Source organism: Vulpes vulpes, chromosome 6, assembly GCF_048418805.1.
Source record: "Vulpes vulpes isolate BD-2025 chromosome 6, VulVul3, whole genome shotgun sequence".
Classification (NCBI taxonomy): Eukaryota; Metazoa; Chordata; class Mammalia; order Carnivora; family Canidae; genus Vulpes; species Vulpes vulpes.
In genome coordinates, this window is record NC_132785.1 from 87,442,822 (window position 1) to 87,501,244 (window position 58,423).

The 58,423-nt window shown below is 37.4% G+C and overlaps 1 protein-coding gene across 2 annotated transcripts; it reads left to right on the top strand.

The window, feature by feature from the left end:
- Nucleotides 1-9,984: 9,984 nt before the first annotated feature.
- Nucleotides 9,985-52,233, top strand: KLHDC1 (kelch domain containing 1). 2 transcript variants are annotated; one of them, XM_026000746.2, is made up of 13 exons: nucleotides 9,985-10,324; nucleotides 23,850-23,920; nucleotides 24,385-24,502; nucleotides 24,926-25,044; nucleotides 28,531-28,609; nucleotides 30,325-30,408; nucleotides 33,722-33,805; nucleotides 34,444-34,502; nucleotides 37,280-37,392; nucleotides 38,800-38,872; nucleotides 43,646-43,730; nucleotides 45,713-45,765; nucleotides 51,811-52,233. In XM_026000746.2, the coding sequence occupies exons 1-13, from the start codon at nucleotides 10,229-10,231 to the stop codon at nucleotides 51,995-51,997; spliced, it is 1,221 nt and encodes a 406-aa protein (XP_025856531.1). In that variant the 5' UTR covers nucleotides 9,985-10,228; the 3' UTR covers nucleotides 51,998-52,233. The 2 variants fall into 2 exon arrangements, with proteins under 2 accessions (XP_025856531.1, XP_072617596.1); XM_072761495.1 differs by lacking the exon at nucleotides 51,811-52,233 and adding an exon at nucleotides 47,194-47,321 and having other exon boundaries at nucleotides 10,113-10,324.
- Nucleotides 52,234-58,423: the final 6,190 nt, after the last annotated feature.

Sequence of the window (58,423 nt, forward strand, 5' to 3'; positions counted from 1 at the left end):
CAGATGCAAAGACGGTAGATGTTTCCCTCAAGATGAAACATTGAGTAAATGATGTGAATTTACTCTGATTCCAGCAAGTGCACTGTTAATCTGCCGCACTTTAAAAACGCTTGCTTCAGTGAATTGAACAAAACCATGGAGTGTTTATAAGTGAACATGCAGCCTTATAAAACATGAGGACGATTTCTAAGTACTTCCAGCTTACATGATTGAGTTTTAAAAAGCATGGTAAAGGAGAGGACCTAAGAATACACACATGTATATGTATTTACTTGGGTTTGTATTTTTAAAAACCTGAGTGTGATACTAGACCCTGAAAAAACCGCTAACTGTATCCACTTTTTTTTTTTTAAAGTAGGCTCCATGCCCAGCATAGAGCCCAATGCAGGGCTTGCAGAAGGTACTCAGGATCCTGAGATCAAGAGTCAAAGGTTTAACCAGCAGAGCCACCCAGGTGCCCCAAAAAATGGCTAACTGTAAAGGACAGGAGAGGATAAGGATGAAACTGAGGCTTTCTTTGTAGTAAGACTTTCTTTTCTTTAACATTTTATTTATTTATTCATGAGAGACACACACAGAGAGAGAGAGAGAGAGAGAGAGGCAGAGACATAGGCAGAGTGAGAAGCAGGGTCCATGCAGGGAGCCGGATATGGGACTCGATCCCAGGTCTCCAGGATCAGCCCTGGGCCAAAGGCAGCGCTAAACCACTGAGCCACCCAGGCTGCCCTGTAGTAAGACTTTCAACTGTAGGCCTGTTTATATGTTTTACATACTCAAGCAAATAAAAGAAAAACACAAATGTAAAATTGAAAGCAAAGCACACTCAAATCAACACACCTACCTGTGCATTAAACTGGAAATATAACATCATAGAGAAAACTGATTATTGAACACAGTTCTCTATATATTTCCAGTGAACTATATTCTTTTCTTTTTTGGTATATTTTTTATTATTCGATTTGCCAGCATATAGTATAACACCCAGTGCTCATCCCGTCAAGTGCCCCCCTCAGTGCCCATCACCCAGTCACCCCATCCCCCACCCACCTCCCCTTCCACTACCCTTTGTTCCTTCCCCAGAGTTAGCAGTCTCTCATTTTCTGTCACCCTCTCTGATTTTTCCCACTCATTTTGTCTTCTTTCCCCTATAATCTCTTTCACTATTTTTTATATTCCCCATATGAGTGAAACTATATAATGATTGTCTTTCTCCAATTGACTTACTAGTGAAATATAATATGAAGACAAAAATTTTGCAAGGAAAATTTGAACTTATATGTCAGAAAGGTGAGGAAATATGGATCCCTGAGTGTCTCAGCGGTTTAGCGCCTGCCTTCGGCCTGGAGCGTGATCCTGAAGCCCTGAGATTGGGCTCCCTGCATGGAGCCTGGTTCTCCCTCTGCCTGTGTCTCTGCCTGTCTCTCAGTCTGTGTCTCTCATGAATAAATAAATGAAATCTTTAACACACACAAAAAAGGTGAGTAAATAAAAATAGACATACAGTCTGATTCTCACTATTTGAAATATTTATGTTCTATAAAGTCACCACCAACACTGCATTAGTAAATACTTAGTCATTGCTACTAGAGGAAATGTAGGGTTAGGTTCTTGTGAGCCTCTGGTCATAACATTTTCATCAACTAACCAATACATACCTTTGTTTTATGGAGTTTCTATTCCAAGACACCTTTACTATATGTCATTGATTTATTAACATTGCACTCAAGACCAACAGCACTATTATTTATGCCTGAAGGAAGCTTACACATGTATTTTCTTCTTAAGGCACATCAGTCCTCTCATGCCTTGGAACACTAGAAAGAACTTTAGTTCTATGTTTTAAACAACAAAATCACGATCAAAAATCATAAAAATTCAGAAATGTGGTATTAAATGTACCCTAAAGAAGACACTTATGTATAGTAAGAGAGATGAAGAAAGAAAGCAGTGTCACCTTGCTCAACCTCAGCCACAAACATGTGATGGGCAACTAAGATGTTTCACTGTTTTGTGCCTGTCTTCAAATGACTGTGACAGCCCCCAATATGATTTGGGAGTTACAAATAATTTTTATCAAGTAGGTAAAATTACAAACATGGAATGCACAGATAATAATCATTGACTGTATCTACTTAACCACTAGAATAAACAGGAAACAAATGGCAATCTGTATGGAGTTAAGTGAAGGGAATAGGGTTATAAAATGTTAAAACCGTCAGGTAAGAGTTTTAGGGAACAGATATTTGTGCAGTCCCAAAGTATTACCCTCCAGGTTACTAGCTGATAATACAAAGGAGAGAACTTACTTTTACAATGAGTCATTCAGAGGTAACCAAAAATGAAATTTAGCATCACTAAAGCAGGCTAATTTGAAGTTTTGTTACTGTTGTAATGCAATAGGACATATACAGTGTCACCTATGAAGTATGCTTGCCAAAAATGTTAAGCTCAATTTAATCAAACCTAGATCTAACTTCTGGCTTAAGGGAACATGGAGGAGAGAAAACTAACTTAAATTACAACATGAGGAAAAAATCAGACAAATCCAGAATGTGGGACAATCTAAAAGCCCAGTGTCAATGCGCCTGGATGACTTAATCGGTTAAGTGCCTGCCTTCAGCTCAGGTCATGATCTTAGGGTCCTGGGATTGAGCCCCACATCAGGGTCCTTGCTCAGTGGATAGCCTGCTTCTCCCTCTCTCTGCTGTTCTCTCTCTCTCTCTCTCTCTCTCTCTATGTCAATTAAATAAATATATTCTTTAAAAAAAAAACTGGCCTGTTCTCTTCAAAAAGTTAGTGGCATGGGAGGACAACAGATGGAAGCAACCATCCCGATTGTGGTAGCCAGCCTCTAAGAGAAATAGCCACCAATGATTTTTTATTCCTGGTGTTCATAACTTGTGTTCTCCCCTCCTACTTTGAATAGTACTGACCTGTATAACCAATAGGATATTGTAGAAAGAACTGGTCATAAAAGACATTGCTATTTCTGTCTTGCTCTCTCCTGGGTCACCAGCTCTTGGCGAAGCCAGCTGCCCTCAAGTAGCTTTATGGAAAGGTCTAGGTGTTATGATATCAAGGTTCCTGCCAACAGCCAGCACCAACTTGCCATCCAAATCTCCTTCACCTGGCTAGCTCATTGAGTCCTAGTATAACTCTGTGCTGATGACTCCAACATCTGTATTTCTAGCTCCTATTTCTCTCTGCTTCAAATCCAAGTCAATATGCCCCCAAATGAACTCACCATAATCCCTCCCAAATCTGTTCCTTCTCTCATGTTCACTACCCTAATTCCTCACCTCTTTACCCATTGACCAGGCCAGTAGGCTAGGCAGCATCCTTGACTCCTCTCTCTCCTTCCTTAGGTTCTACTCTTTTTTTTTTTTTAAGTAATCTCTATACCCAACATGGGGCTCAAACTCACAACCCTGAGATCAAGAGTTGCATACTCCACTGACTGAGTCAGCCAGGTGCTCTGGATTCTACTTTTTTTTTTTTTAATTTTTTTTTTTTATTTATGATAGTCACAGAGAGGGGGGTGGGGGAGGCAGAGGCACAGGCGGAGGGAGAAGCAGGCTCCATGCACCGGGAGCCTGATGTGGGATTCGATCCCGGGTCTCCAGGATCGTGCCCTGGGCCAAAGGCAGGCGCCAAACCGCTGCGCCACCCAGGGATCCCCTGGATTCTACTTTTTAACTGTTTCTCAAACCTGTCCACTTCTCTCTGTCTTCATGACTAGAGGCATCACTCAGGACACCAGCCTCTCTAACCAGTAGTGCCTGACCTGCCAACTGGTCTCTTTATCTCTAGTCTTCTCTCAGAATAAACTTTCTAAAACATAATTCTTATGTCACTTTCCAACTTGAAACACTTCAAAAGCTCCCTAACAAAACAAAACAAAACAAAAAAAAAACCCAAAAGCTCCCTAACGTTAGGATAAAGTGAGCAGGTTGTCTCTTTCCTCCTCTTGTTCCATTTGCCAGGAACACTTCCCTCTCCTTCCCTCTCCATTTGCCTGAACAACTTCCACTTATTCTTCAGTTTCCAGCTCAAACATTACATTCTCTCAGGAACTTTCCCTCTGACTCTCCCAAATCTGAGTTAGGGGCTTTCCTGTGCAGCTCTAAGGTGCCCTGGACTTTTGCCGTCATCACACTTTCTACATAATAGGATAGTTGTCTATTTGGTGCTCTATAGTGACGACTAGACTTTCAGGCCCAGGAGGACAAGTGGACCATATCAAAAATATAATATCAATATTACTACCAACAAGAAAATGATACAGTAAGGGTGTTTTAAAAATATTTTTATTGAGGTATAATTTACTTTGCACATATTGGAAGAATGCAGTTCAATGAGATTTTTTTTAAGATTAATTATTTGAGAGAGCCTGCCTGTGCATGCACAAGCAGGGGGAGGAGCAGAGGGAGAGGGAGAGAGAGAATCTTAAGCAGGCTCCACACCCAGCACAGAACCCCAATGCTGGGCTCGATCTCATGGCCCTTAACCAAAATTAAAAGTTGGATGCTTAACTGACTGAGCCACTCAGGTGTCGAGTAGGTAAATCCCTTCTTTTCTTAAGACTGAATAATATTCCATTGTATATATATTTATATATCACATTTTCTTTATCCATTCATCCTTAAAAAATTATTTATTTATTTGAGAAAGAGCAAGAGAGAGCATAAGAGGGAGAGGGAGAAGCAGGCCCCCTGTTGAGCAGAGAGCCTGATGAGGGGCTCGATCCTAGGACCCTGAGATCATTACCTAAGCTGAAGGTGGACACTCAAACGAGTGATCCACTCAGGTGCCCCTCTATTCTTCCATCAATGGACACTTACATTGTTTACATACCTCAGCTATTGTCTAATAATGCTGTAATGAGCATGGGAGTGCAGAGATAGCTCTTTGAGATAGTGATTTCATTTCCTTTTGATATATACCTAGAAGTGATATTGTTGGATCATAAGATAGTTCTATTTTTAATTTTCTGAAGCACCTCCATACTGTTTTCCATAATGGCTATACCAATGTTCATTCCTAACAACCATGCAGAAAGGTTCCCTTTTCTCCACACTCTCACCAGTACTTACCTTCTGATGTTTTGATAACAAACATGTTATCATGTGATGATACATGATGTCTCATTGCAGTTTTGACCTGCATTTCCCTGATGATTAGTGATATTGAGCACCTTTCATATATCTGTTCTCCATTTGTGTGTTTTCTTTGGAAAAATATCTATTCAGGTTGTCTGCACATTTTATAATCAAGTTATTTGTTTTTTGTTTGTTTTTTTAATTAAGTTGTATGAACTCCTTAGATATTTCACACATTAACCTTTATTGGGTATATAATTTGCAAATATTTTCTCCCATTCTGTAGGTTGCCTTTACATTTTATCGATTGTTTCCTTTACTGGGCAAAAGCCTTTTTGTTTGATGTAGTCTTAGTTGTTTATATTTGCTTTTGTTGCCTGTGTTTTGGTGTCATCTCCAAAAAAAATCACTGCCAAGACCAACATCAAAGAGCCCCCCACACACACACCTTTTTTTCCTAAGTTATACAGTTTGGGGTTTTGTGTTTAAGTTTAATCCATTCTGAGTTGATTTTTGTGCATGGTGTAAGGGAAGGGTCCAGTTTCACTCTTTTTCATGTGCTGTTCAGTCTTCCCAATACTGTTTATTGAAGAGAGACACTTTTCCCATTGTATATTCTTGGCTCCTCTGTCATAAATTAATTAACCATATATGTATGCATGGGCTTATTTCTAAACTCTATTCTGTTCCACTGATCTATATAACCATTTTTATGCTAATACTATATTGTTTTGATTACTATAGCTTTATAATATAATTTGAAATCAGGAAGATATACTTTTTTATAGTCATCAGATTGGCAAAATTAAAAAGATAATATCAAGGATTAAAAGCAATTGAACTTGTTATCCATTGGTGATGGGCATATAGATTGTTACAATTGCTTTGGAAAGCAACTTGGTATTATCCAGTAAAGTTGAAGATGTTCATACCTTATAACCCGACAAGTTCAATTCTAGGAATATTTTGTAGATTGAGGACTAGTTAATTACAGTTTTGAGCCAAATGTGGCCCACCACCTGTTTTTGTACCCCTCAAGAGCTAAGAATTATGGTTGTTGTTGTTTTTTTAAGCGGTTAAAAAAATCAGAAGAATGTTTTGTGGCACATATAAATTATATGAAGTTCAAATTTCAGTGTCCATAAATAAAGTTTTATTGGAACATTGCCAAGTTTGTGTATTGTCTTTAGCTATTTTCATGTGACAAAGGCAGAACTGAATAGTTCTGACAGATACTTTTGTTGTCCGCAAACCCTAAAATATTTACTAATAACCTTGCTATTATAGTAACAACTAGGAAGAACCTAGGTGACCTTCAACAGTACAAAGGATAAATATATTCTGAAATGTTCATACAATAAAATGTGACAGCAATTGAAAAAACAGATTTACACCCCTTCGCAAGCAAGTTAATTTCAGGCATATGTTGAGTGAACAAAAGCAAATCTTAGAAGAATATCTACAACATGATTCCATCTTAAAAAGTTCAAAAATGATCTATGTGGTAAAACTATGGAGAAGAGCTGGGGAATAAGAGCCTAGTGATTACTGCTGGGGGGCGAGGGGGATGGGGGCAAAAGGCTGAGAAGAGGCAATGGCAAAGGGGTTATCCTCTTTTTTTGAAGGAGCGTGGTGAGTACAGAGGTGCTTGTTTTGTCCTTATTCTTTTTGCTTTAAAATATTGTTTGTCCTTCCTTATTATGAAATACAAATCAATAAAAAAATTGCAACAGCTCTGAAGGGAAAGTTGAGGCTTGCTCATGCCTTTCTGTTTGTCTAATATCGATGGCGTTAGACAAGAAGAAATGCTCTTAGATCTGGGTTGGGGAGTTTGGGATAGGAGTTGGGTAGCCTGAGTTCCTCTGAATGATAGAGAAGAATTTAGCATTCCTTGGGGACAGTCTTGGAGGGATAGAATAGTAGAGAAGAGTCAGCAAAAGGTTCTGAGACTGGGGACTAAGGAGAGAAGACCAATGCAAAGGTAACCAAGACTCTCTTCTTGACCAAACAAACTCAAGTCATGCTCTCCTGAGCACTCCTCTCAGCTGGGCCACAATCACAAATGATTTTATCCCCCATGCCTTCCATGTACACACACTTAGAGACATGAACATTAGCACAGTTTCTAACAGCTCAAGGCCCAACCTCTAGAACAACCCCAGGACCCCTTACAGTTGCCTTCCTGAGAAAGCTTAATGCTGCCAAGAGAATTTGGTTTGTTCCAGTCCCAACTCTGGTAGGGAGATAGATCCCGAGCCCCCTCTTACTGCAGTTACTTCAGAAAGTTTGCAATTATAAATACTTTCTCTGCCTTTGAGATGTAAATCTACCACCCCAAGCCGTTTCTCTGAAGATGGGAGAGCTGTCTTTTTGAAATGCAAACATTCAGGGAGATATGCTCTCAATCCCAGTTCCTGAGTGGGAAGATAAAGGCTCAACTTTGGTAGATGCCTTGCTTTAACTTGCACCACCAGCTCTGGTCATAAAGATAGAAGTTTGTTCTTCTCTGGTTAGGCTCCAATTAACAAGCCCAGATGGCTTAGTCACAAGGATCACCCCCGCCCTTAGCACTCCTCGGTGCCTTCTCTTAGCACATCCCTGCCTTTCAAAAGTCTCCAGCTTTCTGTTTCCATGAAGTTGATTTCAGGTCATACTGGACCCTCTTCCTTATTGCAGTTCACTACTAAAAAAAGAAAGAAAGAAAGAAACTGCCCTCACCTCTTCAACTAGTGTCTGACTTTATCTTTTTGACAAAAGCTGCAACAATGGGGTGGCTAAAGGAGTCTGAGGAACAAGGGTATACAATGTTCTATTTGAAATTATTTTCTATGATATAAACCCCTTCTCTGTCATCTTTTTACTTTTATCTTTTATTGCAGTAAAACTTAGTAGAAATGCAAATTACTTTTAAGAGTGGGTTTTAAAAGAAAATATGGTACGCCTCTGAGTTTCATGCCTGGAGTGATGCATCAGAGAAGGGATCTAGCATGCTCCATAGGTAGAAGATCCATAAATCTGTGAGTGGAATTTTGCCAGTAGCAGTAGGAGTTTTAAAGCCAGGGTGACTATGAGATTATAATCCTAAAAACTCACAGAAATCTTGGAGAGGGCTTTGGAATTCCACTGCAGGCGGAAAGGGGGCTCCTGGGACAAAGACCCAGAGTGCACATGTAGATTACATATATTAATAACTACTACTAGTGCTACCACCATTTATTGAGCACCTACTTTACACCAGACCTATGCTGGGTGCTATCCATCTTTCTGTCTTGAGCCCCACAATCCAAAGTAAATGTTTTAATAATTAAGTTACATTATTTCCTCCCCAGTTAAGACCATTTGGCCTTAAAGTGTAGACTCCCTGGCATAATGAACAAGACTGTGTGATTGCTGTCCCAACTTTATCCTGGTTGCTCTCTATAAGCCTTCTAGTCATACTGAACTATCTATATGACTTATAAGTAGACTCAAGTGTCTCTCTTTGTGCATCCCCTTCCTCAGTAGAGCACATCTTTCCTTCTGATTTTTCTGCTGTATTTTGTCCACATTTCTACTATACCACTTCTTATCTCACACTGCATGTATTTATATATATATCTTCGCCTCTAACTGGATTTTGAAGCTTCTGTGGTAAAACTGTCTTATTTGTCTTAAAATTCACTTTGTTATTTAGCCAACAAATATTTATTTGCCATCTATTTGGTACTAGGTTCTGGGAAGTCAATACTACCTGATTCCTTCAGAATTTCCAGTCTAACAGAGCCTGAGAAGAGACTGTCTGCATTAACCAGGTACTTAATGTGTACTGAGTACATGAATGAGTGAACTTATTCTGAGTGATCGGCAGCCACAATCTTCAAAGACTCCGGACAAGCACATTTACAGACACTGGTAGAATTATTATTTTCCTTCCTGATCATAGTTTTACTTCATAGCATCATATAATAACAAGAGTTCACCAGCTTTGTCTGTAGAGGGGCCAGATGGTAAATATTCTAGCACTGTGGGCTATCTGGTCTTTGTTGCAACTGCTCAAGTCGGATTACTCAACCCGATGGTTATGTATAAGCAGCCTTAGTCAACACTTAAACGAATTAGGGTGGCTGTGTGCCAATAAAACTTCATGTTACTGACGATGAACTTTGGATTCTTTTCATTTTCATGAGTCACAAAACAGCATTCTTCTCTTGATTTTTTTCAACCATTTAAAAATGTAACACGGGGCAGCCCTGGTGGCTCAGCAGTTTTAACTGCGCCGCCTTCAGCCCGGAGTGTGATCCTGGAGACCGGGGATCCGGGCTCACGTCAGGCTCCCTGTATGAGGCCTGCTTCTCTCTCTGCCTCTATCTCTATGTCTCTGGTGAATAAGTATATAAAATCTTTTAAATAAATAAATAAATAAATAAATAAATAAATAAATAAATAAATAAATAAATAAAAACAAAGAGGCAAACAAGAATCACCAGGGTGCGAGGCTCTGGGATACCTGTCTCTCTAAAAAAAAAAAAAAATAATAAGAAAATAAAAATAAAAATGTTAACACCGTTCTTAGCTTGCGGGCCGTGCAAAAACTGGCGGCCGACTGACTTTGGCCTCCTGGCCATTTGTTGGAAGACGTCTTTGAAAATGCCTATATATATATATATATATAATTTCTATTAAATACACACCAACATTCTTGTGGATAACCATCTTTGCTGGAGGTTGAATGGAAAAGGAAACCCACACAAAGCATTAATTAAAATATGTTGATTACGTCACAGCAGCATCAACACTGTGGACCACAAGTCTATTTGTCCAGCGAATAAGACAAAGCGGATAAAGAGGTGGGTTGTACTACTGCTCAAGCCACGCGATCCCGTGGAAAGAAATCAGCAGGTGGCGGGGTCCGCACGCCGAGGCACCTCCTCCCTCCCGGCTCCGGCCGAGCATCCCCAACCGGCAACGCCACCCTGGGCCGGGCTTCCCGGGCGGGCTGCAGGACGGCGCAGACGCACTCGTTCCGCCTTCCCACCAATCTCGACCCTCGACGCGTTCCGTTCGTGCGTGGAGGAGCCCGGCGGGAGGAGAGGCCGCTCCGTGGGCAGGGGCTGCGGCGCGCCCAGCGGCTGGACCCGGCGACGGCGCGGATGGCGGACTCGCAGCCGTTCTGCGTGGCGGAGGAGCGCAGCGGCCACTGCGCCGTGGTGGACGGAAACTTCCTCTACGTGTGGGGGGGCTACGTGGTAAGGGGAAGAGGCGGGACGGGGCGCACTCGCGCCGGGAGCCCGCCCGGCCTCTCGGCCCGAGCGGACGCCGAGCGCCCGCCCACACCCGGCCCGAGGCGGGGGCCGGTCCGCGGCCCGGGCGAGGCGCGCCCGGCGCCCCCCGCCCCCCGCCCCCCGCCGTCGGCCGCTGTCCCAGCCGCGCCAGGGCTTGCCGCCGCCCCGCCGTTGCTTCCACTCTGAAAGCCTTCAAACCCGCCTTCCGGGGCTCTTGCCACTCTCCGGCTCCCCTCGACCCCCGCCGCTGTCCAGTAAGCCCCGGTCCGACCAACACCGAGTCCGTCTCTGCGCGGTTCATTATCTCTAAATGCTTGCGCAGAACTTAAAGGCACAACGAGGACGCCGCGCTGTAGTTCGTAAATAGTTCTTTATTGCTACAGCGCGATTCGGAGTATTGAAATCACGGAAGAATTTGAATTTCTAAGAGATGTTTAGTGGCATTCCTTTATCAGTGGGTAACCTCGAAGTTTCTTCGAGTCTCAAAGTAGACTCCTATTAGCAGTATACTAAAAATCGCTTAAATGCTTATTACAGCGGAGGTTTGAATGTGTGTATTTTTGTTTCCATAATCCTGGGATTATAGAACCAAGGATTCTAAAGCCGGGAAACAACAGTTCAGGAATATATGCCAACCAACTCCAGTTTACAGGGGTTTTTTGTTTTTGTTTTTGTTTTAAAAAGCAAGCCATCTGGAAGTTCTATTGGAAATAGAACCTACTTTTTTTTTTTTTTTTTTTTTTTTACTGTTTCGATACTATTATGTGACAGATGTAACATGACTGAATCACTCACTGAAATAAAGTACATACAATCTATGTTAAATGATTCTCAGATCCAAGTCGGTTTTTGTTGTTGTTTTGTGTGTTTATTTTTAATTTGGTGCAGTATCAGGACGGGAAAATTAGAACTAACCTTTGAGTGCCTACTATACCTGGCATGTGCTAGGAACTTTCATATCCCTAATCTTACGTAATCTTTACCATACCTGGTAAGGTAAGTAATATCTCATTAAAAATAAGGATGATGAGTCAATGAGAATGAATAATGGCCTTTTGACCTAAAGGGCAGGAGATTCCGACCTGAGTATTGGATTTCCAAAGGCTCTTTTCTATGACTAACAAAAATTAGACAACTGTGCTTTCTTAATGTGTAATATTTCCACCTTTTGTTCTTTATGGAAAAGGAGACTAGATATAATGATGGTTTTATGCAGAAGAAACATTTTGATTGTTTTTGAGCTCTGCCACTTGAAGATGTAGAAGTGTCAAACTCCCTTTGCTATACTGATTCTTAATACTGTAAAAGTTAAGTGAAAAAAATCTCATTTAAAATAGTAATCTGCAATATCTCGGATCTGATGACAGTGTACATTTATTTTGGGCCTACAAATGAAATGTCTGAATATTTTATCTCATTGTAATCTTGAAAATCATGTAAGTGATAAGATTCCAGGTGTTCAGGTGGCAGTCAGTGAATAGAATTACTTAATTTTCTACTGTTCATTGATCCAGAGAGTAGACTGTTACAAGAACCACTCTGAAAAGTGCCACATAGCTTTGGATATAGTTGGTTAATAGGCATACCTTGGATATTGCAGGTTTGGCTCTAGACCACCAGGATAAAGCTGGTCAAATGATTTTTTGTTTTCCCAGGGCATGTAAAAATTATGTTTACATTATAGTGTAGTCTATTAAGTGTGCAATGTCATTATGTTTTAAAAATGTACAAACTCTAAATTAAAAATACTTTATTGCTAAAAAATGCTAACCATCATCTGAGCTTTCAGCAGGTCATAATCTTTTTGCTGGTGGAGGGTCTTGCTTTGATGTTAATGGCTGCTGACTCATCAGGGTGGTGGTTGCTGAAGGCTAAATGGCTGTGGCAATTTCTTAAAGTAAGACAGTGTTGAAGTTGTGTCATCGATTGACTCTTGCTTTCATTAATGATTTTTCTGTAGCATGTGATGCTGTTTGATAGCATTTTACCCACAATAGAACTTCTTTCAAAACTGGAGTCAATACTCAAACCCTCCTGCTGCCTTATTAAGAATAGAAAATGTCATATTCTAAATCATTTGTTATCATTTCCACCATCTTCACAGTCTCTTCGATAGGAATAGAGTCCATCTCAAGAAACCACTTTCTTTGTTCATGTGTAAGAATCAATTTATCCACTGAAGTTTTTTCCCTGAGATTGCAGCAGTTCAGTCTCCTCTTTAGGCTCTACTTCTAGTTCTCTTGCTATTTCTACCACATCTGCAGTTCCTTCCTCCACTGAAGTCTTGAATCATCCATTTGTAAAATTGCAATATCTGTGAAGCACAGTAAAGTGAAGTGCAATAAAACAAGGTATGCCTGTACTTTTTAAACTCCAGGGATTATCAGCAGCTAAAATATGTCTAAGGCATGAGTGGAAGGAAAGAGAGTGGGAGGCAAAAAAAGAAGACACATCATATGAGAAAAAGAATCCTTTCAACAATTGTTTTATTCAGATCCTTCTGAACAGAAGATAGCTGAAAGGCTTTGGAATCTGTAATCCAGTAGTCTGTAGTTAAGAATAATGATCAAATAATTCCAGATTGTATGTTCTAATCACAGTTTCCTTCCTTATTAACAAAAACCAATGTGTATTAAAATTCACAACCATCCATCCATTCTAGAGCTTGAATTGCCCACAGATAACTCTCTAAATTACTCATTACTCTATTGTCAGACATACTCTGTAGGTTGTTACTCTTAAAACAAATCTACCTGTCTCGAGGTAAAAGTGGAAGTGCTGGAAAAAGTAAGAATGTTCTTTTACTTATGGTTCTTCCATATCCTTTCAGTATTTCTGAACTTCATGAAAACTTTAGCACTGCTACTAGGAACGTTGAAGGGTTCTGAGTAGTTTTCCCAAATTTTGAAGGAAAAGCACAGGGGGTTAACATGTTTGTAGGTGGAATGCTTTCCTCATAGTGCTTAATAATTTGAACAGCTTTATTGCCCTGAGCTTTTCCTTATAGAAAATATCTGCATAAATGTGGTTACTTACATATTTCTGTTTTGGATATGGACCTAAAGGGAAAAAGGATCAATTTAGAATGTGTTTGAAAAGAATCAAAATGAGAGGCTTACAGTGCCAGGTATTAAAACATATCACAATAGTGTAATAGTTAAATTGGTGTTCCTGATGCAAGATGAGATAGGATAACGTATTGGAATGGAAAAGAAATTTCAAACAGCCAAGCGTACCAGACTGTTTTATATTTAAAATGTAGCATTTTAATTCTGGAAAAACAATTATCCAATAAATGGCCTGGAGATAACTAGAGGAAAATGATAGTGGAGCCTTAGGATTGAAGAGTTAAATGTGGGAAAATTAAGCTGTATCATAACAGAAGAAAATATGTGACTTTAAAATCTTAAGTTGAGAAAAATACAAATTGGGTAGAACTGAAAGAAAAGATTAGTAGATAAAACTTCTAAAAAATGCTTTTAGACACCATAAAGTGAGAAGGCAAATGACAAACTGGGGAAAATATTTACTATATATGGCAAAAATAAAGATTAATATCTACACAAATAAAAGTTAATATCTGCATTGAAAACTGAGCAATGGATATGTACAAGCAACTTACAAAAGAAGAAATATAAATCAAAAACTCCCAACTGAAAATCAGATTTTCCTTCTTCAATCTGCAAATATTAAAAAGAATCTTTGAGAAGAGCATGGGGAAATGAATTGGTCTGTTAATGGAATTTAAATCTGTGTAACTTTTTTTTAAAGATTTTATTTATTTATGCATGAGAGACACAAAGAGAGAGGCAGAGACATAGAGGGAGAAGCAGGCTCCATGCAGGGAGCCTGATGTGAGACTCCATCCTGGGACTGCAGGATCATGCCCTGAGTCAAAGACAGACACTCAACCACTGAGCCACCCAGGCATCCCTTATGTAACCTTTTTAAGGAGAAGTTTAGTGATGTGTATCAGAAGCCTTAAGTGTGTATTCTCTTTCACCTAATAGTTCTGCTGTACATATTTTTAGATGGTCATATGGGTCATTCATGTTATATTCATTTATTCTTTTTAGATGCCCAAAATTTGAACTTCCTTTCTCTAATGTAGTATGGCCCACCAAACAAGTCTTGTATTTATTGTAGTTGTCTAACTTCTACTTGCCTCCAAAGAATGTAAATTCTGTGAAGATAAAGAATTTGTCCCCTATCATATTCCTAGTATCTAGAATTGTGAATAGCTTATAGGAGGTGACCTATAAAAAGGACCTAAGTTCTGCATATTCATTTTTCCAGCTTCCCTTGCAGCTATAGGCTGTGGGCAAGTGGCTTTGATTTGTTTAGAGGAATCTGTGCTAGATTTGGACTCAGAGTAAAGATGTCAAAATGAGGATCTGTAGAGGATTCTTATCCAGCAATAGAATCTGTAGGAAGATCAAGGTCCCTGGCAGTACTACAGGCTGCAGTGTATGGCTCCCTAGTGACAGCGGTTAGCTCACCAGACCTGTTCTGTGGCATGATTTCAGAACTTGCTCTTCCTTACGAAGATCAGAGGCTGATCCTCCAGCTTCCTTGATGATTTTGTGACTTAATACTCATTTCTGTAAATTTTATTTTCTTAATTTTATAATTTAAAATGTATGTACAAAAAGAATATTATAAACTAAGTATCATTTAAAAGTAAACATGTTTAACTTCCAGATTAATGAATTGATTAGAACCATACCTTAGAAGCTATTTGTTTTTCCCTGATTACAATGCACCTCTCATCCCTACTTGATTTCCACTATCTTGGGTACCACTCTCTTGATTTCCAGTTAATCTTTTCTTTATAGTTTTGCCACGCACACATCTATTTCTAAACAGTGTGTTATTTGGTTTTGGAATCATAGCATACGTTTTCTTTTGTGACTTATTTTTTAAGTAAAAGTATGTATTTTAGACTCACACATTGCTTGTTTTCAGCTGGTGTGCCCTTGCATGGCCATACCTGTTTTTACTTGATGTCCATTATGATTAGTCAGCTTCTGTACTGCCTGGTTATTAAATATTTTGAAAATCATCCCTGGATTTATTCATTTGATGTATGTCCTGTATAATATTCTGTTGTGTGAATTTACTGCTATTGTTGAATATTTGAATATTTCTGGGGGTGTTTGGTATTGTTAAGCAATGCTACACTGAGCATTCTTATAACATGTCTCCTTCTAACAAGCACAAAGGCTTGCAAGCTCTCTAGAGCACATACCAAGGAATGGACTGCTGGGTCACTTGGTATACATATCTCCAAATTTACTTGGAAATGTCACTGTTACCAAAATATATGTATCAATCTACACTCCCATCAGCCTCCTCCTTGCTCTACATCCTTGACAACATTTGGTACCATCTGGCCTTAAATACTTTGCTAATCTAGTAAGTGTGACATGATATTTCATTGTGGTTTTGTTTGCTTTTCCGTGGTTATTAATAAAGTTAAGTGACTTTTCATATGAACTATTATGAACTATTTGTGTTTCCTCTTCTGTAAAAATGCTGGTTCATGTCTTTTGTTCATTTGTCTATTGGATTGATTTTTTCTAACTGATTTATAGGAATTCTTTAAAGCATATACTTGTATGAGTTGAATATGTCTTCTCAGTTTGTAGCTTGTCTTTGTGCTTGCTTGATGATTGTCTTTTGTGCAATACAAGTTCTTCATTTTAATATAATTTCAATATTTTTCTTAATGCTTTGTGCTTTCTGCATCTTTAAACTTTCCCAATATGGAGACTATAAAATTTTCTATATTCTAAACAATTTTCAGTTTTGCCTTTCATGTTTAAAACTTTCTTTAATCTGAATTTTTTTGTTTAATTGGTTTAAGATAGGGATCTAGTTTCATTATTTCTCTATATGGATAACCAGTTGTCCTTGTGTCATATATTAAATACTCCTTTCCCTGCTAACATGCAAACAGTCCATCACACATCAAGTTTTCATTTATGTGTAATCTGTTTCTAGGTCATTTATTATGTCCAACTGGTCTGTTTATTCTTTTGACAAAACCACATTATGTAAATTACAAAAGCTTTATTATAAGTTTAAATGTTTAAATGTTAAATTAGAAGTTTAAATACTCTATCTGGTTCTTCAGGAATATTTTGGGATTTTTTTGGAGCCTTTTGTGGGTTTTCTAATTTTATTTTTATTTTGTAGTAAAATATGTAAAACTTGTTATTTGTCATTTTAACTATAGTTTAGCATAAAATTCAGTGGCATTAATTACATTCACAGTGTTGTACAATATTACCACTATCTAGTTCATTTCTCTGACAGAAACTCTATACCCATTATGCAATATCTCATATTCCTTTCCTCAGTCCCTGGTAAATTCTAATCTTAGTATCTTTGTGAATTTGGCTTTTTTCTAGATATTCCAATTAATTGGAATAATATAATGTTTTGTCTTTTTGAGTCTGGTTTATTTTACTTACCACAATGTTTTCAAGGTTCATCTGTGTTATAGTGTATATCAGAACCTCATTCCTTTTTATGGCTGAATAAGATTACATTGCATTATATACTGCATTTTGCTTATCCATTCATCTGTTGATGGAATACTTGGGTTGTTGCCATCTTTTGTGTATTGTGAATAACGCTGCTATGAAATTGGCATACAAATATTTGAGCCCCTATTTTCAATTCTTTTGAGTACCTAGGATTTGAAATGCTGGGTCATATGGTTATTCTACATTTAACTCTTAGAGGAACTGTGTAATTGTTTTCCACAGTGCTTCCTCATTTGTATAAACTTTAAAGTGAGATTATCAAATAAAGTACTCTGTTGGGAATTTATGTTACTGTATTCAATCATTAGATCATTTGAGGGTGACAGACATATTATAAAATTGAGTCTTCTCCAATTATATAGTATATCTCTCTATTCAGAATTTTTTGTCTTGATAAAGTTTTACAGTGTTTTCATAGGGATCTTGTACATATTTTGTATTTCTTAGCTTCTTTGTATTTTTTATTTCTATTGTTAATTTTTTAAAAAGTAAATTTCCTGATTGTTGCTGGTGTTTTGAAATATAATTGACTTTGAATACTTTTGAGTCTGGCAAGCTTTTTTAATTTACATTAATTCTCATAATTTATCTGTTACTTTTCTTTTTATTTTCTATGTAGATAGTCATATAAAAATCTGCAAGTGATAACAGTTTTGTTTCTTCCATTCAAATCTTATTCCTTTTATTTTCTCTAGTGGACCCAAAGTACAATGTTAAATAGAAGCTGTTTTTTTCTTGTTCCTAATCTCAAAGGATAGTTTTCAACTATTAATCATTAAGTTTGATGTCTGTGTTTTGTTTGTAGATAACCTTTTTAAAATTGAGGAAGTTTCCTTCCATCTAATTTCCAATGATTGGGTGTGGAATTTTGGGGAGTGATTTTTCTGCATTATACTGAAATAATCATATTTTCTCCTTTAGTCTCTTAAAAGGATAATTTATAGTGATAGTATTATGCTAAATTGATATTGCATTTTCTGGATTCAATGTAAGTTAGTATATTATTTTTCTTATATATTACTAGATCCTGTTTACTAATTTTTTATTGGGAGGGAGAATTTTTACATCTGCGTTTGTAAGTAGATTGAGTATTGTTATTTTATTTTCTGAGATGGTTTTTGTAAGATTGAATTAATTATTCTTAGAATGTTTGGAAGACCTCATCTGTAAAACCATCTGGTCCTTACTTTGTAGGGGAGGTTTTAAATATGTGGCTCAGGGGATCCCTGGGTGGCTCAGCTTTTTAGCGCCTGCCTTCGGCCCAGATCGTGATCCTGGTGTCCCAGAATCGAGTCCCACATAAGGCTCTTTGCGTGAGTCTGCTTCTCCCTATGCCTATGTCTCTGCCTCTCTCTTTCTGTGTCTCTCATGAATAAATAAATAAAATCTATAAATAAGTAAGTAAGTAATAAGTGGTTCAGGGCAGCCCGGGTGGCTCAGTGGTTTAGCGCCCCTTCAGCTCGGGTAGTGATCCAGAAGACTAGGGATCCAGCCCCTCCCTGCATGGAACCTGCTTCTCCCTCTGCCTGTCTTTGCCACTCTCTCTCCCCGTGTCTCTCATGAATAAATAGATAAAATCTTAAAAAAACATTTCTGGTTCAATCTATTTAAAGCCATAGATTGTTCAGATTTTCCATTTTTTTTCTTGAGTCAAGTTTGGTAAGATTCCCTCACCCCCACCACCAACCTCAGGAGTCTATCCATTTCATGTAGGTTTTATTTTATTATTATTATTATTTTAGGTTTTATTTATTTATTCATGAGAGACAGAGAGAGGGAGAGAGAGACACAGGCAGAGGGAGAAGTAGGCTCTACACAGGGAGCCGGAGGTGGGATTCGATTCCGGGACTCCAGAATCATGCCCTGGGCCAAAGGCAGGAGCTAAACCGCTGAGCCACCCAGGGATCCCCTCGTATAGGTTTTAAAATTTCTTGGCATAAATCTAAGTGTCCATAATACACTCTATTTAATCTCTCTAGTAGCTTTAGGAATGTCCCTTTCTCCATTCCTAAAATGATTTAATGGTATCTTCCATTCTTTCCTTTTTTGAATAATTTTGCCAGAGGCTTATCAGCCTTCTGAAACACAAACTTTTGGTTTACTTGATTCTCTCTGTTGATTTTTTAAAATTTCATTAATGTCTGCTTTTTATTTTCTTCTACTTTCTGTAGGTTTATTATGTTGTTAGTTCTTGAATTTCTGAAGTTGGATGCTTAACTCCTTCTTTTTGAGACTTTTAAATACTGTGTGTAAGGCTGTACTTTTTCTTCTAAATACCTCTTTAGCTGTCTTCTTTGTTTTAATAAGCAGTATTTTGTTATTTTACAGTCCCAATATTTTATACTTTCCACGATTATTTCTTACTTGACCCATATGTTGTTTGGGAAAATATTTTAAATTTCTATGTTATTTTTATAGTTAGGTTTCTGTTACTAATTTCTAACTTAATTGTGTGGTATTCTGAATGTGGCTTCTGTCTATCTGTTGCCAGTCCTTTGGAATATGTTGAGGTTTGCTTTTCGGACTAACATGTGATCATTTTCGTAAAATATACCTTAGTACTTTTTTAAAAAAAGATTTTATTAACTTATTTGACAGCGAAACAGAGCACACCAGCATAAGCAGGGCTGGGCAGAGGGAGAAGGAGAGGGAGAAAGGGAAGCAGGCTTAGCAGGAGGCCTCATATGGGGCTCTATCCCAGGATCCTGGGATTATGACCTGAGCAGAAGGCAGATGCTTAAGCGACTGAGCCACCCAGGTACCCCTATACCTTAGTTCTTATAGAGAGTATATATACAAATTATCAGGTGAATATATATGTCTATTTTATCAATCAATCTTGCTGATTGTGTTGTTCAAATCTCCTATATTCTTTTTTATTTTTTAATTTTCTGTTCTATCAATTACTGTAACAGGCATTAAAAACTACTACTACTCTGACTTTAGATTTGTTAGTTTCTCCCTGTGGTCCTGTCAGCTTTTACTTTAATATATTTTAGGCTACCTTTTTATGTGTATGTGAATTTAGAATTATGATATCTTTCTGGGTAATTGAATATTTTATTATTTTGTAATGATCCTTTTAATCCATAGTATATTACTTGCCTTAAAATCTATTTTCTCAGTATTTCTATACCAGCGTTCTTTTGGTTGATATTTGCATGGTGTACCTTTTTCTATCTCCTGATGGAAACTTTGTATATCTTTATATTTTGGATGCATGTATTATAACCTGAAAATAGCTAGATCTTGTTTCTATCTAGTCTGATACTCCGTATATTTTATTTGAAGGGTTTAGCCTATTTATACTTAATTTGATTCTGATATACTATTTTCATCAGATGTGGAGTTTTTAGAGAGAGAGAGGGAGAGCATGAGCTGGAGGGTGGAGCAGAGATAGAGAGATCATCTTAAGCAGGCCCCATGCCCAATACAGAGCCTGATTTAAGGCTCTATCTCACCACCCTGAGATCCTGACCTGAGCCGAAATCAAGAGTCAGTCGCTTAACGAGCCACCAGGCACCCCAGGTTGTGTTTTATATTTGCCTCTCTCTGTTTCTCTTCCTCTTCCTTCTTAACTTTCTCATTTCAACAGATTTCTTAATTATTGATTATATGATTTATTTCTAACCACGTAGTAGCTATTCTATTTTAGAATGAATACTTTGGGGATGCCTGGGTGGCTTAGTGGTTGAGCGTCGCCTTTGGCTCAGGTGGTGATCCTGGGGTTCTGGGATAGAGTCCTGCATCAGTCTTCTCCCCAGGAGCCCCCTCCTCCCTCTGCCTATGTCCCTGCCTCTGTGTTTCTCATGAATAAATAAATAAAATCTTTAAAATTTTCTTTAAGAAACCCAAATACTTCACAAAGTTCAGAGTTTTAATAGTTTTCCTTCTTCCCAGAGAGTTCAAGTACTTTAGAAAGTTTAAAATTCAATCACCCCTTTCCCTAGGTGATTCTATTCTGTTTCTCTCCCTTTAAACTAGGCATCAAAGAAAAAAGTTAGCTCTTTTTATGTGTTTAAATTTACCCACACATTTACTAATATTTTGCGTGCTGTTTCTTATCACATTTCAGATCTTTAATCAGGTCATTTTCCTTTTGTCTGAAATGACACAGCTATTATGATTTCTATAAATGAAGGTTGATTACCAACTGTTGCAACTTTTTGTTTGTCTGAAAATTATTTACTTTGGTTCTTTTTTTTTTTTAATTTTTATTTATTTATGATAGTCACAGAGAGAGAGAGAGGCAGAGACACAGGCAGAGGGAGAAGCAGGCTCCATGCACCAGGAGCCCGACGTGGGATTCGATCCTGGGTCTCCAGGATCGTGCCCTGGGCCAAAGGCAGGCGCCAAACCGCTGCGCCACCCAGGGTTCCCTTACTTTGATTCTTAAAATACTTTTTTTTTTTTTTTAACTGACTATAGGATTATAGGTTGACAGTTACTTTCATTAAACACATTGGCTAATACTTAGTCTTGATTGTTGCTAATAGGAATTCAGTCATTAGTTGCCATTTGTTTGAAGGTGATTTTTTTATTTATTTTGCAATTTTTAAGAGTACATATTTTTCTTTGATGGTCTGTTGTTTTACTGATGTGGCTTGCTATGGATTTCTATTAATTTATCCTGCTTGGAACTTGTTAGGACTTCCTAGATCTCAGGTTTGATAATGTTCAACAATTTTGCAAAATTCCCACCCTTTGTCTCTTCAAATATTGCCTTTTCCTCATTCTATTACATTCTCATGAAACTGTAATTAGACTAAGTTCTTCTCTTTCTCCATGTATCTTAACTTCTTGTTTATATATTCCATCTTTCTGGGCCATTTTTTTTTCTGGGCCATATTTTCAGATAAATCAGTTAACAAATTCTCTCTTTAAGAGTCATCTCAACAGAGCAATTTTAGTGGAATGATGGGCTCAAAAGCCAGATTAATCTGGCTTGATGAGAGAATGAGAAGTGGAACCAGTGGGAACATTCATTATAGTTAGTATGGAGTTTTGTGTGAAGGGAACTGAGATATAGAAGGATAAGGGAGGGTTTGTTTGTTTTAAAGGTGAGTGATATTAAGGCACATTTGGATATCTACAGGAATGAGCTAGTAGAGAAGGAAAACTTGTAGGAAAGAGGGGATGATTTAGGAATGAAATCTCTCAGAAAACAAGTAGGAACTAAGTCCAGATTTTTCAATTCTTTGATTCGTTTGTGTTTTTGTACCACCCTATTTAAAGATTAGTGAAAAGGATTTTTTTTAAAAAATCAGGCTGAGGTGAGCCTGCAGTCAATTTAACAAGTATTATTCAACTTATCCATTCACTCAATCAATCAACAAGCATTACATTTGGCTTTTATGTGTGGGGCACTGTGCTGGGTTCTGGGAACAGAATTATAACAAGAGAAACATGACCCATGCACTCATGAAGCCAATAGGTTAGTGGTAGTGGGTGGATGTGATACAGACAAAGGACTTGGGAGGGGAAGCACATTACTGTGGGAAAACATTTAATAGGGACTTTAATCCTTTATCCTTATTCTGGGAGATTAGAGAAGCAACATTTAAGCTGCTTTCCAAAGAATGAGTAGTTAGGCAAATTTTGGGAGAGCATGCCAAGAAGAGAGAAGAGGCAGATGAAGTCCCTGTTGGAACAAGGAATTTGCAGAAAATTAGGAACTGAAAGAAGACTAGAGCATAGCGAATGAAAGGGAAGATGAGCTTTGGAAGGATAGCAGGTGCCATGTAGTACAGAATCATAAGAATTTGAGACTATTCTGGGAGCAGTGGGGAAGCATTTGAAGGACTTAAGGAGAATAGTGACAATCTATTTTCATAATATTTCTGTTACAAAGGTGTGTACATGAGGCTGCTGGAGCCTGATGCCATTAAACCTTAGAATAATACAGTTATCACACTCATTACAATTATATTTTACTTATCCATCTAATATGACTTCCACAGTCGGACATGAGTGAAAGTTTCCTTGGAATTAATGGAATGATTTTTTGCTCTGGGTGTGTGGGTATGGGTGTGAGAGAGAGGAAGAGAGACAGATGGTAGGGGTCAGATACTTGGTAGTCAAGATACTATTTTTTTAAATTTAACAAACCAAAGAAAAAATTAACCAACTCTAGCGTGTTAATAATGTATACATCCTACAGTCTTAGAAATTCTTATAAACTGCTTTCTTTTAAAACTGTTTTTGAATTATTTTACAGACTCTAATAAATTATGATGAATTTGTGTGAGGATTTGTTTTAATATCTAAAGTTTTAGACTTACAAGAAATGATTCTTTTTTTCTTATTTCTCTTTTCATCATAAATGTCAGAATGTGCTATTCTTTTTATGTTATCAGCTTCTTTAGAGATTATTCAGATTCTGAGTTGTCATTTTGACTAAATTATCTTGATCCTTAGAGTCTATGTTTAATGAACACCTAACACTATGCCTTGCACATAGTAGGCACTCAAAAAATATGCTCAATAAATCAAGATATCCGATACAGTGCTCTTAATATACCTTGTAAAAATTTCTTCCTTAATTGCTTCCTTTCACCCGAAACATATTGCCCTTTTTTTATATTCATTTTCTCTTGACTTTGTAGTCTTCAGTATTCTACTCTGAATGTTATTATTTTTGCTATTTTACCTTACTCAGGATCCCTTTTTTAAGGTTCAATTGCCCCGAGTCTTTTTCTTGAGACTCATATATTTGCTATTTTGTATTCTAACCTTTCCTATTTGCCCACTTTCTCTTAGAAAATGTCTTTTTTTCCCTTCTTTTTAAATCTATCTTAATTTAAATTTAAAAACCCATCTTGGAGCCTGTTTCTGATTTTATATTTTGCAGCATCTTAATCGCAGTTTTCCCATCCTGAGGAACTATTTAATTGTTACTGCGTAATTGATAAACATAACTTTATGTATTCTGTTTTTAGTCTATTGAAGACAATGAAGTATATTTGCCTAATGATGAAATTTGGACCTATGATATTGATAGTGGGTTGTGGTAAGTAATTTTAAATTGCAGAATGTCCAATCTTAATATGTTTTAAATATTTTCATAGACTACAGGGAATTTAAGACCAAACTTAGAACATACTGCAACATTTATTGTCTTCCTTTCCTTTTCTTTGAATGCTTTATTCTCTCTGGCTCTTTCTTTCCCCTACTTCCTTCCTCTGTTCTTTGTCATTTGGCATTCCTCTCGAGCTAAGGCTGTCCCAGAAGACTTTGCTTTGTTCTACCAATTAATTCTCAATTCTAGTGATACATGAAGATTTTGCAATTTTTCCCCCAATAGGTTAAAAATCTTTACCATGGATCTTAGAGTTTTTACAGTGTTGGCTACCATTGCATTTCAATTGTAATTATCAGTGACAATTTTCATTGAAAGAGCACTCATGGAGTTCAAAGGGAATTTTAATTTGCCTTTCTGAAAAGTCACGGAATTCCATGTTATTCTTGCTGCAGGACCATGCACCTCATGGAAGGAGAACTCCCTACCTCCATGTCAGGAAGTTGTGGTGCTTGCATTAATGGAAAGCTGTACGTTTTTGGAGGATATGATGACAAAGGATACAGCAATCGAGTAATACTTTCTTTCAATTCAGGAATGCAGAAAAATGTATTATTTAGTGCATCTCACAAGTTTACAAATATTTTAAAAAGAAGATATAAGTAGAAAATCTTGAGCTTACAAGGTTTTTAAAAATAGAGTGACAATGCAGCCATTGTGTTCTTCTCTTCTTCCACGTCTTTCTGCTTCTGAATTAGCTCCATGCTTAGTTGGTGTCTGTAGGGCAGAGCATGATGGGACAAGATCCATTTCAGTATGTCTTATATGTCATTTTTCTTCTAAAACACAGTCTCATTTTTATTAACTTTACAATGAAAAATTTTACCTTTTAAAGAGAAAAAAGTAGTATTATTAGTTCTTGGATCATATATCCCTCAGACACAGACTTAATTTTTAAATGGCCTATCTGCTAATGGTGTTCTCCTCTTTTAAAAGCTTTATTTTGTTAATTTGCGAACAAGAGATGGAACCTATGTTTGGGAAAAAATCACCAGTTTTGAAGGACAACCACCCACACCACGTGATAAACTTTCTTGCTGGGTATATAAAGACAGGTAATGTAGCAAAGTCATCTCATTAACTACACTTAAGTAAGGGTCATAGCTTGTGGCCTAAATGGAGAAAACTTGAAAGTCTGGATTTTTCAAGGTATAATTACAAACTTTTGACTCTGTCAGTAAAGGCAGTTCTGCATCCTGGATAAGAGCCATGTCATAAGAATAAACATTGTGGAAGCAACTATTTGTTTTTCAAAATAAATTTATTATTTAATTAAACTTTCTGAATAGTTAACACATTCACATGGTTCAAAATTCAAAACCATATTAAAAAGTTGATAGTGGGGCAGCCCGGGTGGCTCAGCGGTTTAGCGCCGCCTTCAGCCTGGGGCCTGATCCCAAAGGCCCGGGATCGAGTCCCACATCAGGCTCACTGCATGGAGCCTGCTTCTCTCTCTGCCGCACGCTCTCTCTCTCTCATTAATAAATAAAATCTTAAAAAAAAAAAAAAAGTCGATAGTGAAAGGTCTGCTCCCACTCCTGTCCCCATCCACTCTGTTCCCTCCCACCATGCACAAATAGCTACTTCTACTACTGTCTTTTGTATTCTTACAGTAGTGGTTCCCAAACTTGGAATTCCCCTATAGGAATCACCTGTGGATTTTTTAAAAATTCCAAGGCCCACGTAATACCTTACACTAATTAAATGATAATCTCTGAGGTTATGATGTTTTGAAACTCCTCAGGTGATTCCACTGGGCCATTTCATATTTCCACTGGTAATGTACACAGCTTCTAATTTCTCCACATCCTAACCAATATGTTCTCTTTTCTGTTTCTTAATTTCTTTCTTCTTTTTCTTTTTAAAAAATAATAGCTATCCTAGTGGGTATGAAATGGTGTTCATTATGGTTTTGATTTGTATTTCCCCAGGCACTAATGATGTTGATCATTTTTTTCATATACTTATTGGCTATTTGTAAATCTTCTTTGGAGAAATGTCTGTTCAAGTCCTTTGCCCATTTTTAGAAATTGAGTTGTCTTTTTGTTGTTGAGTTATAGGAGTTCTTTACTTATTCTGGATCTTAATCTCTTAGACATATGTAGAGTTTTTTGTTCTAACGTTTTGACTTGGCTAGCCTAACAGAATGAGTTAGAAGTATTCCTTTCATGGGGGGGTGGGGGAGGGGACAACTTCAAGAAGGTTGGCATTAATTATTCTGTAGGTGTTTGGTATAATTTACCACTGAAGCCATCTGGTTCTGGACTTGTCTTTGTCAGGAAGTTTTTTGTTTGTTGGTTTGTTTGGTTTTTTTTGTTTGTTTTTTTGTCAGGAAGTTTTTTGATTACTGACTGAATTATATAGGTTTATTCAGTTTTTCTATTTCTTCATAAGCCATTTTTTAAAAAAGATTTTATTTATTTATTCATGAGAAACAGGGAGAGAGAGGCAGAGACACAAGCAGAGGGAGAAGCAGGCTCCATGCAGGAAATTTGATGTGGGTCTTGATCCTGGGACTCTGGGATTATGCCCTGAGTCAAAGGCAGACACTCAACCGCTGAGCCATCCAGGCGTCCCGCCATTTTTTTTCATAAGCCATTTTTGATAATGTCTTTCCAGAAAATTTTCCATTTTCTATTTTCTATTTTATTTCTAACACCCAATCTGTTGGTATAGTTTTTATAGTATTCTCTTATAATCCTTTTAATTTTTATACTGTTGATAGTAGTGTCGCCTCTGTCATTTCCAGTGTTGGTGCTTTGAGTCTTCTCTTCCTTTTTCTTTGCAACCTAGCCTAAGATTTGTCAATTTCGTTGATCTTTTCAAAGAACCAACTTTTGGTTTGTTGTTGTCTTTATTTTTCTGTTCATTGTTTTGCTTATTTCCCCTTTATTTTTCATTATTTCCTTCCTTCTGAGTTTAGTTTATTCTTCTCTTTCTGATTATTTCTTAATGTGTACAGTTATGTTACTGATTTGAGATGTTTTTAAAAATTGTAGGCATTTATAGCTATAAAATTCACTCTGAGCACCTCCTTCACTGCATAAGTTTTGTTTTATTGTGTTTTCATTTTTATTCATTTCAAGGTAATTTTTATTATATCTTGTAATTTTTTTCTCCATCTGTTGGCTGACAGTTTTTTTGTTTGTTTCTTGTTTGTTTGTTTTTCTTTTTTGTCTTTCAGCACTTTAAAGATTTTACTACCTTGCTTTTGGCCTCCCTTTTGCTGGTGAGAAATTCACTCTCATTCATGTTTTTGTTCCTCTGTATATGTCTTTTTCCCCTGGCTTTTAAAAACTTTAAAAATTTTTGCTCCTCATTGATTTGATTAAAATGTTCTTACTTGTAGTCTTCTTTGTATTTAACCTCTTGGAGTGTGCTGAGCTTCTTAGGTTGGTGGGTTTATATCTTTCATCAGTTTTGGGAAGCTCTTAGTAATTATCAGATATTTCCTTTACATGTTTGTCTCTTCTCCTGTGATTCCTGTTATATATACATTAGACCATTTGATATTGCTCCACAGAGCTTGGGCTACCTGAGTTTTCCCCCTCATCTCTTTTCTTCTCTTTGTTTTAATTTGGATACTTTTTATTAACCTCCTGACCTGTCTTCAAGTTCCCTGGTCTTCCCATTGCTATGCCCAGTCTACAGTGAAGCCTATTTAATCAGTTTTTTATTTCTGACATTTTTTTTCCCATTTTTAGCATTTCCATTTAGCAGTTCTTTTTCATGGTTCCGTATCTCTGCTGAAATTGCTCTGTTCTTCCTGCATGTTATCCACCTTTTACAAACTAGGTCTGTTAGCAGTTTATCATAGTTATTGTAGATGCTGATTAAATAATTAGAAAAATATTTATAGCCTAATTGGTAGGTCTTTGGGTCACTAGGGAATTCTTATTGTTCTCCAGTTACACCTTTTGCTTTCTCTACCTTGGGAGATCTTTTTCAGCCTTGTACCTCCTCCCTTGGGCTTTTGAAGGCAACCATCCTTCAGATCTCCTATCCTGGTTTCAAACTTTTGTAGTTAAAAGCTCATATTGCTTCAAGGATATTTGCTTAGTTCTCTTCTGCTTCCACCTGTTGGAGACTGACCCTGAGCCCTCTAAAGACCACATGAAAGACTTGTTGAGTGGATTCAAACTCCCACTGTGGCTGATTTTCTTAAGATTCTAATTTGCTATGCCAGCCTACAAGTGGCTGTTAAAATTTTGGGTGATTTCTTTAATGAACCCTATCTGTCCTGGATTCCTCCTCCTCTTGTTGTAATACCAGGAATGAAAGCAACCATGCCTAGTCTCTTCCCTTCTATTGAAAGTTCATCACTTTCTGGAATTAGTTCATTTAGATTTCTTTGTTCCTTTCTCTCTTTGATTTTTTTTTAAAACTATGTTGTTTTTAGTTTATTTGCCTTGTTTAGGTTATTAGGGTGAGAGAGATGATCTCTTTCAACTTTCAATGAACAGACTGGAAATAGAACTTCTTTTTTTTTTTTTTTTGGAAATAGAACTTCTAAAGTGTGTTTTTTTGTTCTTGTTTTTCAGATTAATATATTTTGGTGGCTATGGGTGTAGGAGACACAATGAACTCCAAGACTGTTTTGATGTTCATGATGCATCTTGGGTAAGAGAGTAATCACTGTTTACATTTTCCTCTAATTTATTTATTTAATTTTTTATTTTTAAAGATTTTATTTATTTATGCATGAGAGACACAGAGAGAGAGGCAGAGACAGGCAGAGGGAGAAGCAGGCTCCTTGCAGGGAGCCCGATGTGGGACTTGATCCCAGGATCCCCGGGGTCACGCCCAGAGCTAAAGACAGATACTCAACCACTGAGTCACCCAGGCGTCCCCATTTTCCTCTAATTTAGTATCAACTGAAAGTCTTTAGAAATAATGAGCCCAATCTTTCTCAGTTTAACCTGCCATAATTGACACTATGAAAAAAAATGTATTTTCTCATTTTTGGATTTAGATTCAGTTGGAGGAGTTTCTCTTACCTAGTAGTATTAGCCTTCATGGCTACTGGCAGAGTAATTGCTTACCTTATTAATCACTTACACCTGCTTCTGTTAGACAAGTAGAGGTTTTAGGACAATTTGGAAAAACTTCATTCATAGACAACCAGAATGGCTGTTGCTGACACACCACCTTTTAGGTATGTCCACCAGAACTGTTCATAGCTCAGGCTGACCTCTGTATGACAGTAAGTTGGTAGTGATATTACCCTTCCTATTTATTCTTATTGGTTAGCTAATAAATTGTTAACTAATGAAATAAGACATGACATAAAAACAAAATCTTTTAAAAGATAACTTTAAAAACCATTGATCCCAGCACCAAGATACATAGTAGTTCTCTGGTCTTACCTTCTACTAGCATATATTATTATTGCACATTATAATGTAAATATATATGTACATTTCATGTGTATCTTTTTATATATGAGTATTTGAAAAGATTGCTGTGTATTTACATGGTTTCTGAGTTTTTAGAACAAAATATCTTTAAAGTTTTGCTACTTACAGTATTACTGATAATTTTCAGAAATATAAGTTCCCATTACTTACATCTACATATTTTTATTCATTCTTTTTCTCCCCTAGTACAGTTAGGCTAAGGATCATGTCCTGAAGTTTCTGGTGTACAAGTAGATTTTTTTAATTTATATTTTAAGCTAAGTGAATTGTTTAGTTTGTTTGACTTTGACAAGTTCTGACAAAAATGAATGATGTATTAGTGGCATAGAACATAAAACTGACACAGGTGTAAGTAAAGTAGTAATAGAGGATTTCAACAATCCAGAGATGCTAAATATAGTATAATTGCTAAGTGGTTGCCGTGCTGACAATTTTGTCTCTTTGAAGACAAAGAAGAGTGAACACAAGTTTGACCTCTAAGAACAAATTGCTTGGTTAAGTTGAAGTAATTGGAACTTTTTGGAAAAAGGAACCTTGGTCCCCTAAAGTTCCTAATTGCAAAGATTAGGAATTCTGAGCATGTACTCTAGGAAAACAGATTGCAAAATAGAAGTGTCATTTTGTCCTCTACAATTTTAAAAGAGACAATTCCTTGAGGGAATTGGAAGATTATCAACAAGTTATGACTCACTGCAAACAATGCTATGAGAAGAGACGTTGCCAGGTGGTGGCTGCTACTACTGGTTAGAGGCCACACTTTGTGAGTCACTAGGTATGCATTAGCTTTATGACCATGGTAACACTTAACACTATTTTTTTAATGATGTCTATTATTTTACTGGTAAATATGCAATGAAATTTATTATAATAACCTAAAAATTTAAAAAGCTTAAAATATTCTAAAAATTCCTGTTTTAGGAAGAACAGATATTCTGGGGATGGCATAATGATGTTCATGTATTTGATACAAAGACACAGAACTGGTTTCAACCAGAAATCAAAGTAAGTATTGTAAAAAGTTACCTTTATATTTATATATTCATTGATATTTAAAAGGATATTTTTTTTGCTGTGTTATTTGGATTTTAGCAATCAAGTTTATGATCATATAATCCCTCAAGTACTGTCACTGATACTTTTTTTTTAATCACCTATTTTTCTCCAGGTTAGCTAAGGTTTCTAGAAAAGTTTTCTGAAGATGGTACCGTCACCATTCTTTACCCATAAGTGTGACATCCTGATTTAATGATGGCACTTTTAAAATATCTTTTTATAATCCAGTCCACAATTTTGAAAAGCCCATATTTCATAAACTCTTGAAATCTACGTGCAGTTAAAGCATGACAAAAATACATTATTATACTCTTTCATGTGCTGGTGAGCAAACACAAGTTCAAATTAGCTTATGCAATAATGAATTTTTACATAGAGGGAAGGTATATTTTGGAGTGGCTCACACAGTGGAAAGCTGCAGGGACTAGGGCCTGAGGAGCTAGATCAAGTTACTGAACATCATCACAACATCTTGCATCTGTCTTTGTCAACTTCTCTCTGCTTCTCTTTGTATGCTAGCTTCCTTCTGTCTACTGCAAACCAGTTGGCTCATTTAGGAGGGAATATGGTTCTGGCTATCCAAGAAGTCTTTTCTATTGGTGCTGTATTCTTTCGATGTCTATAAATTAGTCCTAGAAAAGAACTCTGGCCCTATTTGGCCATGTTTTCACCCTTTACATTCATCCCTGTGGCCAAGGGGATGATAGGCTAGGCTCACATTTCAGGCTCATCTGGGGGAGCAGAGGATTCGGTTGATAACTCACCAGCACTGTGGAGAATGGAGCACTGAGCAGGTGAAACCAAAATAGTCTACTAATTTCCCCAAATGATATACATACATTTGAATTTTAAGATTTATATCTTTTATTAATGCAATAACAACCTTTTATCTCTGTTTAGATAATTTTATGTCAAAGCATTGCAGAGAAATAGTGTTGAAACTGGATTTACTGAAACTCATTCTAGATCTCTTCCAGGTGTCTGTACCCTCTACTTCCTTAGAAAAACAGGGGCCTGCAGCTCTTGAAGTCATATTTGTAGCATATGCACCTGTTGGGCTGTCCCAGTCAGTGAAACATGCGACTCTTGTTCTTGGGGCTGTGAGTTCAAGCTCCATATTGGACTAGAGCCTACATTAAAAAAAAAAAAAATGTGCTCCTGAGGATAAGGGAGTTAAGGTAGTTCTTTGGACTTCAAGTCTTTCTCTGACTCCTTTCTCTTCTTACCTCAGTCCATAGCCCCCTCCAACAGTCTCACATACACTTGACCCTATTTTAGTTTGCATTTACCAATATTTTCACTGTAATTTCTCTGGTGATTTCTTCAAATAAGTTCTTATATTATTTATATTTTATCCAAAAGTTTATCTGACATAGTTGTAGCTGGAGTCCAGTTTATTCATTTTTTAGAGACATTCTTAAAGTACTTTATTATTCTCAAATATCAGCATCAAAAGACAAGGCAGCATAGTAGAGTGTGCCAGTTGATGTCAAAGTTGAAAAAAAAAATGGATTTGCATTCTAATTCTGTCCTAAAAGAGCTGTGTACTTTAGAAAGACATTTAGTGTGTCATCTATAAAATGGAAGTGTTGAAAGTGTTTTTCCTACATGGGATTTTTTACCCCTTAAGAGCAATAGAGATCCTTGAGTTATTTTCAGTATTTCAAGCAACTTAATAAGCATTGTGCATTATTTAGGCAGTTAGACACATAGATTAACACAAATGCCATTTCTTTGTTTTTGTTTGGAATTACATGAACTCAGCTTTATTATTTATTTATTTATTTATTTCACGAACTCAGCTTATTCAGAAGCTTTAGGTAGCTATTAAATGCATTTGATAGGTCAATATTTATTTTATAATAAATGTGTATATAGTAGAATAATTTTTCCAAAATTTCAGATCAGGAATGAAGTAATAATAAAAATGGTGTTTTGCCAGATGGCTGGGAACCACATTTCAGAAAGTTCTCTCTCACTTATTTAAGTATTACATTGCTAATATCTAAATTATTTCTTAGTGTGTTGGCTTCAGGACATTCAAGTAATCCTGAAAAGTTGTGATATTGGATGGAGAGCTTAAATTTCCTATGCTCACATTCAGTAGCCAATGCACTGAAAATGTTTAAAGAGTTCTTTCAGAACTTGGAATGAAATGCATATGCAAAGGCACCTACCATGAACATATGGAAATTATGCAGATGTTTCCTTCAGATCTCATTCATTCATCAACCCATTATATTCTCTTTTCCCACCAACCCAAAACTTCTCTGGAGAAAAGAACTGCTATATTTATTCAAAGTAAAGTATAGGAAAGTGTTATCAGTTAATGGAAGAGTTTTAATAAGTGATAAAGCACTGTTTGGCTTAAGGCACGAGTGAAGTTCTTACTGTGGAATTTGAGACACCAAGAGTTTGAGAGGGCAGATGTAATTTTTTAGAATCTCTGAGATCATCACATTGTGCACTGGTTACTCATATTAACTCTGTGGGGGAAGAGGTGGGGGGGAGAGAGAGAAGGAGGGAGAAAGAGAATATTTTTTTAATTGATTTTTGAATCCTTATATTCCAAGCTGAAATTTACATAAAATCTTATTTTGCTGAATAGTGTCAGGCATTTAAGAAAAAACACTTTAAAAAGTAAAGATCAGGATGAGTAAATTTCATTATTTTTTTAAAGGATTTATTTATTTATTTGAGAGAGAGAGAGAGCATGAGTGGGATAGGGAGAGGCAAAGGGAGAGAAAGAAGCTCAAGCAGACTCCCCGCTGAGCTCAGACCCATGGTGGGACTAATCTACAATCTTGAGACCATGACCTGAACCAAAATCAAGAGTCAGGTGCCCAACCAACTGCCCATAAATTTCATTCTTGAAGAATGGTATTTGTCTGTAATCATTACTATTTATTTTTTAATATATATTTTAAAGATTCTATTTATTTAGAGAGTAGAACAAGTAGGAGGAGCAACAGAGGGAGATGGAGAAGCAGACTTTCTGCTGAACAGGGAGCTTGATGTGGGTCTGCATCTCAGGACCCTGAGATCATTACCTGAGTGGAAGGCAGATGGTTAGCCAACTGAATCACCCAGGTGCCTCTATAATCATTACTATTTAGAATGAACTTCTGCATTAGGACTTTAATTGAGTTACAGAGGCAATGGTGGTTTGGTAGTCAGGTATTTCTCATACTCAGCATAGGAGTGTGACTTCCTTAGAGATGTTTCAAGGCTTTGCCCTCTGTTTTCTCATGTCTTCTTGCAGGGTGGAGTTCCACCACAGCCACGCGCCGCGCACACGTGTGCAGTTCTTGGGAATAAGGGCTATATCTTTGGAGGACGTGTTTTGGTTAGTGTTTTTAATGGATATGATATTTTTATATGTGATTCTTCTTACAAAAATTATTTTCTGATTTTGGGGAACAACTGAATATTCAAATTATCTAGATACTAAATTGCCATTTAATAACTTTTATTTATTTTTAATCTCCTAAACAGACTATAACAAGTAATCACAGATGATTTATAAATCATATTTTAATGAGAGAATCCTTCAAGGCATAACCAGAAAAGTTTAACTTCTTAATATTTAAATCCTGTTAGGGTTTTTTTTAAGATTTTATTTATTCATTCATGAGAGAGAGAGGCAGAGACATAGGCAGAGGGAGAAGCAGTCTCCCTGCAGGAAGCCCAGTGTGGTACAGGATCCTGGGACTCCAGGATCACGTCCTGAACCAAAGGCAGATGCTCAATCACCGAGCTACCCAGGCATCCCAAATCCTGTTAGTTTTCTTATTTTCCCTTTGACACATTAATTGGGTAGCTCTATATTAATTTTATTAACCCTTAACATGGTTTCCCAACATGTAAACTTCTGATGTTAAGTAAAATGGAGATGGTCTATTTTTAATCTGAACTAATTTTAAAACTGAAATTTTAGCCCATAAAAGATGTAAAACACAGACTAATAACACACTTTTGTTTTAGCAAACTAGGATGAATGATTTGCACTATCTGAACTTAGATACCTGGACTTGGTCTGGAAGGTAAGTTTGAGATTTAAGTATATTTTAATTGAAAGGAGGTGTGTGTGTGTGTGTGTGTGTGTGTGTGTGTGTGTGTGTTTGGGACTGTAATCCAAATTTGAGTCTGTAAAACTGAACTAGTGTCATTTTCTTCAGATTATATATCTAATATAGGAATATACAGATTTAAATGCAGAGTTTGTTCTTTAACCAAACCATATAAAACTTGAGAATACCAGCAGTTGAAAAGTGACTATGTAAAAGTACTGGTTTTATATTAAATATTCTTGAGAACTGGTCAGTAGAAGAAATAAAGGAACAGTTTATTGGGATCATCACAAGTAAACAAAATGAAGTTGGTAAAAGTCAGATTTTATTTGTAGTTCAAAATATATGTTTAACAATAGAACAAATCCATTTAGCTATCATTTCAGCTGTTCATGTAATGAGATGGAATCATAGCTATATATTATTCCAAAATAAAAATACTATTAAAAATGAAACTGTGAAAGTGCCAGAAATGAAGATAGCAGATTGTGTTTAAAATCTTGGCATAGGGGATCCCTGGGTGGCGCAGCGGTTTAGCGCCTGCCTTTGGCCCAGGCCGTGATCCTGGAGACCCGGGATCGAATCCCACATCAGGCTCCCGGTGCATGGAGCCTGCTTCTCCCTCTGCCTGTGTCTCTGCCTCTCTCTCTCTCTCTCTCTCTCTCTCTCTCTCTCTCTCTCTTGTGACTATCATAAATAAATAAATAAAATCTTGGCATAGAGAAAGTTTTTCTAAAGATGGTATAAACCCAGAATTCATAAATGAAAAGACTGTTAAGACCACGTAAGAATTAAGTTTTTCTGTATAGAAAACTATATCAAAGTTAAAAGGCAAACTGGAAAATTCAAACAAAAAACAAACTGGAAGTCATATTTGCAGTATTTTTAACAGAGCTCAAACCCACAGGAACTCAGAAAATCAGTAAGAAAAAGACAATCCAACAGAAAAGCGGACAAAGAACATAAATGAGCAACTCATAGAAGAAATACAAATGGGCAAAAATTATTTTAAAAAGATGTTCAACCTTAAAGACAATCAAAGAAATGGAGCTAAAAATAATAGTTTTCACTTATCAGATAAAGAGGATTACAAATGACCAGTGTGCTAGGTTGTAACAACACAATTAGTGGGAGTATAAATTAGTACAGTTTTTCTGGAAGATAGTTTGACAGTATGTTTAAAATGTAAAATCAAATTTCTACTTTCATCCAGAATTTCTCTAAAGACAATAATTGTGTGTGTGTATGAGTGCGTGTATTACAACATTATTATAAAAGCAAAAGCTAGAGGTCATCCCTCATGTTCACAAGCAGAGATTCTTTAAATCCTGGTTCATTTGCCCAGTGGGCCACCATACTTCCATTACCAAAGGAAGTTACATTCATAGAAATATTCTAAAATATTAGTTGAATGAAAAAAGTTGCAGAGCAGAATATATGATCTCATTTATATATTTTTTAAATTTTTTTATTTATTTATGATAGTCAGAGAGAGAGAGGCAGAGACATAGGCAGAGGGAGAAGCAGGCTCCATGCACCGGGAGCCCGACGTGGGATTCGATCCCGGGTCTCCAGGATCGCGCCCTGGGCCAAAGGCAGGCGCCAAACCGCTGTGCCACCCAGGGATCCCTCATTTATATATTTTTAATAGGCTAAATGTACATTAAAGCCTAAAGAGATATATACAAAATTATTACTATTTCCTATTGCTAGAAGACAAGATTATAAGAGCATGCTCCTTTTTAAAAATACTTTTGTGGTTGTTGAACATTTTGTAACCAAAATAATTCTTATAGTCAACACAAACAGTAAAAATAATTCCATTTTGGAAAAAATAATTTTATCTTTCACAAATGGCCCAGATTATTCTGGAACATTTCAGAATGCTGGAGAACGATATTTTCTCACCTCCTAAATTAAACTTTTGTACTTATGTGTTTTTTTTTTTTTACTTTATTTTAAAGATTTTATTTATTATTTGACAGAAAAAGAAAGAGACAGTAGAAGCAGGAAGGAATAGCTGAGGGAGAGGGGAAACAGGATCCTCTGCTGAGCAAGGAGGTAGACATGGGGCTCAGCCCCAAGACCTTGGGATCATGACCTGAGTCAAAGGCAGACACTTAACCGACTGAGCCACCCAGGCGCCCCATGTTTTTATTTTTTTAAGAGTAAGGCAGTATTTTTTGAAATCTTTAGAGATTTATCCTGGATCTGGAATGGCTTGTATACCTTTATTTTGAAGCTAGAATAGCTAGCATTTTCAGGTGAAGAAGCTTTGGGAAATTATACAGCAAGTAAACCAAAGTAAAAGCAACAACACCCAAATCCCATAATGTCCTTGAGGAAATCAACTGAAAATACAAAATTGAACATGGGCCAACAGTAAAAAGTTACCGACATGAAAATAATTATGTTGAAAATTTGAGGAAGTTATATGGATTAAACAACAAGAAACTTATGAAATATGCCCTGGGAATTAACTGGGAATTCGCTTTGTAATTTTCAATCTGTGTTCTGTGACCAGGTGGAATGGACGCTAAACAGAAAGATTGTTTTAAATGGAAAGATTGTTTAAATTCACCTAAGCATTTAAGAATGTTTCTAAAATCTTAATGGAAGTGAAGATAGTAAAATCAGCTTTTTAAAAAAGTTGTGAGGGCAGTTTTTTATCTGAGATGATCAAAAACCTTTAATTTTGACTAACATAGTAGGTAGATTTATATATATATATATTTTTTCCCTTGCCGCAGGATTCCTGTTAATGGAGAAAACCCCAAACATCGGTCATGGCATACTTTAACACCAATAGCTGATGATAAACTTTTTCTATTTGGTGGACTAAGTGCAGACAATATTCCATTAAGTAAGTCAATTAAAGTTTAGCCTACAATTATTATCTCATTCTTTTTTCTTAATCATATTTGATACTTAAGATGTCTTTCTTTTTATTTTTTTATTTTCTGGTTTACCTTTATTTCCAACTGTATGCTTGCATTAAGAATTAGAAGACCCCTTTGCTTTATTTAGTACCTTTGGCTCTCCATGTTCTCCTGTTTCCTAGGTATATAGAAAAGGAAGGGTGGTTGAACCTAGATGAATTAAAGCCCCTTTCAACTATAATATTCTGTGATTCTGTGCCTTCCTGATTTTTGATCCAGATACTTACACTGTAGGCTGGAATGGGGATTAGAAGAACAGTCTTCCCCAGAAGGCTCTGGAAATATAAGGTGGGAAGGCCAGTTGCTTCTCTTTTTGTTCCAGAACTATAAAGGAAAGTGCTTAGCCAGAATCTTTAAACTCCTGTCACTGCTGATTCCAATGGCTAGGTTTTGTAATGTGGGTTTTTTTTTTTCCCAGCAGTAAAATTGTGACATCAGTATAGACACATGACCAAGAGTATCCACTTCTTACTTTGATATGTTAGATGTTTTGTGTTTTCCTAACCCAGAAATTTTCCATGACTAGAGATGTGTTCATAAGGGACTCATTTATATAATTCCATATAGGATCTGGAAACAATGACTTATTTTTCAACAAAAATTGAGCATCAGTTGTGCATCTGGCAGTCTGCTGGGCAGCAAACTCCAGAGGCTGGTTAGAGAAACAGGAGTTTCTAGTAGGGGATGTTAGTTACTGCGGATTGTTATGCATCTCCAATTTGAAGGTTTTAATTAAAAGAGATTTGGAGTCTAATAAAAACATCTATTTTTTTTCATAGGGCTTGTTTAATATCATGTCTTTTTGAGCTCTAATGCTTTTAATTACAATTTGCTGTTTTAGGTCATTGACATGTGGGAAATTCCATGTCCTAACTCTTAGTCTAGTTGGTTTCCTCCTGTACAGACTCAGCCTAACTTCTGGCTAGTATGTGAATTCTTTTAATTTTGTTGACTGTGATAGTAGCATTGTGGTAATGAGATAATGCCATTGTGGTTCTGTAAAAAATGTATTTTTTAAAGCGATATTTACTGAAGTATATATGGGGAAAATGACAGGAGATCTAGGATTTGCTTTAGAGTAATTGAGCCACAAGAATAACAAAAAAAGAGATAAATGAGGCACATGTGATAAAATCTTGGTAGTTGAATCTGCGATATGTGAGGGCTCATTGTCATGGTCACTCTACCTTTGTATATTTCTAAAAATTTTTGTGAGTAAATATGCATACATACAAAAGATAGTTGCATAAATGTAGCATTATAAATTGGGGAAATTTTAAATTTTATCCCAAAGACCTAATCTGAATTTCTGAACTGTCATAATATTGCAGGTGATGGTTGGATTTATAATGTCATAACAAATGGTTGGAAACAACTTATTCACTTACCTAAAACAAGACCCAGGTAAGTCTAGAAATTAATGAATAGTAAAATAGTTAAGAATTTCTGAAGTATTAAAATATAGCACTGATTTTATAGTATTTGCCATTAAAATCATAAATCATCAAGAAAGATCTTTCAAATAAGCTTGATGTTACCTAAATGATTTAATTATCATTTTAATTATATCTGATTGTTAGAAATGATCTATTCTGTTTTCATCTATGTTTAAATATTTGAAAATGTTACTCTTTTAGGTAAATGTATAATCTTTCCTGATAAATATGAAAAGGCTAAGAAATTGGAAGTATCATATAATGTTAATTTTTTTTGATAAGTAGACAAGAATGAGTTTGGCTTTAGTAGTTATTTATTTTTGGAAGAGGTTTATTTCAATGTAATGAGAAAATTACTTTCATGTTGATCAAATAGATGGCAGATTGTTATTTTTATTAACTGATGTATTCATTAATATAAATTTTTTGAAAAAGAAACATGTTAGTTATTGTGGTATATTATAGAGTGAAAGTTGTAGAAACAATATATTTTTAGACCACAATTGATCCTTGAACAACATGAGTTTGAACTGCATGGATCTACTTATTATATGGATTTTTAAAATAAATACAGTACTATAAATGTATTTTCCATAAGATTTTCTTAATAAAATTTTATTTTTTAAAATATGAGTCTAGTTGACATACAATGTCAGCTTCACATGTACAACATGGTGATTCTACAACTCCATACATTGTCCTATGCTCCCCACAATTGTAGGAAACATCTGTCACCATACAATGCTACTACTGTGCATGCAAGTATATTCCCATGCTTTACCTTTTATTCCCATGAGTTATTCATCCATAACTGGAAGCCTGTATCTCCCAATACTCTTCACCCATTTTGCTAATCGCTCCATTACCTTTTCCTTTCAATCATCAGGGTGTGTTCATAGATCTCATTTTGCTTTTTATTTATTTGGTTTTTTTTATAACATTTTCTTTTCTCTAACTTACTTTATTGTAAGAATACAATATATAATACATATAACATAAAAAATATGTATTTATTGACTTTATGTTATTGGTAAAACTTCTGGTCAACAGTAGGCTAGTAATACTTAAGTTTTGAGGAGCCAAAAGTTTTATGTCAATTTTCAACTCTGGGAGGTATCAGCATCCCAACCCCTACGTTGTTCAAGGGTCAACTGTACAAAGAAAACCACATTGGTATTGTAATTCTTTTTATTCTAATTTAAGTGAGTAGTATAATAAAAATATATTCATAAGAAATTCAGAGTCAGCACGTTATAATCGTTAGTAATTTTACTCTTTTCCTTGCTATGTATTTCAGAATTTTTTTGCTATAGATTATGTATAGTATGAAGTCAACTTAATGATATGCATTTCAGAAGTTTAATAAGTAGCAATGAAGCAACTTACTTGAGAAAAAGGCCTGAAAATTTTTGTATACATTTCAGTGCCTATATCTATATTAATATGCACAAAATGTTTAGTTTATCATATCTACATATGTGATTCTTATATTTTCATGTGCAAAAATTCATTGGAGTGTATTATTTTAGCAATTTGGATCTTTTGAAATGCATTTTTTAATTTAAAGAGTTTTATATTAAGATATGGGAGCCCAGAGTTCTAGTCCTTGCTCAGCAAAGTCACTTAATGAAACTGAGCAATAATTTCTTCATCCCGTGAAATGAGGGAGTTGGACTAGAGAAGCTCTTAGTTCTCTTGCAGTTGTTTGAACAATCAATGAATTCTTCAATTAATGAACGCATTAATTTTGGACCAAAGTGATAGTAAGAATATGTTTAATTTTTAAATTGCTCCTATTTTATAATTCAATCCTTAATAAGTAATTAGAGCAACACAACTATTATCAATAATATATTAGTTAGAACTGAGCTATGTAAAGAGATTTCTTTGAATTCAGCTGATATGTCATGTAAATAATATGCTTTATTAGAATGTTTAGGTGATAAGTTTAGAGCAGCTGTGAGAGGACATAAACTATCAGTCTAGAGACAAAACATCAGGTTGCAAGCTAGATGTCACCAAAATCAAGGCAGGAAAGGCTTTCCAGTGTTCTTCGATGATGAAGTCCAGGCCAGAGTTTCCCTAAGGCAGATAAGACAGAGGCAGATCTATCTTCAGGTATGAGGTGAGAAGAAGAACAGGTGGGATACAGTTTAGTGTAAGGAGAACATATATATGTGTATGTGTACTAATTTTTAATGAGTGAGAATTTACTTAACATCTAAATACATTTTGTACAAACTGTTCCAAGTTATAATTTGAAATGTAAATGGCCCAATTCTCCTCTTGTAATTCCACAGCAGGATTTCTTGACCTTGGCACTATTGGCATTTTGGACCAAATTATTCTTTGTTATTAGGAGTGTCTTGTGCACTGTAGGATGTTTAGCAGCATTTTTGGCCTTTATCCACTAGATGCCAGTAGTACTGCCCCCCCCCCCACCTGGAATTTTGACAACCAAAAATATTTCAGATATTGTCAAATGTTCTTTGGGGGCCAAATCTGCCCTGATTGAAAACCACTGTTCTATAGCGTGGCACTCTTTTCTCCAGGTCTCACCATAGTTGGAGCAATGCTTGGTTGAAAGGCCATCTATATAGCTATACCTCATTGCCTGTAAAAGTGGCTGTCAGCAAGGACCTCCCCCTTTTTTTTAATGTGTCTGTAAAAGAAGTCCAACAAAGTGTTGACTGTGGAGCCTCAGGGACTTCCTGTTGGATCCCATTACTATTGCTGAAGTTATACATGGCCTTCTCACCCTGGAAATTTAGCATTCCTTGTATTCTCTTCCCTTTATCCAATCCCCCTCCCCAAGCCCACATCATAATCTGGATGTCATGAAGACTTATATCAATTCATGTTCTACCATATAAGTTGGAGAATTGGGCAGAGTATTTCCTAAACAAAATCCCTTAAGACTCAGTTCTATCCTGGGTCCTGAGTGCAACTGTCGTTGGGTGTGTGAGTGATTGTTTGAGGAAAGTATTTAATTTAACACATTGTGCATAATCCTACTGTTTGCACTTGTGGGAGTTGAGTGAAAAGGTTAAATGTACTAAAAATAAGTTACATGGTAATAAAATAATGTGTTATGAGGTGTCTTTTGCTTCAGCGATTTGGTCTGTTAAGGAAAGTCATCAAAATTCTCTCAGAGTCAGAGCAATGACTTTGTAAAATTCTTGATTTATCTTCTAAAATTGAGAAATTTACATGTACTATTTTTCCTGAGAGAGCTCCCAGAAATATTGAATTTTATGAAACATAAGATTATTCTTTGTAAATAATGTGAAATTGGAGATGAATATGAGCTATTAGATCATTTCCACACGATGCTCTATTCTTATGAGATAATTTATTTAATGATTGAATTAAATATGGTGGTTTTGTATTTCCTTTTGTTAATTAGACTTTTTGAGCACCCACTGGATGCAAAACACCATATTTAGGCATTTTTAAAGAGAAGCATAAAATTACATTACTCAAGTTCCAGTGGTGTGCTGGTAAAGGGTTAACAACTGCTTTCCAGGAAAAACAAAACAAAAAAGCCCTAATTTATAGTGTTACTGTGGTCAATTTCAAGCTACCTATGTGATGGCACTGAACATGGATTTGGATAGAGATAGGCAGAATTTATTTTAACTACCTGGTAAGCTACTTCCAGCACACCACTGGCAAATTTTGATCCAAGGATCTCATATGTGGACCTTTAGAAGATCCACACATCAAATAATTAAAGTAGTATATAGAACAGTTTATCTTCAAATGTAAGGCAGAAGATTATAAAATGAGCACATAAACGTTCAAAGGTGCTAACCAGAGAGGGAAGTAGAGCCAGTTTGTTTGGGTATTTTGACACTTCCTGGGGATTTTGAACCTGTGTTAAAGGCTCTGAAAGAATGATTTCTCACCCTAAACATAAGACACAGGGTGAGCAAAAGCCTACAGATAGGTAAGCTTTTCTCTTAGGAGACACAAATAAGTGAACTTGATTGGAGTAGAGGGTTAATTGCAGGGGGAGGAAGCTAAGAATTAAGAATTATGGGAAAAAGAAATAATGGTTTTCTTTTTAAAGAAATAATTGTTGATCGTGATTATGAGCCTAAGAAAAATGGCACAGTTGCTTCCTGATCAGGACATGCTCATGGTTAAAAACATGTGAAAAATATTATTTGTCAGCTAAATATAGCTGAGAGAGAGTAGAGACAGAAAAAACAATAATAATTCTGGTATTCTGTACCCAGAGTGATAAGTAGTGTGACAGTATAAATGTGAAGGGATTGCCATGTTGGGTTTGTTAGGTGTTGGGGAACAGAAAACAGGAAAGAAAAGTCAAAAGTGATTAAAAAAAAAAAAAAACAGTAACATGGCAGATCATAATAAGAAACTTGGGAAAGGGGACCATTTCACCAATAGGCTGATCAGTTTCTTTTTAATTCATTTTATTTCAGTGATAAAGTCTATGAGATAAAGAGGTTAGAAAAAGGTTGGGGAATATAATAGAAAAGAGTTATTGGGAGTTACCTCCTTAATTGACATGATTTAATGAGAATCTAATCTTTTAGTGATTCTAGAGGAATCTTCAAAATCTTATCTCTTTTAGGATATGCCAAAGGTTCAAGTTCAATCATGCCCATTTTGAAATAGATTAAAAGTGAAAATGTGCAGTTTAAAATGGATTTATATGTCACATACAGTTTCTTTCTTCATAATATTTTACTCTGCTTATAATTTTCAATTATAGGTTATGGCATACGGCCTGTTTGGGGAAAGAAAATGAAATAATGGTATTTGGTGGGAGCAAGGATGATTTACTTTCCTTGGATACAGTAAGAAAATTTCATATTTAAATATTTCCTCTGAGTAGTTTTGTTAATCAAACTAAATGGCTGTTCAGTAAGGTTGTTGATATTCCCACATTGCAAAATATGGAAGAATATGAAATGTTCTCTGTAACATTAATCTTCAGAATCTTCAGAATGGGTGGCTTTTGTGAAGCATTTAAGGATATTTTGAGTTTACAAGTCAAAATAGGTCTATTAATCTCATTAGTCAAATTATTAAGAAGATTTTATTTATTTATTCATGAGAGATACAGAGAGAGAGAGAGGCAGAGACACAGGCAGAGGGAGAGAAGCAGGCTCCATGCAGGAAGCCTGATGCAGGACTGGATCCCAGGACCCCGGGATCACACCCTGAGCCAAAGGCAGATGCTCAACTGCTGAGCCACCCGGGTCTCCCACGAAGAGCTTTTAAAGAAGGACTCTTCCTTTCCTCTTTGAGCCTCATCATAGTATGGGTGTTTTTAATTTTTTGGAATTAAAATATTTGCAAATTATAGATATTTCATAAGAATATATATATTGTATATATAAACTAGAGTAATAAGTACCCATGAAATTTGCTGCCTCACTTAATAACTAGAACACCAATGCTAGCTTCTCTCATCAAGAGGAATGCAGTTTGAAATTTTTAAGTGTATTTTTCTTTTTATTCTATGTGTCTTTGCCATTGCTTTACCCATTTTATATTTAAGATGAAAGCATTCCAGTTTTAAAATTTGATAAAACTAAGGTCAAAGAAATAAATGAATAACATTTGGAGAGCATCATTCTTTCACTTCTAGCACCTCGGGCAATTCAAAGCAAGGTGGTCATGCCCATACTGTGTTGTGATGGGACAGGAGCTCAGGATCCATTGCTCTGGTTTGTATAGGGCATTGGGAATAGCTGGCCTCCGAGCTGGCAGGGATAGGGTGCACCAGCCAGAATCCAGCCACGTTGGCGCCAGCTCACTGACACATGATCTCCAGAGTTGTGCCTGCCATGTGGCAAACCGTGAAATGAGCTGGCTTATCTCCAGGGAATTTGATTTACTTTTAGTTTTGAAGCCTCTGATTTAAACACTACATACATTGAAAGTTTTAGAACTTTTCTTTGGCTGAGGATTCAGTTTTTCAACAAAAGATTAAAACCACGACTTTGCATTTAATTAAAAAGCAAATTTTGTGGTTTGTCTTCTTTTTCTTGGCACTAGAAATCAGTAGGATACAGAGTTTATCATTAAAACAGGAATTCTGGGACGCCTGGGTGGCTCAGCAGTTGAGCGTCTGCCTTTGGTAGGGTGGCATGTTCCTGGGGTCGGGCTCCCTACATGGAGCCTGCTTCTCCTGCCTGTGTCTCTGCCTCTCTGTGTGTGTATCTCTCAGGAATAAACAAATACAGTCTTTAAAAAAAAACAGGAATTTTGATTAAAATCATGATCATAAATTATGAAATTCTACAGACTTATCTGAAAGGATTAGGGACATTTTCTGCTGATTCTTTGACACTAACTTTTAGATGAGAGAATCATTATTCATAAAATCTTCTGGATCTGAGATTTCCAAATGAAGATTCCCAGGATTTGGAAAAGAGAGACAAAGAAATTTTAAGTAAGAGTCATTTGGAAGAGAAAATTTCTGCTTAAAAAACAAAAAAGCTTGAAAACCACCACTTTTCTCATTTTGAACTCACTGTTCTAAGAGAAGAACATGCATCTGAGTTTAAATTTGCAATCGTATAGGTTGTGATTAGGTAAAAACTTGGTCACTGAGAAATGGTAGCAATGTACCCAAAGTTTTTGTGGCTAGCAGGTGTGTGTATGCATATGTATGTTGTGTGTGCATATGTGTGTGTGTGAATAACTAGAGGGAGGAGTTTTATTTGCTGCTTTACATAATTTCTTTTACATTTATAAAATAAAAAATTCAATTATTAATGCATTTTCATTCTTTTAAACACCTTGATAATTCTTTTTTTATGTTGATTAGGGCCACTGTAATGATTTATTGATCTTTCAAACACAGCCTTATTCACTACTCAGGTAAGTGAATTCATTATATATGTATATATATATATACATATATATACACTATTAATATATGATAATTTCTTTCATCTTCCTTTTTGGGAAATGTGATAATTTTTCAAATAGTTTATGATTTGAATTTAAGAAAATGTTTACATCTTCCTAAAAGTATAATCAAATTTATAGTAGTGAACCACATACCAACAGGATTTTTAAAAATTAAAATACACAATACAATCATATTTTTATTTTGTGCATAAAATTGCATTTAGTTCACATGGGAGTATTAAACATACTGTATTTCCTTGATTCTAAGCCTGAATTTTTTCGTATTTTTAACTTTTCTGAAATCAATGTGTGTCCAGTAATAGACACACATATATGTGCACTTAATTTAGTAGAATTTTTTTTTTACCACCAAAAATGTTACTAAATTGGTGGTATGACTTATGGTATCTTAGCTCATACACTTGTGCTCTAAAAAGAGTATATTCAAGGTTCAGTTGAAAGATTGTGGAAGAAGCCCCTGTTTCTGCCTGTGAGGGTCAGGAGGAAGGGTTTGAGTGAAGTAGAAGTTGCCAAGTGACCAACTGTAGTTATTTATGCAGGGGGAATAACACGGGTGAAGGCATGTGAGAGAGAAGCTGACATGCTAGATGTCAAGGAGTAGTCTAACTTCCAGACATTCTACAGCTTGAACTACTTGAAAACCACTGGACCAGCTCAAATTGGACCATCCTAATGGCTTTCTTAACTGCTCCTTCTGTTATTATAGTGGTTCCTTCGGTTACTGCAGGTTAGAATCTCAGGGAACTTCAAAAAGTACTGATGCCTGTGTTCCATGCCCACATATTATGATTTAATTGGTCTGGGATGTAGCCTGAACTTTGGAATTTTTGGAAGACCCAATATAATTCTAAAATGAAGGCAGTTTGGAAATTGCTGATGTCATGATTATTGCCTTGTATTGTTTCTTAACTTTTGCTGTGAACATAACTACTTTCCCTAAGTAGATTGCAAGTTCCTTATATTCAGGGATATTACAGTATTTGAGTGCTTACCATGGGAAAGCACTATGCTATGAAGTGAAAAGTCATGTTCTTTTCCTTAAATTGCTAGTAAAATAGAAGGCAGGTTTTCAACAACTCTAAAAGAAAAATAAAATTGTTTAAGAGAAACCTATACAAAGATAATGAGACTGGCAAAGAAGACCCTCTATTCATGTGGTTAAGATGGAGAGAGTTAGGGGAGTCTTTGCAGAAGAGGAAGAGTTAGAGACAATTTGCTATGAACAAGCGTTGCAAGGGTGTTTGTACAAGGTATATGAGTATGGTATGTTCTGGAAACTGAATTCTTGAGCATTCCTAGACATAAGCATGAGATGTGGAGTAGGAGAAGAAATCAGAAACCTTGTATCAATTAGAGCTTTTGTGTTTCATGCAGATGAGTTTACATTATCTTGTGGGAGATCAAGAACCACTGAAAAATCTGGAGCAGAGGAATAAGCTGATCATATTACAAATTAGAAAGCTCCTTTGAGAAGAATGTGGTTAAGAGATTGGAGGGATATGTGACTGGGTAACGAAAGTTAATAGAGACTTGCAGGGATCCCTGGGTGGTGCAGCGGTTTGGCGCCTGCCTTTGGCCCAGGGCGTGATCCTGGGTTGATCCCGGAGAACCGGGATCGAATCCCACGTCGGGCTCCCAGTGCATGGGGCCTGCTTCTCCCTCTGCCTATGTCTCTGCCTCTCTCTCTCTCTCTGTGACTATCATAAATAAATAAAAATTTTAAAAAAGTTAAAAAAAAAAAGAGAGAGAGATTTGCAGTGGTCAAGCATAAAGTGTGGGGCTGATCTTAAAAGTGGAGTTGGAGAAGGTAGAATCGGCTTGGTAGGGGAAGAAGAGTAAAGAATAATAGTCTATGAAGAAGGAAGTGAGGGCAGCCCGGGTGGCTCAGCGGTTTAGTGCCGCGTTCAGCCCAGGGTGTGATCCTGGAGACCTGGGATCGAGTCCCACGTCAGGCTCCCTTCATGGAACCTTCTCCCACTGCCTGTGTCTCTGCCTCTCTCTCTGTGTCTCTCATGAATAAATAAATAAAAAACCTTAAAAAAAAAACCCCAAAAACCTATATTAAAAAAAGAAAAAGAAGGAAGTGAGTTTGAAGGTGGGACGGCGTAGAAAGATGAATTTGGTTTGGGGCCTTTTGAAATTGAAGTACTTACAGTGTCTTTAATGGAGCTATTCATTAACTAGTCAAATATATGGAGAGATGTCTGGGCTAGACAAAGATTTAAGAATCATAGTTAAGGGCTCCTGGGTGGCTTAGTTGGTTAAGCATCCAACTCTAGATCTCAGCTCAGATCTTGAGCTCAGGGTCATGAGTGCAAGCCCCATGGTGGAATCAACACTCCAGCTGGGATAGAGAGCCTACTTAAAAAAAAAAAAGGATCACTGGAGTATAGATTGGAGTTTTGAGAGCAAGGATGAAGCCAACAACTGAGCACTAGGAACTCATAACATCTGAGGAGTTAAAGAAGCACAAGATAATGAAAGATGAATGAGGAGATAATGGGAATGCAAAATGGAGGGAGGAGAGAACTGAAGATGGAGAGACTACTTGCTGGAAAGAGGTCACAGAATATCTGGATTGCAAAGTGCCATGGATAATTTCTGGGGAGCAGCACCAAGACCACAGGAAAAGTAAGGATACAGTTGACCCTTTAACAGCACCGATTTGAACTGCAGTTTCACTGATATGCAGGTTTTTCCCGATAAATCCACACAGCACTGTAAATGTATTTTCTCTTCACTAGGATTTTCTTAATAGAATTTCTCTTTTCCATTGCACTTTACTGTAATAATATGGTATATAATACATAACATACAAAATGTATGTTTATTGACTATGTTATGGGTAAAGTTTCCAGTCCACAGTAGACCATTAGTAATTACGTTTTGGGGGAGTCAAAAGTTAGGTGTGGATTTTCTACTGCATGGGGAGCCTTGGTGCCCCTAATCCTCAAGCTGTTGAAAGGTAATTGTTTATATGCTGAGAAGCAGCAACCAGGTTTTGGAAACAAGAAAACAAAGGAAAAATTGTCAGAGCAGGATCTTGAGGTGGATTTTAGTGAACGGGAACTGAATTAGTTGTTGAGAAGAATACTTTAAAATAACGAGGAAAGTCGGAAGTAGGGATATAAAGGCAGAGGAATTTGTTGGCTGGAAGGGGTACAGGGAGAGGGCGCTGAGCAAGTCTTACTTGGTAGTGAGGTCATGGGGGGGGGGAGAGGAGATGTGAGGATATGAACTGCGAGGGTTGAGGAAGATCGGAAATCACTGCCTCAGTGGCTTCGAGAAGATTGGGACGAGGGCTGTGTAGCACAGCAGAGCACTGGGGAGGGGGTGGAGGGCTGAGACCAAGGAGAAGGGGCCAGGGACGCCCGTCTGCCCAGCAGGCCTTTCTCTGGCGGCTCCGAGCAGCCAGGTGGCCCGGTCCACCGGGGGTCGGAGAAGGACGGCGGCCAAGGCGGGTAGAGTTGCTGGAAGAGAATGAAGCGCAGACGGACCGGGCTGGGCAGGAGAGGAAGCTGAGGCTGGAGGGGCCTTTGTGGCTGGAGAACCGGGAAGGGAGTGCGCGTCGGCCGGGACGCAAGGCCAGGGTCCAGGAGGGGCGTGTGCACGCGGAAGATTTCGGGGGTGGACCGTCCAGAGCGCGGTTATCAAGGGCAGAACGGCTTTCACACAGAATCAAGGACGGGGGAGGGGGAGCCTCAGGGCCGTGCTCCCCACCGGCCGCCCGCGCCCCGGGAGGCCGCGCCGCTCGGCTTGCTGCGGGGATTGGAAGGGAGGGGAACCGGGATGGGGCGCTGCCGCCCACACAAACGACGGACACCGATAGGCCACACAGGACGGGCTTGGGTCTGAGGTGGGGGCCGAGGCCGACCGGCCGGCTTCGTGGCAGCGCCCTTTGCCCCTTGTGTGGCGCTTCTGGGAATGTGCACACATTGTTTTAAGGCTGAGCGAATTTCGATGCATCAAAGGGAATATAAAGGGCGCCTGGCTGGTTCAGTCGGTTAGGCCCTGTCTTCAGCTCGTCAAGATCTCCATGTTCTGGGATCGAGCCCCACGTTCGGCTCCCGGCTCAGCGAGGAGTCCGGTCTTCCGCCCTTCCTTCTCTCTCTCAAATAAATAAAAGCTTTTTTAAAAGGGGTTGAAATGGAAGTTTTCTCAATATTGGGCTGCTTCCTCCTAAATAGTGCACACGAATAAGTATTGAATCAATGAATGAATAGTAACAACAGAGGCCATCTCCCCATCGGACTCTTCCTTCCCCCATGTGGAAGGGGCACAGGAGCTATCGTGCTACCAGGGCAGCAGAGTGAAGTTGACGTCAAGTGTAAGATTCGTGTCATTTGCTTGTACTTCTCCCCTATCTATGTAGAACATTTTCATTCTCCTTTCCTTAGACTTCCCAGACTACAGAGAAAAGGCTTCATGAAAGTATGGAAGAAGATGCAAATATCTAGAGTGTATTTGTAAAAATGACAATGGAAGTTAACGACAGAAGTGAATCTATCTTTAAACCTTTTTAAAAAGATTTATTGTTTAAAGTTTATCCGTTCAAACAGATGCTCTGGGGATCCCTGGGTGGCGCAGCGGTTTGGCGCCTGCCTTTGGCCCAGGGCGCGATCCTGGAGATCTGGGATCAAATCCCACATTGGGCTCTGGGTGCATGGAGCCTGCTTCTCCCTCTGCCTATGTCTCTGCGTCTCTCTCTTTCTCTCTCTGTGACTGTCACAAATTAAAAAAAAAAAAAAACAGATGCTCTGATAGTTTTTTTTTTTTTAAGATTTTATTTACTTATTCATGAGAGACACAGGAGAGAGAGGCAGAGGGAGAGAAGCAGGCTCCATGCTGGGAGCCCGATGTGGGACTTGATCCTGGGTCTCTAGGATAAGGCCCTGGGCTGAAGGCGGCGCTAAACCGCTGAGCCAGGGATCCCCTCTTTTGATAGTTCTTTTTTTTTTTTTTTTAAGATTTATTTATTTATGAGAGAGAGAGAGAGGCAGAGACAGAGGAGGAGGGAGAAGCAAGCTCCATGCCAGGATCCCGACGTGGGACTCGATCCCAGGACTCCAGTTCCACGCCCTAGGCCAAAGGCAGGCACCAAACCGCTGAGCCACCCAGGGATCCCCTCTTTTGATAGTTCTTAATCAAGTTTCTTTTGGTTTTAAAATCCAAAATCCTCTTCAAAGTAGCTGAAGAAAATAGGGAATTGTATTTGGAAGGACACTAGTCTGCAGGAGACTCAAAGGGGAAAAATGAACAGAGGGGGAAGGGGAGAACCTCAAGTGGTCTCTCATTGACTCTTCCTGTATTGCTGCTCCATTCCTCTCTTCAGACCTGCTGTCTCTGGGTCAGTGTAAGTCAAGGGTGCCAGTGCACTGAGTTTACAGCACGGGAATGGGGAGGACCGGGCCATATGGCATAAAAATGGATGTTCGATACTTCATCTTGGGGCAATGGAAGAAAAAGTTCTCAAGAAGATTAAGTAGTTTTTGGACTGGAAGGATAAATGAAAAAAGATAGACTAACCTGTTTTGAAATCAAGTCTGAATTTTTTCTGCTTAAATAGCATGAGCCTCCCCCAGGTGGCTCAGTAGTTGAGCATCTGCCTTGGGATCAAGTCCCACATTGGGCTCCCTGCAGAGAGGCTGCTTCTGTCTCTGCCTGTCTCTCTGAGTCTCTCATGAATAAATAAATACAATCTTTTTTTAAAAATAGAAAAATAACATTTTGTGTGGTGCATGGCGAGTTGTAATTTTTGTTTCCACTGGATTTTGGTCACAATATGCTATGCTATATATGCTCCATGCTATAAAAATATATAATTATTGTGGTGCTCTGGGAAGAACATGTATCCTATCATGTTCCAAACAATACAGAGGAAATGCATTACCATTTAAACATTTTATGATGATTTTTATTAAGAATACTTACCTGTAAATATTTTATGATTCGGGTTAAAAAACCATTAATTCTATTATGTTTTATTTACAGGTCATGCCTTGACTGCATTGGCAAAAATGCTATAATTTTAGAAAGTCAGATATCTTTATTACCTCCTAAACTTCTGCAACAAGTACTCAAAAAAATAACATTTTGGACTGCAGCTAATCACCGAGAAGAACAAAGAGCCCAAAAAGAAGAAACAGAAAACAATTATCAGTGGATCATTAGCAATTAAATTTTCGTATACTCTATATATTTAATACGTGTAAACATTTTAATCAGACTGTATATTTACCCCCCAAATTGGAGGCTTTATTTAGAAGATAAAATTTGAAACAAAAATGCTATGTTAAAGTGATTATATGTCATGAATATATGGGAATTAGATGTTAATGGAAGATTAATTTATATTTATATTTGTAAACTAATTTCCTAATAAGCTGCGGGAAGAAATATACTTTCTGAAAGTAAGTACAGTTGTAAGAGATTTTAACTCACTGTGTACTCTTTACTGGAAAGTTTACATGAATTTGAGGAGAATAAGAAATTAACCCAAGGACTTTAGAAATCCCCCAACATAATAATAATAGATAAAAGCATTATACATCAACTTTCAGGAAGAATGGATGTTCTCAAGCCACTTTAAAATTAAAGCTTCTCATTAAATAACCCAATTATTTATAAAACTTCTCCTTAAATAACTGATCCAGCTGGGCAAAATGATAAAATTGGCAAACACTGATGTGTGTTTAGTACCGGCCTCCTACCCTTCTGCACTTACCTAGCAAAGTCTTGTTAAGCATCATCGTAACTTTTCCTCACCTTTATTTAAGGAGCGGAATACATGTCTTCAATTGTCTATTACTCCTAAGTTGTTAGTTTGTCCAAATTTATATATATTATATATATATATAATTTATATATATAATATATATTATATATATATTTATAAATATATTTATATATATATATATAAAGACCATGTTTTAAAGTGTCTAAAGTGGAGGTTTGCTTATCATACAGGCTTTGAAATATTGAGAAGCAGTAGATGTATTAACTTTTCAGACACATTAAAAAATACTTTTGCTTTGGAAGAGTGCTTCTAGAGCAGTTTTTGTAAGTAATGAAATGGGATGATAACCTAGTAATTTGCCTGTATAGAAACCCTGCTATTTGGCCCACACCACTCTACAGAGCTGGTACTCAAGACCCACGATACTGGAAATATGTTCTCCTCCCACTGATGGTCAGTATTAACTGCCTCTATGGAAATGGCACACTGTATTTATCTTTATATTCCTTAAACTAGTACTTTTGCCATAATTAAGAAATTACTCATATTATTGGTTATACCCTTCCACTGAATTATTAATAACAATGAATTATTTAAAAGCTCAGTATATGAAATTATTCTCCATAATACCACCATTCAGGTTATCTCTAAAATTTAAAATGTTAGAGAGAATATATTTCTATATTGAAAAATATATGTAATTTATAATATAGTAGCTTATACTAGGTCATTAAATTTTACAGGTATATTTTATATATGTACTGTATTTTGGATGTGTAAAGCTTCTATTTATGTATTGAAATACTTTGTGCTTACGTTTTATTTATTATACGAACCATATATACTATTTTCCTAGTTTTGTTAGTGTGAACCAGTCATTAGAGTTGATTGTGCAAATAATATTTCAGTGTAAGTTTTATTTTTTACTATGTTTAGGCTGATTAACAGATTTAGAAAATGAATCTTACAGGTAATATACATCTTAGAAGTAATTATTACATGAACTTCTGTTATCAGCATTTTTAAGGGAAAAAATATCAAAACCTATTGGACAGTGATAGATGACATTGAAGGAAATGAACATCTTTTAAAATGTGAATTATGTGAATTTAAATTCTAGATTATGTGAACACTTTCCCTAGCCTCTTAGAAAAGTGCTTCTGATTTTAAATGGTTTACTTAGAATGTGAAAAGTTGGGAGTAGCCTCCTCAAAATACACTATCATTTAGGCTTCAACAGAAATCTGTGATCTGTGGCACACAAAACTTTTGACTTAATACACCGTGCTGCCTCAGGAACCTGTATGTCCTGAGCAGTAGCCCCATGGTTGGAGTGGCAGGAAATTCTGATCTTTACCTTTAAGCTCCAAAAGTTGGATTAAACCGAGCTTGGCTTGTCTGCTATTAGAAATTCTTGGAGTCTGCAAAGCCTGTGTTGAAGTCTCAAAGCCAAATAGTATTAATTCCTCACTTCCCATCAGCTGATGGTTTGCTGTCAATTTTTGTGCTGCTGACCTCCACAGTACAGAGGAACCCAAGACAGTAATAGCCCCATAACTTTCTCTCCGAGCTCCCCTCACAGGTGCTCTGTTTGAAAAATGACTCTACAAGGGTTGACAGTCTTTTTCAGATGGTTCACAGAATAGGTTTCCAGTCTGGTTCTCAAGGAAAAAGATTTCTGGCCATCTTTACTATGGTTATTCCCGTTGCCAGGAAGAATTCTTTTGAGTATTATCATTTTTAGTACGATATAGTCAGTAACACATCACAGTTAGGGTACATTTTTTTCCAAATCACATCTTTGCACACATAAAAAATGATTAGCCTTTGGCTAGAAGCATACCAAAGAACTTTATACCTTCTGTCTAGGCACTAAAGTGATGCTTTCACTAATACATTATTTATATTGTATGTGTGTGTGAGAAAGAAATAATAGAAACTAAGAGAATAATTTTCAGGATAGTACACACTGACAAATATTTTTTGACATTAGAACACTTCAAAAGAAAAGCAACTTTGAGAAACATGTAATACTCCCTCCCTGCTTTGTGCGTGTGTGCGTGCACATGTGCACACAGTCACACACACATGCCTGTTTTTTCATTTTATTAATGTGATTATATTGGCATTTCAGGTTGTTGAGGCTATCATACTGTCCAGTGTGCGGGAACAGCAAGAACATTTTTTATCATCCTGTTATGGACTGAATGTTTGTTCCCCCCAAATTCATATATCGAAACCCTGATCCTCAATCAATGTAGTAGTATTTGGAGGTGGGGTATTTGGGAGGTAATTAGGTTTAGATGAGGTCATGAGGGTAACAACCCCACGATGGGATTATTGTCCTTATAAGAAGAGGCAGGGACCAGAGCTCATTTGCTCTCTCACCTGCCACGTCAGGGTGCAATGGAAAGGCAGCCATCTGCAACCAGGAAGGGGGTCCCCACTTAAATCTGCCAGCACCTTGATCTTGGACTTTCCAGGCTCCAGAACTGAGAAATAAATGTCTGTCATTCAAACCATCCAGTCTGTGGTATTTTGTTATAGCAGTCACACTAAGACACACCTAAAGTCCAGAGTTTACATTAAGATTCACTCTCGATGGCATTTATTCTATGGGTTTAGATAGATGTGTAACAATATGTATCTACCATTATAGGAGCATATAAAATAGTTTCAGTCTCCTAAAAATCATCTGTGCTCTGTTCATTCATTTCCCCCACCCCACTAACCCCTGGCAACCATTGATCTTGTTACTCCATAGTTTTGCCTTTTCCATAAGTCATATACTTGGAATGATGGAGTATGTAGCCTCTCCAGGCTGGTATATTTCAGTAGTTAGAAGCATTTAAGTTTCCTTGGTATGTTTTCATGGCTTAAAAAGATAAACCACTTCTTTTTAGCACGGAATAAAATTCCATTGTCTGGATGTTCTTTATCAAGTTGAAGAAGTTCCTCTGTACTCCCTAGTTTGCTGAAATTTTTTTTTTTTAATTTATGATAGGCACACAGTGAGAGAGAGAGAGAGAGGCAGAGACACAGGCAGAGGGAGAAGCAGGCTCCATGCACTGGGAGCCTGACGTGGGATTCGATCCCGGGTCTCCAGGATCGCACCCTGGGCCAAAGGCAGGCGCTAAACCCGCTGCGCCACCCAGGGATCCCAGTTTGCTGAAATTTTTAAAAAGATTTTATTTACTTATTTATTTTATTTTATTATTTATTTATTTTTATTTATCTGAGAGGGAAGAGCATGAATAGGGGAGGAGTAGAGGAAGAGGGGCAAGCGGACTCTGCACAGAGCACAGAGCCCAACATGGGGTTCGATCTCAGGACCCAGAGACCATGACCAGAGCTGAAACCAGGAGTCGGATGACCCACCCTGGTGCCCCTTTCCACTTGCTGAGAGTTTTTATCCTGAATAGGTGTTATATAATTTTTCTGCTTCTATTGATATGATCATTTGATTTTTTTTTTTTAGCCTTTTGATATGGCAGATTCCATTAGCTGCTTTTTGAATGTTGAACAGTCTTGTATACTAGGGATAAGTTTTACTTGGTCATGCGTATAATTCTTTTAAAAAATTTTAAAAATATTTTTAGAGAGAGAGAGAGAGACACGGAATGAGCAGGGTGAGGGGCTGAGGGGAAGCAGACCCCCTCTTGAGCAGGGATCCTCAATCAGGGCTAGGACCCTGGAATCATGACCTGAGCAAGCTGAAGGCAGGCGCTTAACTCACTGGACCACCCATGCGCCCCTCAAGTTGTCTATTTCTTATGAGTTTTGGTAGATTGTGTCTTTCAAGGAATTGGTCCATTTCATCTAGGTTATCAAATATAGGGGCAGAGTTGTTCATAATATTCCTTTTAATGTTATGGAATCTGTAGTGCTGTCCCCTATTTCATTTCTGACATCATTAGTAATTTGTGTCCTTTCTCTTTTTTCCTTAGCCTGGCTTAGAGGTTTATTGATTTTATTGATCTTTTCAAAGAACCAGCTTTCAGTTTTCTTTGCTTATTTCTTGTTTTCTGTTCTTTGTTTGTTTGGTTTATTCATGAGAGACACAGAGAGGTAGAGACATAGGTAGAGGGAGAAGGAGGCTCCCCCAGGGAGCCTGATGTGGGACTCCATGCGAGACTCCATCCCAGGACTCGAGCCCAGAACTCTGGGATCACTACAAGAGTCAAAGGCAGATGCTCAACCACTGAGCCATCCAGGTGCTCCTTATTTCTTGTTTTCAATTTCACTGAATTGAAATTCTTATTTCTTGTTTTCAATTTCACTGATACGGCTGTAATTTTTTTTTTTTTTTAAGATTTTATTTATTCATGAGAGACACACACAGAGAGGCAGGTTCCATTCAGGGATCCCATGTGGGACTTGACCCCCCCGGCCTCCAGGATCACGCCCTGGGCGGAAGGCAGGCACTCAACCTCTGAACCACCCGGGCGTCCCAGCTCTAAATTTTTATTATTATTTTCTTCCACTTGGATTTAATTTGCTCTTCTTTGGTTTCCTAAGATGGACACTTAGATGACTGATTTTAGATCTTTCTTCTAAGATTTTATTTACTCATGAGACACACAAACACACAGAGAGGCAGAGACACAGGCAGAGGGAGAAGCAGGCAGAGGGAGAAGCAGGCAGAGGGAGAAGCAGGCAGAGGGAGAAGCAGGCAGAGGGAGAAGCAGGCTCCATGCAGGGAGCCCGACGCGGGATTCAATCCCGGGACTCCAGGATCAGGCCCTGGGCCGAAGGCAGGCGCCAAACCGCTGGGCCACCCGGGCTGCCCTCTTTCTTCTTTTCTAATATATGCAATTCAGTGCTGTAAATTTCCACCTAAGCACTGCTTTCACCCATCCTACAAATCTTGAAAAATTATAAACATACAGGCAGTGACTAGGGAAGAAAATGAAAGGAAGGAACTAAGGGAGGAAATTTTCAGGCTATGAAAATTTGAGCCCGGAAAGCCTTTGTTACTGTTCAAAGTATTCCTTCCACAGGGCAGCCTGGGTGGCTCAGCGGTTTAGCGCTGCCTTCATCCCAGGGCCTGATCCTGGAGACCTGGGATCGAGTCCCAGGTCGGGCTACCTGCATGGAGCCTGTTTCTCCCTGTGTCTCTGCCTCTGCCTCTCTCTCTCTCTCTGTCTCTCATTAATAAAATCTTAAAAAAAAAAAAAAAAAAAAAACCAACAAAGTATTCCTTCCAAGTAGCGGCCCCAGCCTGAAGATGGGGAAGAGACCAGATAGTAAAGCAGACTCCTCTCAGCAAACACATCCAAGTACAGAGACACCACTGCGTTAGGGATTTAAGATGTATTCTGGCCCAACCCTATTTTACAGGTGAGGAATTCAAGTTTAGATGACAATAATTCCTAATTTTCTGACCTAGTTGAAATGTGTCACATAAAATATAAAAACAGTATCTATTTGCCAGCCTCCCTTACGGGCCGGGCGGTGAGGGTTTCTGAAGTACTTTTCAAGTACGGTTTTCCAGACGGGGTGAAGCTCGCCGCGCTCGGGTCCCTGCTGAAGCGGAAAGAGCTCACCGAGCGGAGGCGGCCTGGCAGCCGGAGGAGGGCCCGGCGCCGCGCCTCGAGGCCACGGGAAGACGGGGCAGAGACGCCTCTGAGATCAGAGACTTACTGAGCAACGTCCCTACCCCTTTCCGGACCGTGAACCCTCTGAGAACATTCCTCAATCACACGAGGAGGAATTCTCAGTTAAAAAAAAAAAAAAAAAAAAAAAATATATATATATATATATATAATTTTCCGCGAGAATGTGGCCACGATCCTCCCCTCCTTGGCCAATGGGTGAAGGTGGCCAAAAGGTAACAGACTTATGGTTATAAAATAAATTATGGGAATA

Bases quoted from the DNA above. Each gene is read 5' to 3' on its own strand.
- KLHDC1 (XM_026000746.2), top strand. From the start codon at position 10,229: ATGGCGGACTCGCAGCCGTTCTGCGTGGCGGAGGAGCGCAGCGGCCAC. The intron at 24,503-24,925 runs GTAATACTTTCT...CTCTTTTAAAAG, and splicing joins ACAAAGGATACAGCAATCGA to CTTTATTTTGTTAATTTGCG. The intron at 33,806-34,443 runs GTTAGTGTTTTT...CTTTTGTTTTAG, and splicing joins TCTTTGGAGGACGTGTTTTG to CAAACTAGGATGAATGATTT.